The sequence below is a fragment of the Tasmannia lanceolata genome, unplaced genomic scaffold, assembly GCF_043159265.1.
Source record: "Tasmannia lanceolata isolate RefF3 unplaced genomic scaffold, GAP_Taslan_0.1 ptg000013l, whole genome shotgun sequence".
Taxonomy (NCBI): Eukaryota; Viridiplantae; Streptophyta; class Magnoliopsida; order Canellales; family Winteraceae; genus Tasmannia; species Tasmannia lanceolata.
Genome location: NW_027518690.1, coordinates 33,180,325 through 33,252,413, shown reverse-complemented (window position 1 = coordinate 33,252,413; position 72,089 = coordinate 33,180,325). Strand labels below are relative to the sequence as shown.

General features: G+C 36.1%; 1 protein-coding gene, 1 long non-coding RNA gene and 2 pseudogenes across 4 annotated transcripts; 2 read left to right on the top strand and 2 right to left on the bottom strand.

Annotated features, from left to right (window-relative positions):
* Positions 1–48,617: 48,617 nt before the first annotated feature.
* LOC143891407 (uncharacterized) lies at positions 48,618–51,910 on the top strand. 2 transcript variants are annotated; one of them, XM_077395981.1, is made up of 3 exons: positions 48,618–49,085; positions 50,702–51,526; positions 51,634–51,910. In XM_077395981.1, exons 1-2 carry the CDS (start codon positions 49,076–49,078, stop codon positions 51,475–51,477), a joined length of 786 nt encoding a protein of 261 aa, XP_077252096.1. In that variant the 5' UTR covers positions 48,618–49,075; the 3' UTR covers positions 51,478–51,526; positions 51,634–51,910. The 2 variants fall into 2 exon arrangements, with proteins under 2 accessions (XP_077252096.1, XP_077252095.1); XM_077395980.1 differs by lacking the exon at positions 48,618–49,085 and having other exon boundaries at positions 49,786–51,526.
* A 172-nt stretch (positions 51,911–52,082) lies between these two features.
* Positions 52,083–53,512, bottom strand: LOC143891423 (uncharacterized). Its single transcript, XR_013255327.1, has 3 exons — positions 53,236–53,512; positions 52,613–53,026; positions 52,083–52,511 (listed from the first exon to the last, which is right to left on the bottom strand). It is a non-coding gene; the product is annotated as an uncharacterized LOC143891423 (long non-coding RNA).
* A 714-nt stretch (positions 53,513–54,226) lies between these two features.
* On the bottom strand, positions 54,227–56,224 carry LOC143891181 (ABC transporter G family member 1 pseudogene; annotated as a pseudogene). Its single transcript, XR_013255283.1, has 2 exons — positions 55,736–56,224; positions 54,227–54,706 (listed from the first exon to the last, which is right to left on the bottom strand). The product of XR_013255283.1 is annotated as an ABC transporter G family member 1 pseudogene (transcript).
* A 2,700-nt stretch (positions 56,225–58,924) lies between these two features.
* LOC143891179 (secreted RxLR effector protein 161 pseudogene) lies at positions 58,925–59,716 on the top strand (annotated as a pseudogene).
* Positions 59,717–72,089: the final 12,373 nt, after the last annotated feature.

Here is a 72,089-nt window from a genome sequence, read left to right as displayed (position 1 = left end):
ACATAGGAGACCCTAGAGACGGTGTCAATGAGCTTTTAGCCATGTTTTGGGATGAGGATGAGATGATATTGAATCTTAGATTTAGTTGATGAAGGATGGAGTTTGAAAAAATAGAAAGTTTCTTATTTTAAAAACTTTATTAAACATCCACCTTTTAGACTTAGTAAACCTTAGAGATGGTGTCAAGGTGCTTTTAGCCATGTTTTGGGATGAGGATGAGATGATATTGAATTTTAGATTTAGTTGAGGAAGGATGGAGATTGAAAAACAGAAAGTTTCTGATATAAAGAAACTTTATAAAACATCCATCTTTTAAACATAGGAAACCTTCTATATGGTGTGAAGGAGCTTTTAGTCAAGTTTTGAGATGAGGTTTAGATGGTATTGAATCTTAGATTTAGTTGATGAAGGATGGAGATTGGAAAAAAAGAAAGTTTCTTATTTTATAAACTTTATAAAAAAAATCATCTTTTAGACATTGGAAACCCTAGAAATGGTGTTAAGGAGCTTTTAACCAAGTTTTGGGATGAGGATGAGATGGTGTCAACGAGCTTTTAGCCAAGTTTTGGGATGAGAATGAGAGGGTATTGAATCATAGATTTAGTTGATAAAGGATGGAGATTGAGAAAATAGAAAGTTTCATATTTCAGAAACTTTATAATACATAAATCTATTACACTGCGTAAACCTAGAGATGGTGTCATTGTGCTTTGAGCCAAGTTTTGGGATGAGTTAGAGATGATATTGAATCTTAGATTTAGTTGATGAAGGATGGAGAAAAAATAAAAAGTTTCTTATTTTAGAAACTTTATAAAACATCTATGTTTAAGACATATGAAACCATAGAGATGGTGTCAAGAAACTTTTAGTCACACTTTGAGATGACGATGCGGTGGTATTGAGTCTTTGATTTAGTTGAAGAATGATGGAGATTGAAAAAATAGAAAGCTTCTTATTTAAGAAGCGTTAAAATATCCATCTTTTAGACTTACTAAACCTTAGAGATGGTGTCAATGAGCTTCTAGCAATGTTTTGAGATGAGGATGAGATGATATTGAATCTTAGATTTAGTTGGTGAATGATGGAGATTGAGAAAATAGAAAGTTTCTTATTTTAGAAACTTTATAAAACATCAATCTTTTAAAATTAGTAAACCCTAGAGATGATGTTAACGAGCATTTTGCCAAGTTTTGGGATGAGAATGAGAGGGTATTGAATCTTAGAATTAGTTGATGAAGGATGGAGATTGAAAAAACAGAAAGTTTCTGATTTTAGAAACTTTGTAAAACATAAATCTTTTAAACATAGGAAACCCTAGAGATGGTGTTAAGGAGCATTTAGCCAAGTTTTGTGATTAGGATGAGATGGTGTCAACGAGCTTTTGGCCAAGTTTTAGGATAAGAATGAGACGGTATTAATCTTAAATTTACTTATGAAGGATGGAGATTGAAGAAATATAAAAAATTTTATTTTTGAAACTTTAGAAAACAACAATCTTTTACACTTAGTAAACCTTAGAGATGGTGTAAAGGAGCTTTGAGCCAAATTTTGGGATGAGTTAGCGATGGTATTGAATCATAGATTTAGTTCATGAAAGATGAGGAAGAAATTAAAGAAAAATTATTTTAGAAACTTTATAAAACATCTATCTTATAGACATATGAAACCCTGGAGATGGTGTAAAGGATCGTTTAGCCAAGTTTTGAGATGAGGATGCGATGGTAATGAATCTTAGATTTAGTTGATGAAGTACGGAGACTGAAAAAATAGAAAGTTTGTGATTTTAGAAAATTTCTAAAACATCAATCTTTTCGACATAGGAAATCCTAGAAATGGTGTAAAGGAGCTTTTAGCTAATTTTTACGATGAGGATGAGAATTGAAAAAACTGAAAGTTTTTATTGGGATAATTACATTTACACCCCCTCTAGTTTCTGACACATCCACTTCAGCCCTTATAGTTTAAAAAGTGACAAAGACATCCCCTCCAGTTTCGTTTGGTTTAAGGTTTGCCCCCTCAGCTGAAGGTTCGTCCATAGATTGAAGGGTTAGGATGATCTGATGGAGCTGATTTTTTGGGCACACCCTATCTATGTCAGGACCCATCAAATGAACGCTTTGGATCATCCAAATAATGTGGGCCCATACCCGAATCCAAACACTACCAAACGCTTTGGATTTGGGTATGGGCCCACATTATTTGGATGATCCAAAGCATTCATTTGATGGGTCCTGACATAGATAGGGTGTGCCCAAAAAATCAGCTCCATCGGATCATCCTAACCCTTCAATCTATGGACGAACCTTCAGCTGAGGGGGCAAACCTTAAACAAAACGAAACTAGAGGGGATGTCTTTGTCACTTTTTAAACTATAGGGGTTGAAGTGGATGTGTCAGAAACTAGAGGGGGTGTAAATGTACTTATCCCTTTTTTATTTTAGAAACTTTATAAAACAAACATCTTTTAGACATAGAAAACCCTACAGATAATGTCATGGAGCTTTTAGCCAAGTTTTGAGATAATGATGAAATGATATTGAATCTTAGATTTAGTTGATTAAGGATGGAGATTGAAAAAATAAAAAGTTTCTTATTTTAGAAACTTTACATAACATTCATCTTTTAGACATAAGAAACCCTAAAGATGATGTCAAGGAGCTTTTAGCCAAGTTTCGAGATGAGAATGTGAGGGTATTGAATCTTAGATCTAGTTGATGAAGAATGGAGATTGAAAAAATAGAAAGTTACTTATTTTAGAAACTTTATAAAACATCAATATTTTAGACTTAGTAAACCATAGAGATGGTGTCAAGGAGCTTCTAGATTCATCTTTTAGGGTATCTAAATCCTAAATATCATGTCAACGAGTATTAAGCCAAGTTTTGAGATGAGAAGGAGAGGGTATTGAATCTTAGATTGAGTTGATAAAGGATGAAGATTGAAAAAATAGAAAATTTCTTATTTTAGAAACTTTATGAAGCATCCATCTTTTAGACATATGAGACCCTACATCCATCCTTTAGCCATGTTTTTAGATGAGTTAGCAATGGTATTGATTCTTAAATTTAGTTGATGAAGGATGGAGAAAAAATAAAAAGTTTCTTATTTTAAAAACTTTATAAAATATCTATCTTTTAGACATAAAAAATCCTACGGATGGTGTCAAGGAGCTTTTAGCCAAGTTTTGATACGAGGATGAGATAGTATTGAATTTTAGATTTAATTGAGGAAGGATGGAGATTGAAAAACATGAAGTTTCTGATCTAAAGAAACTTTATAAAACATCCATATTTTAGACATAGGGAACTATCTATATGGTGTCAAGGAGCTTTTAGTTATGTTTTGAGATGAGGTTTAGATGGTATTGAATCTTAGATTTAGTTGATCAAGGATGGAGATTGAAAAAATAGAAAGTTTCTGATTTTTAAAACTTTATACAACATCCATCTTTTAGACATAGGAAACCTTACGATGGTGTCAATGAGGTTTTAGCCAAATTTTGAGATGAGGATGAGATAGCATTGAATTAGTTGATTCAGTATCATCTTGTCGGGTTTCCTATGTCTAAAGGGTGGATGTTTTATATTGTTTCTAAAATATGAAACTTTCTATTTTTCAATCTTTATCCTTCTCCAACTAAATCTACGATTCAATACCATCTCATCCTCATCCCAAAACTTGTCTAAAAGCACATTGACACTATCTCTAGGGTTTCTTACGTCTAAAAGATGTAAGTTTTGTAAAGTTTCTAAAATAAGAAACTTTTTATTTTTTTCCATCTCTATCCTTCATCAACTAAATCTAAGATTCAATACCATCTCATTCTCATCTCAAAACTTAACTAAAAGCTCATTGACACCATCTTTACGGTTTACTAAGTCTAAAAGATTGATACTTTATAAAGTTTCTAAAATAAGAAACTTTCTATTTTTTCAATCTTCATCCTTTATCAACCGAATCTAAGATTCAATACCCTCTCATTCTCATCCCAAAACTTGGCTAAATGCTCGATGATATCATCTCGAGGGCTTCCTAAGTCTAAAAGACGGATGTTTGATAAAGTTTCTAAAATAAGAAACTTTCTATTTTTTTAATCTCCATCTTTCATCAACTAAATCTAAGATTTTATACCCTCTCATTCCCATCCCAAAACTTAGCTAAAAGCTCATTCACAACCACTCTAGGGCTTCCAATGTCTTAAAGATGGATATTTTATAAAGTTTCTAAAAGAAGAAACTTTCTCTTTTTTCAATCTCAATCCTTCATCAACTAAATTTAAGATCCAGTATCATCTCGTCGTAATCCCTAAACATGGTTAAAAGCGCTTTGACACCATGTCTAGGGTCCCCTATATCTAAAGATGGATGTTTTATAAAGTTTCTAAAATAAGAAACTATCTATGTTTTCAATCTTCATCATTTATCAACTAAATATAAGATTTAATATCATCTCATCCTCATCCCAAAACTTGGCTAAAAGCTCATTCGCACCATCTGTAAGGTTTCCTATGTCTACAAGATTGATGTCTTATACAGTTTCTAAAATAAGAAACTTTCATTTTTTCAATTTTCAACCTTCATCAACTAAATGTAAGATTCAATATCATCTCATCCTCATCTCAAAACTTAGCTAAAAGCTCCTTGATACCATCTCTAGGGTTACCTATGTCTAAAAGATGGATGTTTTTCAAAGTTTTTAAAATATGAAACTTTCTATTTTTTCAATCTTCATTCTTTATCAACTAAATTTCAGATTCAATACCATCTCATACTCACATCAAAACTTGCTTAAAAACTCGTTGACCCCATCTGTTGGGTTTCCTATGTCTCAAAACTTGGCTAAAACCTTCTTTAAACAATCTATGTGATTTACTAAGTCTAAAAGATTGATGTTTTACAAATTTTCTAAAATAAGAAACTTTCTATTTTTCAACCTCCATCCATCATCAACGAAATCTTAGATTCAATATCCTCTCATTCTGATCCCAAAGCTTGGCTAAAAGCTCGTTGACATCATTTCTAGGGTTTCATATGGCTAAAAGATGTTTGTTTTAAAAAGTTACTAAAATAAGAAACTTTATATTTTTCAATCTCCATCCGTCGTAAACTAAATCTAAAATTCAATACCATATCATCCTCATCTCAAAACTTAGCTAAAAGCTCCTTGACACCACCTCTAGGGTTTATTAAGTCTAAATGATTGATATTTTGTAATTTTCTAAAATAGGAAACCTTCTATTTTTTCAATCTCTATCCTTAATCAACTAAATCTAAGATTCAGTACCCTCTCATTCTCATCCTAAGACTTGGCTAAATGCTCTTTGATATCATCTATAGGGCTTCATATGTTTAAAAGATAGATGTTTTATAAAGTTTCTAAAATAAGAAACTTTCCATTTTTTCAATCTCCATCCTTAATCAACTAAATCTAAGATTCAATATCAGCTCATCCTCATCCCAAAATATGGCAAAAAGCTCCTTGACACCGTGTCTAGGGTCTCCTACATCTAAAATATTGATGTTTTGTAAAGTTTCTAAAATGAGAAACTTTAGAAACTAATTCTAAGATTCAATACTATCTAATCCTAATCTCAAAACTTGGCTAAAAGCTCCTCGCCACCATCTTTTGAGTTTCCTATGTCTAAAAGATTGATGTCTTATAAAGTTTCAAAAATAAGAAACTTTCTATTTTTTCAATCTCCATCATTCATCAACTAAATAAAAGATTCAATATCATCTCATCCCCATCTCAAAACTTTGTAAAAAGCTCCTTGACACCATCTATGGGGTTTCCTATGTCTAAAGATTGATGTTTAATAAAGCTTCTAAAATAAGAAACTTTCTATTTTACAATCGCCATCCTTGATGAAGTAAATCTAATATTCAATACCATCAAATCATAATCTCAAAACTTATCTACAAGCTCATGGATAGCATCTGTAGGGTTTCCGATGTCTAAAAGGTGGATATTTTATAAAGTTTCTAAAATAATAAACTTTCTGTTTTTCAATCTCTATTCTTCTCCAACTAAATCTAAGATTCAATACCATCTCAACTTCATCCCAAAACTTAGCTAAAAGCACCCTTGACAGCATATCTTGGGTTTCTTATGTCAAAAAGATGTTTGTTTTATAAAGTTTCTAAAATAAGAAACTCTCTCTTTTTCAATCTCTATCCATCATCAACTAAATCTAAGATTCAATACCATCTCATCCTCATCACAAAACTTGGATAAACGCTCCTTGACACCATCTTTACGGTTTACTAAGTTTAAAAGATTGATATTTTATAAAGTTTATAAAATAAGAAACTTTCTATTTTTTCAATCTCCATCCTTCATCAACTAAATCTAAAATTCAATACCATCTCATTCTCATCCCAAAACATGGCTAAATGCTTGTTGATATCATCTCCAGGGCTTCTTATGCCTAAAAGATGGATGTTTGATAAAGTTTCTAAAATAAGAAACTTTATATTTTTACAATCTCCACATTAATCAACTAAATCTAAGATTCAATACCCTCTCATCCTCATCCCAAAACATGGCTATAAGCTCAATGACACCGTCTCTAGGGTCTCATATGTCTAAAAGATGAATGTTTTTTAAACTTTCTACAGTAACTAACTTTCTATTTTTTTCAATCTCTATCCTTTATCAACTAAATCTAAGATTCAATACCATGTCATCCTCATCTCAAAACTTGGCTAAAAGCTCCTTGACACCATCCCTAAGGTTTCCTTTGCTAAAAGATAGATGTCTTACAAAGTTTCTAAAATAAGTAACCATCTATTTTTTAAATCTCTATTCTTCATCAACTAAATCTAAGATTCAATATCATCTCATCATCATCTCAAAACTCGGCTAAAAGTTCCTTGATACCATATATAGTTTCCTATGTCTAAAAGATGGATGTTTTATAAAGTTTCTAAAATAAGAAACTTTCTATTTTTCCAATCTCCATCCTTTATCAACTAAATCTAAGATTCAATCCCATCTCATCCTCATCTCAAAACTTAGCTAAAAGCCCCATGACACCATCTCTGGGATTTCTTATGTCTAAAAGCCGGATGTCTTACAAAGTTTCTAAAATAAAAAACTTTCTATTTTTTCATTCTCCATCCTTAATCAACTAAATATAAGATTCAATACCCTCTCATTCTCATCTCAAAAGTTGGCTAATAGCACATTGACATCATCTCTTGGGTGTCTAAAAGATGGATGTTTTATAAAGTTTCTAAAATAAAAAACTTTCTATTTTTTAAATATCCATCCTTCATCAACTAAATATAAGATTCAATACCATCTCATTCTCATCCCAAAACTTGGCTAAAAGATTGATATTTTATATAGTTTCAAAAACAAGAAACTCTCTATAGGGTTTCATATGTCTAAAAGATTGATGTTTTATGTAGTTTCTAAACTATGAAACTTTCAATTTTTCAATCTCCATCCGTCGGAAACTAAATCTAAGATTCAAAACCATATCATCCCGATCCCAAAACTTGGCTAAAAGCTCATTGACACAATCTCTAAGGTTTATTAAGTCTAAAAGGTTGATATTTTGTAAAGTTTCTAAAATAAGAAACCTTCTACTTTTTCAATCTCCATCCTTCATCAACTAAATCTAAGATTCAATACCCTCTCATTCTCATCCCAAAACTTCGCTAAAAGCTCGTTGGTATTACCTCTAGAGCTTCCTATGTCTAAAAGACAGATGTTTTTTAAAGTCTCTAAAATAAGAAACTTTCTATTTTTTCAATCTTCATCCTTCATCAACTAAATCTAAGATTCAATACCATCTCATCCTGATCCCAAAACATGGCTAAAATCTACTTGACAACATCTCTAGGATTTCGTATGTCTAAAAGATGGATGTCATACAAACTTTCTAACATAAGAAACTTTCTATTTTTTTAATCTCCATCCTTAATCATCGAAATGTAAGATTCAATCCCCTCTCATTCTCATCTCAAAAGTTGGCTAAAAGCTCGTTAACATCATCTCTAGGGTTTCCTATGTCTAAAAGATAGATGTTTTATAAAGTTTCTAAAATAAATAACTTTCTACTTTTTCAATCTCCATCCCTCATCAACTAAATCTAAGATTCAATACCATCTTATCCTCATCTCCAAACTTCGCTAAAATCTCATTTACACATCTCTAGGGTTTACTAAGTCTAAAAGATTAATAGTTTATAAAGTTTCTAAAATAAGAAACTTTCTATTTTTTCATTCTCCATCCTTCATCAACTAAATCTAAGATTCAATACCATCTCATTCTCATCTCAAAACTTGGCTAAAAGCTCGTTGGTATTATCTCTAGGGCTTCCTATGTCTAAAAGACAGATGTTTTATAAAGTTTCTAAAATAAGAAACTTTCTATTTTTTCAATCTCGATCCTTCATCAACTAAATCTAAGATTCAATACCATCTCATCCTCAGATCAAAACTTGGCTAAAATCTACGCTACAACATCTCTAGGGTTTCGTATATCTAAAAGATGGATGTCTTACAAAGTTTTCTAAAATAAGAAACTTTCTATTTTTCAATCTCCATCCTTAATAAACTTAATCTAAGATTCAATCCCCTCTCATTCTCATCTCAAAAGTTGGATAAAAGCTCGTTAACATCATCTCTAGGGTTTCCTATGCCTAAAAGATAGATGTTTTATAAAGTTTCTAAAATAAAAAACTTTCTCTTTTTTCATTCTCTATCCCTTATCAACTAAATTTAAGATTCAATACCATCTCATCCTTGTCTCCAAACTTGGCTAAAAGCTCATTTACACCATCTCTAGGGTTTACTAAGTCTGAAAGATTAATAGTTTATAAAGTTTCTAAAATAAGAAATTTTCTATTTTGTCAATCTCCATCTTTCATCAACTAAATCTAAGATTTTATACCCTATCATTCCCATCCCAAAACTTAGCTAAAAGCTCGTTCACATCCACTCTAGGGCTTCCAATGTCTTAAAGATGGATATTTTATAAAGTTTCTAAAAGAAGAAACTTTCTCTTTTTTCAATCTCAATCCTTCATCGACTAAATCTAAGATTCAACATCATCTCATCGTAATCCCTAAACATGGTTAAAAGCACTTTGACACCGTGTCTAGGGTCCCCTATATCTAAAGATGGATGTTTTATAAAGTTTCTAAAATAAGAAACTATCTATTTTTTCAATCTTCATCCTTTTATCAACTAAATATAAGATTTAATACCATCTCAACCTCATCCCAAAACTTGGCTAAAAGCTCCTTCGCACCATCTGTAAGGTTTCTTATGTCTAGAAGATTGATGTCTTATACAGTTTCTAAAATAAGAAACTTTCATTTTTTCACTTTTCAACCTTCATCAACTAAATGTAAGATTCAATATCATCTCATCCTTATCTCAAAACTTAGCTAAAAGCTCCTTGATACCATCTCTAGGGTTATCTATGTCTAAAAGATTTATGTTTTCCAAAGTTTTTAAAATATGAAACTTTCTATTTTTTCAATCTTAATTCTTTATCAACTAAATTTCAAATTCAATACCATCTCATACTCACCTCAAAACTTGCATAAAAGCTCCATGGCCCCATCTGTTGGGTTTCCTATGTCTCAAAACTTGGCTAAAACATTCTTTAAACCATTTATATGATTTACTAAGTCTAAAAGATTGATGTTTTACAAATTTTCTAAAATAAGAAACATTCTTATTTTTCAACCTCCATCCATCATCAACGAAATCTTAGATTCAATACCCTCTCATTCTGATCCCAAAACTTGGCTAAAAGCTCGTTGACATCATTTCTAGGGTTTCATATGGCTAAAATATGTTTGTTTTAAAAAGTTACTAAAATAAGAAAATTTATATTTTTCAATCTCCATCCGTCGTAAACTAAATCTAAAATTCAATACCATATCATCCTCATCTCAAAAATTAGCTAAAAGCTCCTTCACACCATCTTTAGGGTTTCGTATGTCTAAAAGATGGATGTCATACAAAGTTTCTAAAATAAGAAACTTTCTATTTTTTCAATCTCATCCTTAATCATCTAAATCTAAGATTCAATCCCCTCTCATTCTCATCTCAAAAGTTGGCTAAAAGCTCGTTAACATCGTCTCTAGGGTTTCCTATGTCTAAAAGATAGATGTTTTATAAAGTTTCTAAAATAAATAACTTTCAACTTTTTAAATCTCCATCCCTCATCAACTAAATCTAAGATTCAATACCATCTTATCCTCGTCTCCAAACTTGGCTAAAAGCTCATTTACACCATCTCTAGGGTTTACAAATTCTACAAGATTAATAGTTTATAAAGTTTCTAAAATAGGAAACTTTCTATTTTTTCGTTCTCCATCCTTCATCAACTTAATCTAAGATTCAATACCCTCTCATTCTCATCTCAAAACTTGGCTAAAAGCTCGTTGGTATTATCTATAGGGCTTTCTATCTCTAAAAGATAGATGTTGTATAAAGTTTCTAAAATAAGAAACTTTCTATTTTTTCAATCTCCATCCTTCATCAACTAAATCTAAGATTCAATACCATCTTATCCTCATCTCAAAACTTGGCTAAAATCTACACTACAACATCTCTAGGGTTTCGTATGTTTAAAAGATGGATGTCTTACAAAGTTTTCTAAAATAAGAAACTTTCTATTTTTTCAATCTCCATCCTTAATAAACTAAATCTAAGATTCAATCCCCTCTCATTCTCATCTCAAAAGTTGGCTAAAAGCTCGTTAACATCATCTCTAGGGTTTCCTATGCCTAAAGATAGATGTTTTATAAAGTTTCTAAAATAAAAAACTTTCTATTTTTTCAATCTCTATCCCTTATCAACTAAATCTAAGATTCAATACCTTCTCATCCTTATCTCCAAACTTGGCTAAAAGCTCATTTACACCATCTCTAGGGTTTACTAAGTCTAAAAGATTAATAGTTTATAAAGTTTCTAAAATAAGAAATTTTCCATTTTTTTAATCGCCATCCTTCATCAATTATCTGTAGGGTTTTTTATGTCTAAAAGATACATGCTTTATAACGATTCTAAAATAAGAAACATTCTATTTTTTCAATCTCCATCAATGATCAACTAAATCTAAGATACAAAACAATTTTATCATCATCCCAAAACTAGGCTAAAAGGTCCTTCACACCATCTTTAAGATCTCTTATGTCTAAACGATTATTATTTTATAAAGTTTATAAAATAAGAAACTTTCTAGTTTTCCAATCTCCATCATTTATCAACTAAATCTAAGAGTTTTATAAAGTTTCTAAAATAAGAAACTTTCTATTTTTTCAACCTCCATCCTTTATAAACTAAATCTAAGATTTAATACCATCTCACCATAATCTCGAAACTTTGCTAAATCTTAGATCTAATACCTTCTTACCCTAATCTCAAAACTTGGCTAAAAGCTCATTGACACCTTCTCTAGGGTTTACTAAATCTTAAACATAGATGTTTTATAAAGTTTCTAAAATTGAAGACTTTCTATTTGTTAAATATCCATCCTTCATCAATTAAATATAAGATTCAATACCATCTCATTCTCATCCCAAAACTTCGCTAAAAGATTGATATTTTATATAGTTTCTAAAATAAGAAACCCTCTATAGGGTTTCATATGTCTAAAAGATGAATGTTTTTTAAACTTTCTAAAATAACTAACTTTCTATTTTTTCAATCTCTATCCTTTATCAACTAAATCTAAGATTCAATACCAACTCATCTTCATCTCAAGACATGGATAAATGCTTGTTGATATCATCTCTAGGGCTTCTTATGTCTAAAAGATGGATGTTTGATAAAGTTTCTAAAATAAGAAACTTTCTATTTTTACAATATCCACATTAATCAACTAAATCTAAGATTCAATACCCTCTCATCCTCATCCCAAAACATGGCTAAAAGCTCATTGACACCGTCTTTATGGTCTCATATATCCATTGAAGACATAATTCTTTCTAAAGACCAGTTGATTAGGGTTGGTTTTAGTGTAGGGTTCTTAGTTCACAGTTTAGCAAACTACAAGGTTAACCATATGTTTAGAGTGGTTACTTTAACGGCATGTAGTGGTGGCAACTTCAAAAAAATTCACAGTTAAGCAAAATACAAGGTTAACCATATGGTTAAAGTGGTTACTTTAATGGCATGTACTGATGGGAACTTCTCATATCGAGCTAACTTCAGAGTCTTCCTTTTTATTAGTTTCTCAAATGTTGCCACTAATTAGTTTGTTTTAACATAATACAGTTACCTTACAAAATCTTCTTTTCATTTGCAACTAGCTTTGGCCACTATTAGTTTGATATAGTTTGTGTTGCATATTTTCTGTATTAACATAATAGAAATCTTATTTTATGCAGGAACTTCTAAATGGTTTCTTTTGTGATCAATATGGAATGTCTTTCCTAAGCTATCCAAGGTAAAAGACTGACATTTTCCCTTAAGGCTCCGTTTCTTTCGACAAAAAATGGATGTAATATTTGTTTTATGTTGTAAAAATGAACATGATTCCATACTCAACTATGTTGGCATTTTCTTTATGTCTTTTTTCTTTGGACATAAAGAAAATACTTACAACTAAACCAGATTTAATGCTTTCTATTCTAGGACATGGCAGATGACTAAATAGAGAGGTGACTGAGAAATCCATAAGGAGAGTTGTCAATCCTCACCATCTAATTTGTTCCAATTTTTATGGTTTGAATAATATGAAAAGTGTTTTTCACCTATACGCCTACCTTTCTTTTTTATCAGACGTTTGATTGTTGCTATGCTGATGTGTTGTTTCCTTTTTCTTGGAATGTCAAATTCTTATATTTAGGCCATGTTTGACAAATAGTCTTCTTGTGTTAAGATGAGTATGTAATTTATAACCATCAGTGTTCTAGCAAATATAAGTAGTATATACATGTAAAATATCCTTGCTTTTCATTTTTTTTTTAACACGATTCACTTTCTTGTAAAAAGGTCTTCATAGTTATACAAAAAGTCTAGTTCTTTTCTTGATATTGCTCAACACAAACATGCATTTATAATTCTAATTGCTAGTTTCCAGCTGGAGTGTTCCTTCCCAATAAGCAAAGTTGCTAAGACAGAATGGAAAATCTCAAGTCATCACGTATGCCATAGGACATTGCTTGTCCTCTTGCATTTGTATTGATACTCTAGTTTTTCGAATTTGAATTGGCGAAGGAATGATTGAAGGGGATGGTATTCCTTGTAATAGGGGACAAGTTTGCGAATATATTTTCTCTTGAAACTTGTTTACATATGTATGTAATTATAGTCATCGACATAGAGTAGTCCATCAAACATGCTAAAACAGAATTAGGCAGTGATGTCACATTTAAATAGCAATGCCACAACTTAGGGTGCAGAAATTGGGTGCCTCTAATGTACTAGCTTTTGATATAAATAAAGTCGTTATCTTTTAGAAATTGTGTGTGTGTGTGTTGAAGGATCGAGGCTTTACTCAGAGAGTCAGAGAGTTGAAGGAGAAGGAGGAAGGGGTCGAGGCACTAGGGTTTTTATTTAAAGAGGGCAGGTTGTGCTTTAATAAAAAAAATGTCAAGAAGAAGACATCATTAAAGGGAAAATATACAAGATTCACATTTTTAAAAGAAAATCCAATGAGTCTGATTCGTCCTAAAAAATCGGATTCGTGCGGGACACGGCTATGACAAGAATCCGAGTGTCCTAGCGAATCCATGTTCAATTCGCGTGTGGAGGTATGCCGACACTGATTCGGCATAGAGGGGCAAATAATCCATGCAACTCAGGGATGACCGAACACCACTTCTCCAAACCAATATTAAATTAAATGAAAATTGAATCCTAGTTAACATCCAATCTCCAAAACCTCGTCTGCTTAAATGTGTGCCCCCTGCATAATATTTCTTCCTTGCACAAGCACTGAAATTATTTTGTTTGCGACTAAATAACCTTTATCACCATATCCCTGACAATACTTAGGTTCGAACCCTGATCTGATGGACCTCACTACCCACTCTCATTTTATGAAGAGAAACGTGTAGCAAATGCTGCAATGGTAGAGGCATCTTGATGTAAAATACTTCGAGCAGCGTGGATTCCAAGCAAAGAGGCCGAATCCCAACTAGTGAAAGCTGAGAAAGGTGTAGTAGAAGCTTTAAATAGTTGTTTTCGTGGTCTTTTTTATCTAGACTCGAAAATACACCATGATTTCTTCTTATTATGCCCTTGCTATTTTCTTTGCAACCTTAGCTTCTTTCTAAGTGTTATTAATGATTATCTCTTGTGAGTCGTGACTGTATTTGTGGCATTACTTTGGTGTAATCTCGTTGTATTTTCTGTTGGGTCCTAGCATAGGCATGCTTCTTTTGGCATTTTCATCCCCGCCCCTGCTAATTTTGGGTGTGATAGTTCTATGTTTAGGCACATCCTTCTATTACAGCTTCAGCAGCACCTCAAGCTCCTGCACCAGCATCTACGAATGTTACTGAACTGTAAGCAGTTTTCTGCACTCAGATTTTAACTATTATCTTCATGTTACTAACTGCCGATAGAGAGAGTGTGTTTGTTCTTGTGCTATCTTATGTGGGTATTGTAGTATAGCCCATCGATCTATGTATAGCCTGCTTTGGGTTCTTGAGCTTTTCTTGTTCCATCATCCAAAATGATACTTGATCCATCCAAAATAAAACCTGATCCTAATTATTTTTTGACAATCTTGAGTACTCCTTTTTTAGAAATTTGTCTATTTTTTTTAGGAACAGATTTCAAACCTTTCAAAATCCATTTGATTTATAAGCTCCATCTTAAATATTGCAACATGAAAGCAGAGAAAGTTGATGAGACTGTATTTGAGAACTCCCAAAATTTAAGGGAGCAATTCCATGTTTTAGAACTTTTTAATGATGTATTTGATCAAAACTAAAAGCCATTTCCCAAATAGAGCATTACGGAGATGTAACCATCTTCCATGACCTCATAATAACCTACTCCCAGTGATGGACTCTCTCTCTCTCTCTCTCTCTCTCTCTCTCTCTCTCTCTCTCTCTCTCTCTCTCGTGGGCTGGGGTGATTTTTACATGTTCATGACATTATATTGATTTGTGGTATATTATTTTTTGTGTTGACCACTTCCTCCGCTCCTCTTGTTTTCTGCATACAGCGCTGCATTTGGAGGTATGGGTCTGCCTTTTCCTCTTTATTTATCCAAGTTTCCGTTACAACCGTGAAGGTTTAAACGATGAAGCAGAATCAATTAAATTACAGTTACAGATGAGCTTAAATGAACTTGGTGTTGGCTATCAACCTCTTAGCGTATCAAACCAGCATACTGTTTGATAGGTATCATTACATCAACCCCACACCATTTGACTCTCCCATCTCGTGAAAAATTAGAGATGCAGAGATGATGATGATATACAAGAAAAATTAGACATTGAAACATAACATGAGTCAATGATAATGAAAAAGGATTTACAAAGACAGTTCACTTTGAAACATAACATGAATCAATGATAATGAAAAAGGATTTTACAAAGACAGTTTGAGCAGTCTTTGTGAAAATCAATCTTGCAATGGCAGACAATGGCAACAAGCACAGGAATAGACGAGAGTTTTAGATTTCTTGGTACTGGGTGGAACTAATCAATGCAGTCTCTCTTGATTCCAAAATTTTGAATTCCTTTTGCCTCAAATCTATTTCCTCTAAATAGAAATTATGGATGTTTGTAAGGTTGCTTGTGACACTTGAATTTATTTTGTAGGAAATGACATTTCTAGATATGTAAATGCTTTTTTATATTTAAAAAAATTATATGTAACTCGTTACTATTCATGTGGGCCCCATTGGTTATTGTTAGCCACTTTAGTGATGTGCTCATAATTCCCTGGAAAGGAAAGGAAAAGCTTTCTCTGGAAAGCCTTTCCTCGGTGCAAAGACCTTTCCTACAAACCAAAGTCGTGTAGTTAATTCTTCCTCCAATTCCTTTTTGTTCTCCTAGTTCGTCTACTTGACATGTATTTGATATCATATCTGTTTGTTATTACATCTTCTAAGACTACCATAAGATAGCCTTAATCTTAAAGTAATTTTACTTCATATGCACGTGTTGATTTAACATTAATTTATACATGTTTTGTGTTTGTAGGTTAAAATGTTAAATCACAAATGATGATGAGGATCGAGGAAATGATCAAGATGATGTTATGTAAAATCATTGAATGATGAATGTAGAACAATATAGTTTTCTGTTGAGGAAACAATTTTAAAACTTTTGTTATTTATTAATTATGATTTTAAATATATTCAATTAAAATAGTTAACTTTATTTATATTTGTACATGTTGGGGAAAAATAGATGTTATAACTGTAAAAATTTTGATGTTTTACATAGTTTCTTTTTGGAATGTACAATGCGTCACAAAAAATATTATTTAATAAATTAAAAAGTTGTAAGGGCTTTCCCTACTGATTTTATTTTGTAATTTTGTAGGGAAAAACACCTTTTCCCTTCAGTTTTTTTTTTAATTGTAGGGAAAAGCACCTTCTCCCTACGAATTTTTGAAAATTCCGTAGTGAACAAAACCCTTTACCTACTATTTTTTGAAATCCGTAGGAAAAAGAACCATTTGTCTACAGACTTTTTTAAAATTTTGTAGGGAAATCCTACTGATTTTCTTTAAATTCGGTTGGGAAAGAACCTTTTCCTATGGTTTTTTGGAAATTCCGTAGGGAAAAAGTACATTTTCCCTACGGATTATTGTGAAATTCGGTAGGCAAAAGGCGTTTTTACCTACTGATATTTTGAAATTCTGTAGGGAAAAACACCTTTTACCTACTCATTTTTGGAAATTTCGTAGGGAAAAGTACCTACTCCCTACGGATTTTTTGGTAATGCCACAGGGACAGGAGCGCTTTCCCTACGGTATTTATTAACTTCCGTAGGGAAAGTCCAGTCTTGTCCTTATGGATTATTCTGTAGGGAAATGTGGCCCTATCCCTATGGAACTTGATATCTCTAGGGAAAGGGCTTTCCCTACCCTCACCTAGCCTACGGAAGCCGGGCACATCGGAATCCGTAGGGAAAGACCTTTACCTACTGATTTTGGTACTTTTCCTTACGGATTTTTCCGTAGGGAAAACCCAGTTTTGTTGTAGTGGATAACTAACTTTCTATTTTTTCAATCTCTATCCTTTATCAACTAAATCTAAGATTCAATACCATCTCATCCTCATCTCAAAACTTGGCTAAAAGCTCCTTGACACCATCCCTAAGGTTTTCTATGCTAAAAGATAGATGTATTACAAAGTTTCTAAAATAAGAATACATCTATTTTTTAAATCTCTATTCTTCATCAACTAAATCTAAGATTCAATATCATCTCATCATCATCTCAAAACTCGGCTAAAAGTTCCTTGACACCATATATAGGGTTTCCTATGTCTAAAAGATGGATGTTTTACAAAGTTTCTAAAATAAGAAACTTTCTATTTTTCAATCTCCATCCTTTATCAACTAAATCTAAGATTCAATACCATCTCATCCTCATCTCAAAACTTAGCTAAAAGCCCCATCACACCATCTCTAGGGTTTCTTATGTCTAAAAGTTGGATGTCTTACAAAGTTTCTAAAATAAACGACTTTCTATTTTTTCAATCTCCATCCTTAATCAACTAAATATAAGATTCAATACCCTCTCATTCTCATCTCAAAAGTTTGCTAATAGCACGTTGACATCATCTCTTGGGTTTCATATGTCTTAAAGATTGATGTTTTATAAAGTTTCTAAAATAAAAAACTTTCTATTTTTTAAATATCCATCCTTCATCAACTAAATATAAGATTCAATACCATCTCATTCTTATCCAAAAACTTGGCTAAAAGATTGATATTTTATATAGTTTCTAAAACAAGAAACTCTCTATAGGGTTTCATATGCCTAAAAGATTGATGTTTTATGTAGTTTCTAAACTATGAAACTTTCAATTTTTCAATCTCCATCTGTCGTAAACTAAATCTAAGATTCAAAACCATATCATCCTCATCTCAAAACTTGGCTAAAAGATCTTTGACACCATCTCTAAGGTTTATTAAGTCTAAAATATTGATATTTTGTAAAGTTTCTAAAATAAGAAACCTTCTACTTTTTCAATCTCCATCCTTCATCAACTAAATCTAAGATTCAATACCCTCTCATTCTCATCCGACAACTTAGCTAAAAGCTCGTTGGTATTATCTCTAAGGCTTCCTATGTCTAAAAGACAGATATTTTATAAAGTTTCTAAAATAAGAAACTTTCTATTTTTTCAATCTTCATCATTCATCAACTAAATCTAAGATTCAATACCATCTCATCCTGATCCCAAAACTTGGCTAAAATCTACTTGACAACATCTCTAGGGTTTCGTATGTCTAAAAGATTGATGTCTTACAAAGTTTCTAAAGTAAGAAACTTTCTATTTTTTCAAACGCCATCCTTAATCAACTAAATCTAAAATTCAATCCCCTCTCTTTCTCATCTCAAAAGTTGGCTAAAAGCTCTTTAACATCATCTCTAGGGTTTCCTATGTCTAAAAGATAGATGTTTTAAAAAGTTTCTAAAATAAAAAACTTTCTACTTTTTCAATCTCCATCCCTCTTCAACTAAATCTAAGATTTAATACCATCTTATCCTCATCTCCAAACTTGCCTAAAATCTCATTTACACCATCTCTAGGGTTTACTAAATCTAAAAGATTAATAGTTTATAAAGTTTCTAAAGTAAGAAACTTTCTCTTTTTTCAATCTCTATCCTTCATCAACTAAATCTAATATTCAAGACCCTCTCATTCTCTTCCCAAAACTTGGCTAAAAGCTCGTTGGTATTATCTCTAAGGCTTCCTATGTCTAAAAGACATATGTTTTATAAAGTTTCTAACATAAGAAAGTTTCTATTTTTTCAATCTCCATCCTTCATCAACTAAATCTAAGATTCAATACCATCTCATCCTCATTTCAAAACTTGGTTAAAATCTACTTGACAACATCTCTAGTGTTTCGTATGCCTAAAAGATGGATGTCTTACAAAGCTTTCTAAAAAAAGAAACTTTCTATTTTTTCAATCTTCATCCTTAATCAACTAAATCTAAGATTCAATCCCCTCTCATTCTCACCTCAAAAGTTGGTTAAAAGCTCGTTAACATCATCTCTAGGTTTCCTATGCCTAAAAGATATTTTTTTATAAAGTTTCTAAAATAAAAAACTTTCTATTTTTTCAATCTCCATCCCTTATCAACTAAATCTAAGATTCAATGCCATCTCATCCTCATCTCCAAACTTGGCTAAAAGCCCATTTACACCATCTCTAGGGTCTACTAAGTCTAAAAGATTAATAGTTTATAAAGTTTCTAGAATAAGAAACTTTCTATTTTTTCAATCTTCATCCTTCATCAATTAAATCTAAGATTCAATACCCTCACATTCTCATCCCAAAACTTGGTTAAAACCTCGTTGACATTATCTCTAGGGTTTCTTACGTCTAAAAGACAGATGCTTTGTAACGTTTCTAAAATAAGAAACATTCAATTTTTACAATCTCCATCTATGATCAACTAAATCTAAGATACAAAACCATCTTATCATCATCCCAAAACTAGGCTAAAAGCTCTTTCACACCATCTCTAAGATCTCTTATGTCTAAAAGATGATTATTTTATAAAGTTTAGAAAATAAAAAAAATTCTATTTTTTCAATCTCCATCCTTTATCAACTAAATCTAAGAGTTTTATAAAGTTTCTAAAATAGGAAACTTTCTATTTTTTCAACCTCCATCCTTTATAAACTAAATCTAAAATTTAATACCATCTCACTATAATCTCAAAACTTTGCTAAAAGCTCCTTGACACCATCTCTACGGGTTCTTATGTGTAAAAGATGGATGTCTTATAATGTTTATAAAATAAGAAACTTTTTATTTTTTTAGTCCACATCTTTCATAAACTAACTCTAAGATTCAATATCATCTAATCCTCATCTCAAAACTCAGCTAAAAGCTCCTTGACACCATCTCTAGGGTTTCCTATGTCTAAAAGATGGATGTTTTATAAAGTTTCTAAAGTAAGAAACTTTTCTATTTTTTCGATCTCCATCATTCGTCAACTAAATCTAAGATTTAATACCAACTCATCCTCATCTCGAAACTTGGCTAAAAGCCCCTTGACACAATCTCTAGGGTTTCCTATGTCTAAAAGATAGATGCTTTATAAAGTTTCTAAAATAAGAAACTTTCTATTTTTTCAATCTCCATCTATGATCAACTAAATCTAAGATTCAAAACCATCTTATCATAATCCCAAAACTAAGCTAGAAGCTCCTTCACACCATCTCTATGGTCTCTTATGTCTAAAAGATTGTTGTTTTATAAAGTTTTTAAAATAAGAAACTTTCTATATTTTTAATCTCCATCCTTTATCAACTAAATCTAAGATTCAATACTATCTCATCCTAATATCAAAACTTGGCTAAAAGCTCATTGACACAATTTCTAGGATTTCTTATGTTTAAAAGATTGATGTTTTATAAAGTTTCTAAAATAAGAAACTTCTTATTTTTTCAATCTCCATCCTTTACAACTTAAATCGTAGATTTAATACCTTCTCACCCTAATCTCAAAACTTAGCTATAACGTTTCTAAAATAAGAAACATTTCTAAAATAAGAAACCTAAAAGATAGATGCTTTAGTGTGAAGAACCCTAAAAGATAGATGCTTTATAACGTTTCTAAAATAAGAAACTTTCTATTTTTTCAATCTCCATCCATGATCAACTAAATCAAAGATTCAAAACCATCTTATCATAATCCCAAAACTAAGCTAGAAGCACCTTCACACCATCTCTAAGGTCTTCTATGTCTAAAAGATTGTTGTTTTATAAAGTTTTTAAAATAAGAAACTTTCTATATTTTTAATCTCCATCATTTATCAACTAAATCTAAGATTCAATACTATCTAATCCTAATCTCAAAACTTGGCTAAAAGCTCATTGACACCTTCTCTAGGATTTACTAAGTCAAAAAAAAATAATGTATTATAAAGTTTCTAAAATAAGAAACTTTCTATTTTTTTAATCTCTATTCATCATCATCTAAATCAAAGATTCAATACAATCTCATATACATCTAAAAACATGGCTAGAAGCTCCTTCACACCGTCTCTAGGGTCTCCTACGTCTAAACGATGGATGTTTTATAAAGTTTCTAAAATAAGAAACTTTCTATTTTTTCAATTTTCAACCTTCATAAAGTAGATCTAAGATTCAATACCATCTCATCCTTATCTCAAAACGTATACTAACTCCTTCACCCCATCTCTATGGTTTCCGATGTCTAAAAGATTGATCTCTTTTAAAGTTTCTAAAATAAGAAACTTTTGATTTTTTCAATCTCCATCCTTCATCAACTAAATCAAAGATTCAATATCATCTTATCATCATCTCAAAACTTAGCTAAAAGCTCTTTGACACAATCTCTAGAGTTTCGTATGTCTAAAAGATGGATGTTCTACAAAGTTCCTAAAGTAAGAAACTTTCTATTTTTCAATCTCCATCCTTCACTAACTAAATCTACGATTCAATACCAACTCATCCTTATCCCAAAACTTGGCTAAAAGCACCTTCACACTATTTCTAGGATTTTCTATGTCTAAAAATGGATGTTTTATAAAGTTTCTAAAATATAAAACTTTCTAATTTTTCAATCTCCATCATTCATCAACTAAATCTAAGATTCAATACCCTCTTATTCTCATCCTAAAACTTAGCTTAAAACTCGTTGACATCATCACTAGTTCTTATGTCTAAAAGATGGATGTTTTACAAAGTTTCTAAAATAATAAACTTTCCATATTTTCAATCTCCATCCTTAATCAAATAAATATTAAATTCAATATTATCACATCCTCATCCCGAAACACGGCTAAAAGCTCCTTGACACCGTCTCTAGGTTCTCTTATGTCTAAAAGAATGATGTTTTATAAAGTTTCTAAAATAAGAAACTTTCTGTTTCAATCACCATCCTTTATCAACTAAAAATAAGATTTAATACCCTCTCATTCTCATCCCAAAATTGGCTAAAAGCTCGTTGATATCATCTCTAGGATTTCTTATGTCTAAAAGATTGATATTTTATAAAGTTTATATAATATGAAACTTTTTAGTTTTTTAATCTCCATCCTTGTTCAAATAAATCAATGATTGAATACCATCTAATCCTCATCTCAAAACTTAGCTAAAAGTTCTTTCACACCATTTATGAGGTTTTCCATGTCTAAAAGATTGATGTTTTATAAAGTTTTTATAATAAGAAACATTCCATTTTACAATCTCCATCCTTGATCAACTAAAACTAAAATTCAAAACCATCAAATCCTCATCTCAAAACATAGCTAAAAGCTCGTTGACACTATATATTGGGTTTCCTATGTCTAAAAGCTGGATGTTTTATAAAGTTTATAAAGTAAGAAACTTTCTATTTTTTAATCTCAATCCTTCACCAACAAAATCTACGATTCAATACCATCTCATCCCTATCCCAAAACATGGCTAAAAGCACCTTCACATCATCTTTAGGGTCTCTTATGTGTAAAAGATGGATGTTTTATAAAGTATCTAAAATAAGAAACTTTCTATTTTTTCAATCTCCATCCTTTATCAACTAAATCTAAGATCCAATACCCTCTCATCCTAATCTCAATACTTGGCTAAAAGCTCCTCGACACCATCATGAAAGGGTTCCTATGTCTAAAAGAGGGATGTCTTACAGAATTTCTAAAATAAGAAACTTTCTATTTTTTAGTCTATATCCTTCATCAACTAAATCAAAGATTCAGTATCATCTCATCCTCATATCAAAAATTAGTTAAAAGCTCCTTGACACCTTCTCTAGGGTTTCTTATGTCTAAAAGATGGATGTTTTATAAAGTTTCTAAAATAAGAAACTTTCTATTTTTTCAATCTTCATCACTTATCAATTAAATCTAAGATTCAATACAATCTCATCCTCATTTCAAAATTGAGCAAAAAGCTCCTTCACCCCATCTCTAGAGTTTCCTATGTCTAAAAGATGGATGTCTTATGAAGTTTCGAAAAAAGAAACTTTCGATTTTTTCAATCTCCATCCTTTCTCAGCTAAATCAAAGATTCAATATCATCTCATCATCATTCAAAACTTAGTTAAAACCTCCTTAACACCATCTCTAGGATTTCCTATGTCTAAAAGATAGATGTTTTATAAAGTTTCTAAAATAAGAAACTTTCTATTTTTCAATCTCTAGCATTCACCAGCTAAATCTACGATTCAATATCATCTCATCCTCATCCTAAAACTTGGCTAAAAGCACATTGACACCATCTCTAGAGTTTCTTATGTCAAAAAGATTGATGTTTTAGAAAGTTTCTAAATAAGAAAATTTCTAATTTTTCAATCTCCATCCTTTATCAACTAAATCTATGATTCAGTGCCCTCTATTTCTCATCCAAAAACTTGGCTTAAAGCTCGTTAACATCATCTCTAGGGTTTCCTATGCCTAAAAGATGTATGTTTTACAAAGTTTCTAAAATAAGAAACTTTCTATTCTTTCAATATCCATCCTAAATCAACTAAATCTAAGATTCAATATCTTCTCATCCTATCCCAAAACACGGCTAAAAGCTCCTTGGCACCGTCTCTTGGTTCACCTATGTCTAAAAGATTGATGCTTTATAATGTCTGTAAAGTAAGAAACTTTCTATTTTTTCAATCTCCATCCTTTTTCAACTAAATCTAAGATTTAATACCCTCTCATTCTCATCCCAAAACTTGGCTAAAAGCTCGTTGACAACATCTCTTGGGTTTCTTATGTCTAAAAGATGGATGTTTTATAAAGTTTTCATAATAAGAAACTTTCTATTTTTTCCATGTCCATCCTTTATCAACTAAATCTAAGATCCAATACGATCTCATCATCATCTCAAAACTTGGCTAAAAGCTCATTGACACCATCTCTAGGGATTTCTATGTCTAAAAGATGGATTTTTATAAATTTTCAATCTCCTTACTTAATAAACTAAATCTATGATTCAATACCCTCTCATTCTTATCCCATAACTTGGCTAAAAGCTCATTGACATATTATCTAGGGTTTCCTTTGTCTAAAAGATAGATGTTTTATAAAGTTTCTAAAATAGGAAACTTTCTATTTTTTGAATTCCCATCCTTCATCAACTAAATCTAAGATTCTGTATCATCTCATCGTTATCCCAAAACATGGTTAAAAGCTCCTTGACACCGTATCTACGGTCACTTATCTCTAAACGTTTGATGTTTTATAAAGTTTCTAAAATAAGAAACTTTCTATTTTTTCAATCTTCATCATTTATCAACTAAGTATAAGATTCAATACCATCTCATCCTCATCTTTAAACTTGGCTAAAAGCTCATTCACACCAGCTGTAGGATTTCTTATGTCTAAAAGATTGATGTCTTATGTAGTTTCTAAAATACGAAACTATTTTTTTTCAATCTCCATCCTTCATCAACTAAATCTAAGATTCAATATCATCTCATCAGCATCTCAAAACTTAGCTAAAAGCTCCTTGACACCATCTCCAGGGTTTCCTATGTATAAAAGATTGATGTTTTCTAAAGTTTCTAAATTTAGAAACTTTCTATTTTTTCAATCTCCATTATTCTTCATATAAATCAAAAATTAAATACCATCTACTCCTCATCTCAAAACTTAGCTAAAAGCTCATTTACACAATTTATAGGGTTTCCTAAGTCTTAAAGATTGATGTTTTATAAAGTTTCTAAGAGAAGAAACTTTCAATTTTACCATCTCCATCCTTGATCAACTAAATCTAAGATTCAATAACATTTAATCTTCATCTAAAAAACAGGGCTAAAAGCTCGTTAACCCCATCTATAAAGTTTCCTATGTCTAAAAGATGGGTGGTTTATAAAGTTTCTAAAATAAGAAACTTTTTATTTTTTAATCTCTATCCTTCACCATCTAAATCTACGATTCAATACCATCTCATCCTCATCCCAAAACTTGGCTCAAAGCACGTTGACACCATCTTTAGGGTTTCCTATGTCTAAATGACGTATGTTTTTGAAAGTTTCAAAAATAAGAAACTTTCTATTTTTTTAATCTCCATCATTCATCAACTAAATCTATGATTCAGTAACCTCTCATTCTCATCCCAAAACTTGGCTAAAAGCTCGTTGACATCTTCTCTAGGGTTCCTATAACTAAAAGACAGATGTTTTATAAAATCTCAAAAATAATAAACTTTCTATTTTTTCAATCTCCATCCTTCATCAACTAAATCTAAGATTCAAGATCATTTCATCATCACCCCAAAACATAGTTAAAAGCACTTTGACACCGTCTCTATGATCTCTTATGGGTAAAAGATGGATGTTTTATAAAGTATCTAAAATAACAAACTTTTTATTTTTTCAATCGTCATCATTTATCAACTAAATCTAAGATTCAATACCTCTCATCCTAATCAAAAACTTAGCTAAAAGCTCCTTGACACCATCTCTAGGGGTTCTTATGTCCAAAAGATTGATGTCTTATAAAGTTTCTAAAATAATAAACTTTTTATTTTAGTCTCTATCCTTCATCAACTAATTTTAAGATTTAATATCATCTCATACTCATCTCAAAACTTAGCTAAAAGCTCTTTGACACCATCTCTAGGGTTTCGCTATGTCTAAAAGATTGATGTTTTATAAAGTTTCTAAAATAAGAAACTTTCTATTTTTCAATATCTACCTTTCATCAACCAAATCTAAGATTGAATACCATCTCATCCTCATCTCAAAACTAGGCTAAAAGTTCCTTGACACCATCTTTAGGGTTTACTAAGTCTAAACGAATGATATCTTCTAAAGTTTCTAGAATAAGAAGTTTTCTATTTTTTCAATCTCCATCCCTCATCAACTAAATCTAAGATTCAACACCCTCTCATTCTCATCTCAAATTTTGGTTAAAACCTCGTTGACATCATCTTTAGGGTTTCCTATGTCTAAAAGATAGATGTTTTATAAAGTTTCTAAAATAAGAGACTTTCTATTTTTTCAATCTCCATCCATGATAACCTAAACCTAAGATTCAAAACCATTTTGTCAACATCCCAAAACTAGGCTAAAAGCTCCTTCACACCATCTCTAGGGTCACCTTTTTCTAAAAGATGGTTGTTTTATAAAGTTTATAAAATAAGAAACTTTCTATTTTTTCAATCTCCATCCTTCATCTATATCTAAGATTTAATACCATCTCATCCTCATCTCAAAAGTTGGCTAAAAATCCCATTGACATCATTTCTATGATTTCGATAGTTTAAAAGATGGATATTTAATAAAGTTTCTAAAATAAGAAACTTTCTAGTTTTTCAATCTCCATCCTTTATAACCTAAATCTAAGATTTAATACCATCTCACCCTAATCTCAAAACTTGGCTAAAAGCTCCTTCACACCATCTATCAGGTTTACTAAGTCTAAAAAATTAATGTTTTATAAAATTTCTAAAAAAAAAAACTTTCTAGTTTTTCAATCTCCATCCTTTATAACCTAAATCTAAGATTTAATACCATCTCACCATAATCTCAAAACTTGCTTAAAAGCTCCTTGACACCATCTCTAGGGTTTACTAACTCTAAAAAATTAAGGGATAATTACATTTACACCCCCTCTAGTTTCTGACACATCCACTTCCACCCCTATAGTTTAAAATGTGACAAATACACCCCTGTAGTTTCAATTTGTTAAAGGTAGGCCCCCTCAGCTGAAGGTTCGTCCATAGATTGAAGGGTTAGGATGATCCAATGGAGATGATTTTTTGGGCACACCCTATCTATGTCAGGGCCTATCAAATGAACGCTTTGGATCATCCAAACAATGTGGGCCCACATTATTTGGATGATTTTTTGGTAGTGTTTGGATTCGGGTATGGGCCCACATTATTCGGATGATCCAAAGCGTTCATACAAGATCAAGTGGTCAAGATTAAATTTCCAACAGGACGAACTCATCTTGTCATTTATAATCTAACCAATTATTTTCCAGCTAATTTAAGATGAAAATCAAGGTGAGTTCGTCCCATTATCAAAAGTTGATGTTATACAAAATCAATGGTTTTGGGTTTTGGAGAGAGAGAGAGAGGGAGGTAACACCATTCAATTTAGCCAGAGAGAAAGAGGTAACACCATTCAGTTTAGCCAGAGACAGAGAGAGAGAGAGAGAGAGAGAGAGAGAGATAACACCATTCAGTTTAGCCTATTATCATTTCATATACAACAAATAATCACCCAACTATTAAAAAAAATCCAGATAATTACCTAAATTCGTCTTGAGAAAGGAGAAGCCCACTGGTATCAACACACTATTTTGCAGCTGTAGAAAAAATATGAAGGTCAATTATGTCACTCATATATATGGGTTTTTGCAAAAGGAAAGACAAAGGGGAAGTAAAGAGAATAATAGAGAGGAGAGAGAGAGAGAAAGATAGTAAAAGGAGAGGAAAACTTGCACTTAATTAAGTGTTAAAAACTAATCGTTTAGTAAATTAGTCCCCCATATATATGGGCCATTGAAAAACAATTTGTGAAATAAACTAAAATACAAATAAAACTTTTAAAGGTCAATTATGTCACTCATAGAGAGTTCCACTTATGAGGCCTGGGTTTACAACCGTGCCTAGAATAATTAAGTCTGAAATGGGCGCCTATGATCCCCATCATAAATCCTACCAAGGAAATTATCTCAACATCTTCAGAAACTCCGAATCCGTGATAATCATAACTTTCTCCGGCCCAGTGGATACCTGTGATACAAATGAGGCAGCAGTCCGAGCGCTTCTATTTGGTTAGCAATGAGCATTTGTGAATAATCAAAGTCCATTGATTAATGAAGGGGATTTGGTTAATGCAGTGGGTTGGGCACTAGCTCGTCGAAGGGACCCTGGAAGTTAGCAGACCAAGTGGCCGAAATACTGGACCTAATGCAAGTCTTATCCCCCAGAATTGAACATCGGATACGCTCGGCGAATCAAGTGACAGACATGTTGGCGAAGGCCGGAGCTCAACGTGATGAAATGGAAGTAATACTCTTTTGTAGTATGTAATCGATGAACTCAAGCTTTGTGTTTGTAACTCTTTCTCAATGTATTTACCCTGTACCGCCCTAGAAATGCCTACGGTCTTATGATTAATTGTAAATTTGTAATAGCATATTAGGACTACTAATTCAACTTTTTCAACTTAATGCAATTCCTTAATTTTAAAATGTAAAGTGCATATCACCATACAATAAATAATTTGAGAGATGAATTTCTGTCTATTTTCAGCATGAACATGTAGAAGCTATACAATGCAACTACTCATAAAGGAAAGATTAAAGTGGACAAATCTATGAGTTTTAGGAGATTGGCAGGATGCAACCATTTAGAACACAAATCAGCTTACCTAATTCTGCACCATCTCAAAATTAATGAACAATCTTGAGGGTAATTTATCACTTAGAAAGCCGCCTACAAAAACCAGTTGAATAAAGAGTTGGAATTGCCTTGGTATCACACCAATGAAAACCACCAACAAAAACCAGTTACTTCAGTTTGATTCAAGAATGAAAATGAGTATCCTTGTTACATTCCCATGAATGAGCAAAACACCCATTCGGCTAAAAAATCTACCACTTATTCTTCATCTTACAAATCTCTATTCAACTAGTGTTTGGTGAGGGGAAGCTAATTTCCTTCACCATAGAGCCAAAGACCTTTTCAATGAAGCTGAGAATGTCAGGTTTTGAAGGATTAGAACCTTTTTCCACTTTCAGTTTGAATAATGCCTGCACCTTCCTTTTACAGTAGTTTAGCTAGAATTGTGATCCAAAGAATCCATGACGACACACTCAGATCGATCTATACTTATTTGGCAGCCATAGTCTCAAAGTGGGATGCAATAACAAAGTAACGAATGGAAGGATCCTCTTTGCCTCCTTTATTAGCCTTAGTATCTGCAGAGTTCATTTATATGTAATGAGAGGAGAAAATCAAAACAGATGAACAAAATTTTTATTGAATTCATATTCTCAATCTATGATCATTTAATAGAACTATAAACAAGAGATGAATGAAGATGTACGAATTTTCATTTTTCATTTCCACTTGGACAGAAACATATAAACAAGAAAATCCCAATGGTGTAAAAATAAAATAAAGAAAACTAAAATTGCATACCATATCACTGATATTAATTTCATAACTGAACCGAAATTATATACAAAAAAATAAAATAAAGAATGCGAGGACAGAAAGAAAAACCGAAAGGGAGATGGTATGGATTTTCGAACCGAACGGACGCTACATTACTTCAAGGTTTTTAAACTACAGAAAGGGAGATGGTATGCATACCAAAATAAACTAAAGAACGTCAAGAATGCAAGAAAATCAGTAAAATCTCAGTGTTATGGAACAAAAACGGTCAAATGAAAAGCTGATTTTAGTGAGGATGTCTTACTGTTTGGCTTCCCATCCCGATGGATGTAGAACATCACAATATACGGCTCCGGCAATACGGGCACGTCGCACGACGGGCAAGCCAACCATCAATACAATGGACGTGGAAGAAATGCCCGCACAGAAGCTCTCGGACTTCTGTTCCCTCGACCTTGTAATCAAACAAACATATGGAGCACGTGCCAGTTGAACGAACTCCGATGGGTAGCAAAGAAATAGTGTCTACGGTGAGCCCATGGGCAGGTGGTTGTGGACCACCGCCCAATGCTGCCAACTGTATAAGATACTGCTGCTGCTGCTACTGCCGACGCCGACGCTGACATAAAATTGTGGCAATAATGATCGCCACGAACACTACTACAGGGGAGAACCTAAGAATCCAAATCTAAACTGAGGTTGACTCTTCTCTGGGCGATGGAGCTGCAGCATCAAGAACATAAGTTCGGTTTGAGTCAGGATGTGAATCCATCACTATCCTGCCCAAAGAGAGAAACCTTACAATCAGGGGCGAAGCCAGGAATTTGCCCCCAAGGGGGGCAAACAACTCATCAAATTTGTGGAGCTGAATTACAATTTACATGTAGAAGATTTCAAATATCTTAATTTTTCAAGCTCTTTTTTTACTTTTGCTCCATTTCTTTCGACGTAAACTTAGTGCAAAAACAAAATTTACGCCCAATGTTACACTAAAAATGACCATAATTTTTTTATGCCTGTTTTTACACTAAAAATGAGCATAAAATTTGTTTTACATCAATTTTACGTTTAAAGAAACTGAGCCTTTTCGGATGGAAGTGTAAAGTACCTTCTGAAGCAAAACTACAACATAAATTATGGGTAAGTTGAAGTTTGTTAAAAAAAAGCTGTAAAAGAGAGTGAAAGAGTAATTATGTTGGGGTTGTTAATAAAGACAACATGAAGTATTAATATAATTTTTCAAAGAATAATAACAAAAATTTCCTGGCTGAAATGGTATTGTATGACCCACTACAATCACAAAGATCTGCATTTAGAATTTCAGGAAAAAAACAGATCCCAGATCAGTCGTGCAAACCAATTTTAACTGAAGTTCTCATATAAGACAAACACGGAGTGTTGTTATCAAAATCAACACACCAATTAGAAACCTTTTATTTACATGGGTGTTGTTATGAAAACAACTTAAGTGTTTTTATAGATATTACAGTACTCTTTTACACTAGAGGGAGCTGTCCCAAGTAAAGAAAAGGGGTGAACATGTCATTTCCCAAGAGAGAGTCATCCAAATGGAAGTAAAAAAATGAAGGGGGTTTTGCAAAAGAAGTCTTGCACTTTGCTTTATTTGCATAAAGAGTCTTCTTCTTTGAGAATTTGCAAATAGAATCATCATTGAGCAAATTTTGCAAATAAGGGCATGCCATCAATTTTTTACCAAAATACCCATGTTAGATTTTAGTTTACTCGTTGAAAGAACAAAATCACTTTACACGTTAAAAGACTATGATTAAAAAGACCAAAATATATGTGACAGTCAAAGATCAATTTTGAATCAAGGGTGCGGGAATATCATTTTTACATTTACTGGCAGTATTATGCGTGGGTGTCAAAAAATAGGCCCACCTTATCAAAACAAAACATGACGTGTAAAGTTGTGGGGTCCACAATATAAATGGCTCTACCGTGGAACCTACCACATCAAAGCATAAGGCAGAATGGTGGGCCTCACTTTGATGCATGGATTTGAATTGGGTTAGTGGGACCCACCTATGAAATCATATCACTGACTGGCATGGGTATTTTGGTCCTTTTGCTAGGTAATTATCATCTTTTTATATAAAAGGAAATTTTGGTCTTTTACAATTAAAAAAGGGGAAATGTTATTAGCACCATTGTATTTTGATGAGGGCGAGGACATTATTAAAAGCACGGTATGGCCCGCACTATAGGATGATCCAAACCGTCCATTAGATGGGCCACAGCCTAAATAGGTGCCCCAAAAAATCATTTCCATATGATTATCCTAACCCTCCGATCTGAATGTTTGATGGTTGATCCTTAACCCCTCTAGATCGGAGTGTTAGGATCAACCTATGGAAATGATTTTTGGGGCACAACCTACTTAGGATGTGGCTCATCTAATGGACGGTTTGGATCATCCTATGGTGCTAGCCATACCGTAGTTTTAATAAAGTGAGGAGTGCCCTCATCAAAATACAGTGGTGCTGATAACATTTCCCTAAAAAAATCATGGGCATGTTGGTCACAAATTGATGGAATGACCTGATTTGCAAAATTCACTCAAAGGTGGTGATTCTATTTGCAAATTGTGAAACTAGAAAACCGTTTTTCCAAATAAAGCAAAGTTGATCGAGGACTTCTTTTGCAAAAACCCCAAAAATGAAATGCAGTTTCTTTTTAGTAGTGTTTTAAAAGTTGGCCCTTGTGGTGCTCACTCCCGGGTGTTGATAATGGGACGAAATCACCTTGTCATTTATAATCTAACCAGTTGTTTTCCAGCTAATTTAAGATGAAAATCAAGGTGAGTTTGTCCCATTATCAAAAGTTGATGTTATACAAAATCAATGGTTTTGGGTTTTGGAGAGAGAGAGAGAGAGAGAGGGGGGGGGAACACCATTCAGTTTAGCCAGAGAGAGAGGTAACACCATTTAGTTTAGCCTATTATTGTTTCATATACAATAAATACTCACCCAACCATTAAAAAAATCCTAATAATTACCTAAATTCGTCTTGAGAAAGGAGAAGCCCACCAATATCAACACACTATTTCACAGCTGAAGCAAAAATATGAAGGTGATTAGGTTTAAGAAGAAAATAAAATAAATAAAAGTGTTCAAAATGGCAGGTAAGTGAATAAAAAAAACATAATTTTACTTTGCTCCATTGCAGACCTTCTTAGAGCTTCAGACCGTCAGGAGAAATTTTCATCCAAATCCATTGCTTATGGCAAAGAGAAAAAATACGAGGTCAAAATGCGTACCTACTAAACTAATTATTTGGTGGGGCCATGTTCATTAATAACCTTTTATTCTTATCCATTTTTAGATTGATTCTCGAGGTTTCTTAACTTTCCTCGTACCTTTATTATTTTCGTACTAAACTTTCCTCGTACATTTATTATTTATTTGTGCATGTTCCCATCAAGAAAAAGTGCAATATCGCCTGCAGATGAGTGCGTCCTCACTTTGTTATAGGTACTCTATGGCCCTCACGATCCAAACCGTCCATTAGATGGGCCACACCCTAAATAGGTTGTGCCCCAAAAATCATTTCCATAATTTGATCGTAACCCTCCGATCGTAAAGGGACTGAATGACCCTAACCCTGTATAGATTGGAGGGTCAAGATCAACCTATGGAAATAATTTTTGGGGTACAACCTATCTAGGGTGTGGCCCATTTAATGGATGGTTTGAATCATCCTATGGTGAGGGCCAATACCGTACTTTTAATAAAGTGAGGAGTGCGGTCACCAAAATAGGGTAGTGCTGATAATAGGGGTGTAAACGAGCCGAGCCGAGCCGAGCTTGGCCAGGCTCGGCTCGGCTCGGCTCGTTAAGGTCAAAGGTTAGGCTCGGGCTCGGCTCGGGCTCGAACTAGGCTCGGCTCGGCTCGTTAAGGTCAAAGGTTAGGCTCGGGCTCGGCTCGGGCTCGAACTAGGCTCGGCTCGGCTCGGCTCGGTCAGGCTCGGCTTGGCTCGCGAGCCTTATCGAGCTTGGCTGGTTGTGTTATATTAAAAAGAAATTTGCTAGCAAACTTCTACTATTGCACTTCTCGGGCATGTGAACATCACATGCAAATGCCGCTAGCAAAGCAAAAAAAAAGAAAAAAAGTAATCATTACGAAAAAAAAAGTGAATAGCTGAATGTGTAGAGTTTTAAATGAAAAATTACCGATTGAAGTTAAAAAGTTATTACAATTACTAAAAATTTACCAACAGAAGTTACGACGTTATGACAATTACGGAAATTACGGAAAAAAGTTATGACTTATGATAATTACTGCTCCAGCTGTTTCTACTTTATTATATTTATTACTATTATTTTATACGGTTTTTATTAACGAGCTTTAACGAGCCGAGCCTGGCCTAAATCGGGCTCGGCTCGTTGAGGATTCGAGCCGAGCTCGAGCCGAGCTTTTTTCGAGCCGAGCTCGAGCGAGCTTCCGAGCCCGAGCCAAAATTGACACCCTTAGCTGATAACGTTTCCCTTGTTATATATTGTCTATTTAAATTGTCTTTAACCATTGATCCTAAAAGTGAATTTATGCTTACCCGTTCGCTGGATGAAATACCATTGTTTAAAAGCTTGATTTAAAACTCGTCCAAAGTAAATATATAAATCAATAATTATATATCATGGTGTCTTTTTTGTTAACTCGAGCAACAAAATTAGAAATTCAAGTGGAAAGGAGAGAAATCAGAAGTCAAGATCGAGACCACTCTCAGTATATCCTTTATCAAAGTATGGGACAAGGAGCTCAAGTTAGTCAAAGATGAAAGAACTATGGTAATCACATGTAAAATCTCAGAGCGGGACAGGGAAGAGGAATTGTTGTTGCTGATAGAAGTTGAGTTGTCGACAAGGCAAGATCAGTTGGAAGAGGCAAAAGCTTAGCCATACAAGAAAAACCCAATTGCTGACAAATAGCAAAAATCAAGTTGCTTAAAGACAGATAAAAACAAGGCCCACTTTATTGCTAATGCCAAGAGGAGATTCATCGTGTTCCCTCAAGCCATCTCCTTTTCGAGGCCTTGAAGCAAAATAGCAGAATTTGAAGGTTATCATGAGATGCTACAATATAGTTTCTGGGCAGCGGATGAATTTCACCACGTTAGTGGTCATGGGTGTTAGCTTTGAGAAGGCCTTGATGGCTAGACATACATTGCTGGTTTGGTACTCTATAGGAAGTTATCTACCTTAAAGAATGGCCTTTCATACTTGGCGATAGAGTTACCTTGTTTAAGTCAGTTTTGTCCAATATGTTGTTGGGTCAATTGGGAATTGTCATTTGGTTGCTTGGGATGTGGTCTTCAAATCCAAAAGAGAAGAGGGTCTCTGAGGTGCATGAGCGGAATCTAAATGCTATCTTGAGATGCTACAAATAGTTTCTGGTCAGCGGATTAATTTCACCAAGTTTGTGGTTATGAGTGATGGCATTGAGGAGGACTTGATTACTAGAGATGGATTGGTGGTTGGGCACTCCATAAGTTGAAAGGAAGTAATGCACCCGAGAGAACACATCCCATCACTTGACAATGGAATTTCCCTGATTAAGTCAGTTTTGGCCAATGTGCTAATTTACTTCATGTCTGTTCTTAATGTTGGGAAGTTTTCTCAACACTTCATTGCTTAGCTTGCCTCATCAATATGATAGAATGACTCCAAAATAAAGTTTTATGAAATAATAAGGAAGAAAGTAGAAGTACTATTTGATCACTTGGGGTGTGGTATGCAAATCTTAAAAAGAAAGGGTCTCGACGAATCATCAATCCTTCTCCGTCAGCTGTGATTTCCTCTTACTCTTCTTGACTTTCTTGAAGAGATTCACATTAGAAGTCTTAAGAGAGATGAGCAAGGCTCTTCTACGAATGTGGCTCACTTCAGCACCGGACCTTTAATAGTCTAAATATAATCTTTGAATAAAGAGATGATCATCTACAAACTATTTTTTTTTTAAAGGTTTATATCAAAGGAATGGTTTACAATAGACTTTTTATTCTTCAAAAGGGAGTGCCAAACTTCAGGTTGATGTCTATTCTGATCCGGATGGGTCAGGTGATTGGGCACCAGGTCTATTTTGGTCTAGTGTGATTCTTAATAATTACCACATCTTATGGAGGAGTAAAAGGCAAATAACGGTTGAATAGCAGAGGAAGATTATAGATGTATGACTGCTATTACTGCTGAATTAACTTGGTTCGTTGGTTGTGAATGTTTTAAAACTCGCTCACTCATATCATGGTGTGTTAAGAAATAATCAAAGGTGGCATTTTCAAGCACAAAATCCAAGTATAAAACAGTCAAAGACTCTCTAATAAACACAGGGGAGATGAACAAGGGTGCTAGTGAGACTATGCAAATCTCCTAAACACATAAGTGGGCTCCAAGTATCCCTATCATTGCCCTTACAATGATAAATAGGGATAAAACAAATAACACTAATTTAATCTTCTACTAAATGGGCGTATACCTTGGAGGGGGTTCTATAAATGAGGTAAGGCAAACTCCCTAAGGGTAGGCACTAGACAACAAGGCTTGTCTCTGAAGGAGAACCGCCTTAATGAGACAGAGTATGTCTCCTAGTGGAGACTCTAGATGACTCTTTTGGACAAGGGAACCTATGTCTAAGGGTATCTAAAAGACTGTGCTAGTCTACTAAATAAAGAGGGGTTACTACAAGAATTGAGCAAATCCTCTTAAGGATGGGCTTGGGTTAGCGCCTTCATCGCCCTTGACATGATCGGTTCCCTCACGGAGGGGAGGGGACTCAGGAGGACATGATCAAAATGAAGGATAACTATACCCCCTAAGGGCGGAATCAAAGCAAACATGTGAGTACATGTCATATCCCATGAAATGGGAAGAATCACCAAACATGTGAAGCACATGTAGGCTCCCTCAGAGAGGACACACTAAGCTAGAAAAGAATTCTAGGAATTGATGAGATAGGATGAGCCTAAGGCAGAGGGTGTCCCATTAGATGTAATCAAGAAGTGAGTGAAGGATCTAAGGCAATCAATGGATGATGTGTGCAAAAGATGTAATCAATGGGCAATAATGCAACCGAGATGCAAGAGATGCAAGCAATGGATCTCAAAGATAGAATGAGACATGGCATGTTTTCAAGAATGAAACTTGCAAGATTTGAAAGGTTTAAACATCTTTTAGAAGTGATCCTATGAGTTTTAGATGCTAAGTTGTCATTTAGTCTTGCGCTTTGGTAGCGTTAATAGCAAGTCTTTGACTTATTTCCCCTAGCTTTGGTAGCATTATTAGAAAGTCTTTGACTTATTTGCATCCCCTCCTTAGTGGTTGTTAGTTAGGATTTTGTCTTTTAGAGTTGTTGCTACTCCCTTTCGTTAGAGATTACCATAGCCTTGTCAGAACTTACCTACTTGGGACTTAGATCATTTTCACTTTTCTTGGGACACTAGTTTGCTTTCTTTGAGACCATATCACTTCATTCTCATTGAGACACTAGCTTACTTGTTTAAGGGTTTCCTCTTCTAGCTCTAGGGTTTTGCTCTAGGATGTTGCTTTGTGTGTTCCCTTTGGCATTTTACTAAAAGAGTGAAATCATTTGAAAAATTCAATAAAATATTAGAAATTTAAAATCCAAAAAACATCTAAATTGAAAAATTCAAAGACCATTTGAAAAGTTAAAGTTTTACGAGCGTATTAGGAAATTTTGTTTCTGAACTACGTTGGTTTGATCCTATTACGAGGTACGTAGGCACCTTGGGATCTTTATCCCAAGTTCAGTCAAATTTTGTAAATAAATCATTTACCCCTTTTAAAAATATAAAAATCTTTCATAAAACATGTTTTTGAAAAGATCTTCCTCTAAGAGTTAGGAGTTTGTCCTAGATAGAGGGTTTTAGAGTTAGGAGTTTGTCCTTAGTATGCTGTATGTTTTGTATGTGTTTATTTTTGTGATTTTGTGTTTGTGTTAGAGTTAGGAGTTTGTCCTAGCTAGGAGTTTGTCCACGCCTCTGTCCGGTCAGTTGGCCATCCACATCGCCAATTGATGACTAGAATAGGGTACGTTAGATAGCCCATTATTTTTCTTAGGACATACAACCTAGTTACACATAGGATGTAGGATTCACCTGCTTTAGCTTAGGGCTAATTTGTATTTAGTTAGGACATATAGGGTGTTCTAAAATACACAATTCACTTTAACTTAAACAACGTTCAAGAAGCTTTAAAAATCAGTCCGGTCTTTTAGGCTGAGCCTAGTTTAGTGGTCTAGATGTCTTAGGCATCATAGTTTAGAATATGCGCATAGGAACTACGTGGCCTTGATTCCTGTAAGAGGTGGGGATACGTGGGCGGCTTGGATGAATATCAGACCATCCAAGATTCAGGCGACAACGTTTAGGGTTTTAGGGTTTGTTGTTAGCATTTTGGGATGTGAGTTTGTTATTCAGCATTGTTTCTTGTAGAAGATCTTGATAGTGTGTTTAATCCTCTCTTATGTCTGATATTTATCTTTTTCTTTTACACAGCCTTACATGTTTACACATACTTAGTTGTAGTATTAGATTGTTTATTTTATTGTTTATTCACATGTTTAGCTATAGTTCTTTACTCCTTTCTTTATTGTAGCTTCACATGTTTAGATATAGCTCTTTACTGTTTTCTTTATTGCCATATCACATGCTTAACTATAGTCTTTATTGCTTTTTCAGCTTATTATATCCCATCATATCTGCTATCACATGTTTAGCTGTAGTTATGCATGTGTATGTTTACTGCTTTCCTAGATGTGTTGAGTTAGGATTAGATGTGATGAGTTAGGACTTGGATGTTTATTTTTCTTTACCCATCCCCATGTCATGCATGTTTAGGTAGACATTTTCTTGGGGATATTTGTTTCCATCTCACATGATTTTCGCCCAAAACTCTTCAAAGTTAATACAAATGGCATAAGAGACCGAGTGCGCTTGGGCGAGTTGGATGCTAAAACTTTCCCAACTCGTAATCAGGCACGAGCCCATATATATCAGGTTTTTCATTGCAAACAGAGTATTTATTTTTGGTTCCATAGCCAATCCATGGATGGCGACTCTGAGCTGTTTTAGGTACGTCTTGGTTTCGAGCCCTAGATCCGGATCAAGAGGTATCTCATTTATATCACCATAGGCTATTTTATTTTGAGAGTTCCTTGGCAGAGCTCTCCTTCTCATGTGGAGATCTAGAGACTGTTGGGGGTCGTCCCTCAGCTCCCTCGGTCGGGGTTCACACCTGGTTTCGAGGACTTTCCAACGAACCTAACATCGCTTGCCTTCGGAGGGAGAGCTATTTTTGTTAGCCCAAGGGTTCCCATGGGTTCAACCAAACACCATGTTTTGATGATTAACAAACACAAATTGATTAGTCTTTTATGGACTAATGAGTTTCCTTGAGTGTTGCGCTATAGACAGGTAATTCAAAGGTCAATCCATGCTAGCACACACCATATATGGCCTATGCTTGAAAATGAACCAAATACAAGTCAAATGAGCTAGAACAAACTTGAACCATCATGCTTTGGAAGTACAACTAAGGAGAAGCTCTATCTCAAGCACCTCAAGTATTGAACAAGCAAAGGAAGATTATTGAAGGCCAAAGCTTAAGGATCAACATGCAAAGGATCTTGATCCTTGGAAGATGTCAAAGCAAGGAGCTCAAGTGAAGATACCACAAGCAAGCCAAGAACCATATTTAAGATCAAATGAAGATTGGCTCAAGAGTTCATTCAAGAGAGTGTTAAAAATGGTAGAATGTTTTCCTCCCCCTCTTGGACTTTCTCTTGATCAAGGCACATCTTAAAACCCCACAAAAATATTTTTCAAAGAGACTCACAACCTTAAAAATGACTTAAATGGATAAGTGAATGACCATGGTGGTATACCAACATGTTGGGACCCATATGGAAGTCCATTACATGGTATAAAAACGAGTTCTGAAGGCCAAACTGAGATCAACACCTAAAATCCATCATAACTTGTACAAAACATTTTTAAATATTTTTGAAACTATTTTTAACAGAAATATTTCATCATTTCCGTTCAAATCGAGTATAAGAATATCGAGATCCGATGAGAAACGAAGGAGATATGAATTTTACAAGATTGGTGCTAAAATCTAGAATCCAGGTACGAAACTCCGTGGGTTCCCACGGAGCTCCATGCACTGAACTCCGTGGAACCTCACGGAGCTTTGTGCACAAAACTCCGTGGAACCTCACGGAGCTCCATGGAGCGGTCACTACGGAGCTCCGTGGCATGCCTCCGTACTAGCCGTTAGAGACTCTCAAACGGTCATATTTGAGTCTCTTTTATATAAATGATGGTCTAGAGCTCATTTAAGCTCTCTAACATATTGCCCAACCTAGTTGGATCATAAGACACACCTTAGCATCATTAAAGATCCATAATCACTCTCTCCACCTCATTTGTGCTTTGATCTTGATTAAACCATTTTGAGAGTGGATTAAGCTTTACTTGTAATTTTCTTTGAGAGTCTTGTAGTGAGCTTTATTTGTGTAAATCAAGCCTACAAAGACGCTAAAGAAGTGTGTTCATTCTTCCTTCCTTCAACCATTGTAAGGAGAGGGTCTACGATTCGGCCCGATAAGAAAGGAGAATCAAGCTTGTAGAGAGAGGGTCTTCGATTCGGCCCGTTAAGAGAGGAGAATCAAGTGCTTTATAAAGGGTCTCCGATTCGGCCCACTAAGAGAGGTGAATCTCATTATCAGAGGGTTCATTGATCAGGCCCGCTAAGAAAGGAGGATTGTATAGTGGAAATCCCCCAAGGAGCCAAACTTGGAAGAGTGGACGTAGGGCTTGCCCCGAACCACTTTAAAATTCTTGTGTTCATCTCTTTGACTCTCTACCTCCTTCTCTTGATTGGTGATTGGTACACATCTCTCTTACTCTCTCTTGTAAATGCTTTCATATTCATATCCTTGCTTGAGTTAGTGATTAACACTTAAGTTGAAATTGCATATTCATCTCCTGCTATTTAAGCCTCTCATCATTCTAATCAAGTTATAAAATCAACTAGGGAATAAAGTTCACATCATTTCTATTAAGCTTAATTAATCAAACTAACTTGATGGAGAAAAGTTTAAACTAGGGTGAAACAAAAAATTTTCAAAAAGAGAAAAATCTTTAAAGATAATCAATTCACCCCCCTCTTAGGTTACCTATTGGAATTTCACTTGGTACCAGAGCTAAAGGCTCTTATATAGATTTTTGTACTTTCAAATCTCTTCAAGAGAAAAGATCTATATTGGCAACCTAATGGCTTCTAGACTTCCATGTTTCGATGGAACCGACTATGGATCTTGGTCGATCCATATGAGGTCTTATCTCAAGAGTCTAGATAGTGAATTAAAGTAATTGAAAATAGTTTTGTACTAAACTCTAAATCTTGAAAAATTAGTGATCATGATAAGAAGTTGTTTTCATTGAATTCAAAAGTTATGATTGCACTTTCTTGTTGTTTACCATATGACATATTTGAAAGCATTTCATCTTGCAAAAATGTTAAACTACACTTGAAAAGAACTGTAAAGAAAATATTTGTCTTATGGCATTAGAAAATAATTTTGATGATGATTTACATGAATTCACTATTGATGAATTGTTAACTGCATGTGAAAAACTTCATTAAAACTTGAATTTTCAAATATAAAAAAATAAGACTATCAAAAATTCTTTGCAAAACATAACTAGAGACTTTGACATTTTAAAGAAAGAATATGATTCACTTGCCTCTACTAATGAAAGCTTAATCTTAGAAAATAAATCTCTTAGTGATAAAGTAGAAAAACTTTTGTTGGAACATAAGAAATTTAAACAAGAAAAAGAAGAAGAACTAAAGACAAGTTCATCTCTTGAAGTTAGCACATTAAAAGAACAATTTGAAGAGATGAAACTTGAAAAGTATAAACTTATGTTGAAAAATCATAAGCTACAAGAAGAAAAAGCTAATCATGTTTGTTCTCATAACCATTCTGGTAGTTCATCTCGTTCATCAGCTACTAGCTCATATTCTTGTGATTTTTGTGGTAGATTTGGACATTACAAATCTATATGTAGACTTAGATTTGTAAAAAGTAGCAAGTTTGTATGGATTAGGAAAGATTTAATGTATAGGACAAACTTGGATGGACCCAAGTTGGTTTAGGTTCCAAAATCCCCTACTTGATCTATTTCATCGTTTTAGTAGGTTTAGGGGTTGTGCTTAAATGTCTATATCATTTGAAATTTGTTTGCTAGATATCATGTGCTTCATAATTAAATATCGTATATCTGGATAATGTTTGTTAGATACAACATATTACATGAATTTGGCAACCTAGCTATTTCTCTACTTTCTCTCTTTCTAAAGAAAATAAAAGCAGAAAATAAACTATAAAAAAGAAATCCTATAGCAATTTCAGTAGAGGTTTGAAGAGGAAGTAAAACCTGAATAATCAATGGTTAAAACTTCACTTACACTTACCCCCCTATTTATAAGGGTTTGGACCCAAATTTCTCAGGGTGCGAAATTGGGCCGACCCAATTTCGCACCGTGGGAAATTGGGTGACTCACCCAGGTCATTATTACTCCTGGGTGAGTCAGCAGGGCGAGTCAGCATTCGGTTTTCAAGAAGTTTCGTCTTTTTACTTTTTCAAAAAGCACAATTTTTGTCTTCTTTTTGGAAAAGTTCAAACGTCCGTAACTTTTGCGATTGAACTCCGAATTGGACGCGGTCAGATCTGTTGGACTCCTTGTTCCGAGGAATTTCCAACGAACCTAATATCGCTTGCCTTTGGAAAGGGAGGTGTTTTTGTGTAAAAACAAAGTGTCTTTGACTCAAAGTTAACCCCCCCATAAGAACATCGTGTGGGAACGAAATCTTCGGTTGTGCAGTAAAAGGTGGGTGTTGTGTAAAAATAGGCTTTTTGAGTGTGCCGTAGAGGCAGGGGCTGTGTAAAAATAGGCTTTTTGGTCGTGGTTTCGAAGTACCACGTGTTTTCTTTCGGAAATCCTAAAGAGATAATGAGAGAAACATAACGGGTGCTCAGGGCTACTCATAAGGTTCTTCTTTGCGACACTTATCACTAAACCACCATAACAAAATTAGGTCTCTACACTTGGATGTGCCGAAAGGGCAAGTGCTGTGTATAAACATGCTTTCCGGTTGTATTCTTGAAATAAAAGTGTTTTCTTCTGCGAACCTAAAGAGAGATTGGGAGAAACGCTACCGGTGCTCTGTGACTCGTCATAAGGTTCTTCCTTTACGACACCTATCATTAGTACCACCTTTACAAAATTGGGTGTCTACAATATCGAAACTCGTAGCGATGGATGCTTTGGCAATTCTGGGTACGAATGGTGAGGCGATCTCTCTATCCCACTCGGCTAGGAGATCTGGGTCGCACGGTATCTTCATTTGCTGCTAGAGTTCTCTTATCTGGCGCTGAAGGTTGGCGACTATGGTGGAACCCTCAAGTCAGTGATCAACTCTTGGTGGAGTTCGCTCAGCTGAAGGTTGCCTTTGCTAGGCAAGGTTTTCAAGCACCGGCTCTGCTGGCTCATGGGGTCTCCTTGGATGGTTCGTTCAGCGGGGATTGAGCGGTGGACTGGTGATTGACTCTGAACCTTATTGAACGTGGGGAGATCTTCTGCTTCTCGGATTGCGACGTTCAGAGGATCCGTGTCCTTCTGCCACATTGAGGGGAGGAGCGTCGTTGTTTGGAGGAACAACTACCGGAGGTGGGGTTGCTGGCTGAGGGGTAGTCTTCGCAACACTTGCTGGAGCACGTTAGTAACGTCTTCGTACTGCTGGGCGAGTTGGTTGAACGCGTTCATAGTGACTGGTGTATCACCGAAGATAACCATTACTCCGTGTAGACACCCCATTTTGACCGTACCCTAAACCCTTCATGATTGAGTAAAACCATATCAAACCAATGCTTTAGGACCCCAAATTTTGCCCCAAGGTAGCTTAGAGTCCCAGCTAGGTTCCCATAAAATTTCGTCAAAATTCGAGCGTGTTTGCCTAGCGAACGAGCCGAGAGAGGACCGTAGTGTAAAACAGAAAAAGGGGGTGTTTATCCTGAGATGGGGCGAATTTATTCTTGAATGGTGCTTATTTTTTTATCCGAATGGGACACGATTGTGTCGCGCGCTCATCAAAAAATTGCGCAAAACCGCACGCTTATCAAATTCGGTAGTGCTGATATCAACACCCCAGATTTCTCTATAAATATGAGTTTTTAAGTCTTTTTCAAAAAAAAAAAAGAAAAATCCGAGAGAGAGAGCGAGATCCATCTTCGTCTTCTCCGATCGATCATCGGTCGGACTCCGGCCAAGCTCCAACCGATTAATCCCTTTCTTTTTTTTACTGAGAGCAAGAGAGAGAGAGAGAGAGAGAGAGAGAGAGAGAGAGAGAGAGAGAGAGAGAGTTTCTCTCCAAATTTCCGATCCAAAACCCGTATTCTCCGATCAAATTTTTCCTTCTTCGGCCAAGATCCGATCGGATTCCGGCAATTTTCCAGCCAGGTTCTTCTTTGATCAGACGTTTTGATTTTCTAATTGTTTCTCTTATGTTATTCCATCTCAAACCCTATCATCTCCAAATCCCAAGCCTTAATTCCTCATTCGACACCCTAACCTTGGCTCTTCCATTTATTTTATTTTTTTCCGATCATGCTCCGATTGTCTCCGGCAATCCTCCGGCCAACATTTCTCCTCTGGCCAGCTGCTCTTTTGTTAGATCTATCCTATGTTTGACTTACAAACGTCAGATCCCAAAGCTTTAAACCCTAGATCTATACTCCTAGACCTTAGATCTATGATCTCTAGCCCTAACCTTCATTGATTCCGGCAATTTCTACCGGAATCCGGTTACTCTTTTGCCATTGCCAATTTTTTTTTTCTTTCTTTGAAATCTTTTAAAGTCCATGATTCTTTAGATTCCAGAGATCCAAGGCATTAGAACAATTTTTTTAAAATTTTCATAGGAAAATTGTAGAGAGGGAGAGATCAATAGCGAGAATAGAAATTCGGACAGACAGGGAGAAAATTGGCCGAGCAAAGGAGAGCTTTCATCTTCTCCGGAGAAAATCTTGTTGGAATTCGGCATCAATCTGACCGTGCAACCATTATTTTTTGTTCATCTCCTGAGAAAATCTCAATCAGCAGAAAACAAAGAAATCAACAATTCCCAGTAGGTATGGATTTCTAGTTTGACCTACGGATTCTTTAAATGGTTATTGCTACTGATGGTTTATAATTTTTTTTTTTTTTTTTTTTTAGAGATCCATTAAAGTTCTATGTTTATGATGTTTTGATCCATGTGTTGCTATGTTTACAATTGAATTGAGATTTTCTTTCATTAACTTTAGGGATTCAATTAGCAGGTGGCTATATATACAAAACTTTTATTACAATTTGCTACTACAGATTTCTGGTACAATCAGTTTTTTTTTTTTTATATAACAATAAGATTCTCAAAATTTCTATGCATGAAGGTTGTTATTATGTTTTGGACAAGAGAAATGATACTAATGCATCCATTCTCTGTCATTCGTATTAGCTCTAAATTGATCCTGTTGTTTGTTGCGGCTATAGCTGAAATGACCCTGCTGTTCAATATATGGCTATCAATGTTCCAATTCCCATTCAGTCATGCATTATTAACTCCATACATATTGAACTGTGCTTCACCCTTGCATGTTAAGCAATCCCCAATTATTTTCAATCAGGTTGTTGAGGTTTCTTTAGAAGTTGTCGTATCTCTTTTAGAGATCCCAGGTATTAAGGGTTAAGATGTCTTGATATTGGATCCTCTGTGTGCTAATGTTGACAACATTTTTTCTCTCTCTTTCTTTTTCTTGATTCGTTAATTTCTTAACGACAGTAATGGCTCAGGACAAGCATAAAATAAGATGAACTCGGGAGTGGTACATACTAGAATGTAGAGTCCTATTATTCCTTTGGTGTTTAAAGACAAATATCCTCCTCTTTGTAGTTTATTCTGTGTTAATTTCAGAGTTTGTAAGGGTTCAATGGGAAACATGGGGTAAATTCTTAAATGCTAGTCTCATCTAGATTTCGTAGTTTTGTACATAAGTTCAAGCTTTATTTTTTATTATAATTCCAATGAGTTGTCTACTCTCATGATCAGTATTGTCAAGATAATTGCTTTACAGGCTATGTAAGATTAACATTATTTCTAGATTGAACCAAGTTGATTTTATTTCTTATTGAATTAACTAATTCGGGCAGTTCATGAGTGGTTATATATTCCACTGAGAAAATAAGACAGCATTTGGGTTTAATTGACTGTGTTCATTGTGGAATAAGTCGATCAGGGCAGCAATTTTCCATCTTACTTGAATTGATTTTGTTTCATATAGAACAGGTACATCAAAGCGGTAACTCCATTTCCTGTCATCTTTTCTTTCCCTTCTCGGGATCTCTATATTGGATTTGAGTGTTTCCTTCGTTTTCATTCTTGCCTTCGGCTTCAGAGTTTATTTCAGCATTGAGATTTAGTGATAACAGAGTGTTTCATGAGCCAACCCTATCTTTTCCTGTCTTAAGATTTTACAGATAAAAGGATCTCTTTCTTAAGGGCATATTCTTCATATCCATAGGATCGTTTCCTAGGGTCTTGTCCTTTAATTTAGGAAGTTATCTTGTCCAGTAGCTTATCATCTTCCCTATCATAAGGGTGATGAAGGCGTTAGCCCAAGCCCATCTTTAGGTGACTTGCTTGGTCCAAGTAGCACTCCCCTCTTATTTTTAAACTTACTCAGTGTTTAGAAACCCTTATAATTTGTCCTCTCATTGTAAGGGCGATGAAAGAGTTATCTAGAGCTCTCTTTTAGGAGACATGCTATGTCTCGGCAGAAAATCAAACCTTTGGGAGATAGGCTTTGTCTCATTGGCCCTACTTATCCTTTTGTTTTAGGAGACATGTCATGTCTCATTAGAGCCCTTCTCAGAGTCATTAGCATAGGAGTCTGTCCTTTTGTGTTAGGAGTCAGTCTTTCAGTTTCAGGAGTCAGTCCTATCATCATAGGGGTTAAGATTCTTTCCAACCTCTCATCAAATCATGTGATTTTACCCGCTCCTGCAAGGAATAGGATGCTGTCCAACCCTTGCAGAGTTGTTATTCTGTTCATTCCCCCCGCAAAGCATAGGATGTTGTCCAACCTTTGCGGGATATCAGGAGTCTGTCCTCCCCTTATGATGATAGGATTCAGTCCTCTCGTGTCAAAAAACATCAAAAACATTCCAAAAACCAAAAACCTTAAAAATCTTGAGTCTTTCAGAGTAGTTAGGAAAATCATTTCCGAACTACGTTGGCTTGATCCCTTTCAACAGGGTACATAGTGCAGCTTGGGATCCACATCCCAGGTCCAGCCAAACTTTTTTAAAAATTAACATTTCAAACATTCCAAAAAATACAAAAAATCTTCAAAACCTTTTCAAAAAAATCTTCCCCTAGAGTTAGGAGTCTGTCCTGATTTGTATTGATATGGTGTGTCCTGTCGTGTGAGTGTCCCTAGAGTTAGGAGGCATCGAGTCGATCGGTTAGACATTCAGTCGAACCGATGGCTAGACTAGGAAGCATATAGTCAGCCCATGGTTTTCCTTAGGTTGCACAGCCTAGTTACACATAAGATGTAAGGCCCACCTGCATTAGCTTAAGACTAATCAACTTGCATTAGTTAGGGCATATAGAGAGTCCTAAAAATTACAATTCACTTGAAATTAAGCAATCGTACGAAAAAGCTTTAAAAATCAGTCGAGTCTAGTGGATCGAGTATAGAATAGCGGTTCTAGATGTTTAGGCATTGTAGTTTAGAATAGGTCATCGAACTACGTTGACTCCGATTCTTCCTGAGGCCGGGATACGTAGAGCAGCTGGGATGGACGGCCATCTTGGTCCGAGTCAAGTCGCATTAGAGTTATGATTTGTCTTGTCCTGTCATATATAGGATTGATTTGTGTTTTATGTTTTGATGTGTTTTCTTACTTTCTTGTACTGATCCTATACCTTTAGCGGTAGCATGCATGTGTTTGCACATCAGAACTCAGACACCAATTAGGTATGACACTCATAATTTAGCTCTTTAGGCTTGTCACTCAGAATCTAGCTATTCCTAGGTGACACTTCTTTCATTTCTTTTATGTGTGCTTCTTATTCATCTCCGAGACATGCATGATTAGATAGACGTCTTCTCGGAAATATTGTTCCCATTTCACATGACTTTCGCCCAAAAACTCTTCAAAATCAATAATAAATGGCATAAGAGACCAGGTGCTTGCACTTGGGCGGACGAGGTGCTCTTCAGACCTTCCAAATTCGTAACCAGGCACGAACCTTCTTTTAATATCTCTGGTTATCCGTTGCAACAGAGCATAGTATGGGATCCTTGGCCCACTTCCTTGGATGACGACTCTTCTTTGTTTAAGGTACGCCTCGAATCTGGGCTAGTCCCTGAATCGAAAGGTATCTCACCTTTGTATCGCCACTCATGCTATGAGGGGCACATTCTTTCGAGAGTTTCTTGGTAGAGCTCTCCATTCAGGTGGATGATCCTGAGACTGTTCGTGTGGGGGCCCGTCCCCCGCCTCTCTCGGATCGGGGTCCACACTCCGGCTATTAATGGTTGATCTTGCTGGTTGGTTTGGCTTCTCGTTACTGCTCTACGTTAGGTTGAGGTTGAGAGGGAGCTTTCGAAGTTTTCGACCTTGGCATCGAGGTCCCACGGATGACGCCAATATGATGGTGCCCAAAATCCAGCTACACGTACTAGCCTGGCGGAGCCTGTGATCTTGCGCTCACAAACAAAGCGTTAGTGGGGGCTTCGACACTCAAGTCAGAGATGGGAAACACAGACAAAAGGACGATGAGAAGGGGTGAGGGCTAGAACAATTTACCAGAAAGATGAGGAGAGGAGATTGAATGTGAATGTGTCTCTTGCTTGAGTGTGTGGACGCCTTTTTAGGGGAGGAGATCCACGAGGTCCACGATGCTAGTTGTGCCCTTAAATCCGCCCATGTGGGGCGGAATGGGCGGTGGTTTGAAAGAAAATCAAACAAAGGACAAAAGCCCTCACTTTTTCACATATTTGTACCCCATGCCCTTCCCAGCTTAAGTATTTAAACACCCCAAAACATTTACAAAATCATGCCATTTGGCCCTAAAACGTGAATCTCCTCTTTCCATTTGCAAAAACCTCCCAAATCTCAATCTTCACTCTAAAATCCTTCCCCAAATGATCGAATCACAAAAATCCCATGTCTATAGTTTGGTTTTCCAAAAAAAAAAAGCACCAAAATCCCTTGATGGATTCTCCTCAAAGTCTCTTTTTCTTGTTGGATGTTTCCTCATATTTGGGTTTCCAAATATAAAGTTTCCATTTAAGATTGGAATTCTAGAATATCATTGAAAGTTCTAGAGTTCCCAAACTAAGGTTGTGTCTTTGCATTCAAGCACCCTTTCATCATGTTTTGGCAACCCTTCATGTTTAGCAATGTTTGGAAAGGAAAGTAACTCAAAATATACTTTCTATATTCATGGGAAAGAGCCAAAACGAATTGGGTAAATTTAGGAAGTTCTATGGGGACTTTTTACCTACATAAGGAGACGTTTGGTCCCTCTTAAAACACACCTTGACCTTGAGATCTCACAGAGAGAGTTCTTCTTTGAGAGGTTTTCGATAGACCATCTGGTGTGGAGGTAAGATAAGAATCAAAGGGCGCTTCTGAGCCTCTCGTCGTGCTCGAAAAAGCTACGAGGATCGTCGGATTACACGCCTTCAAGAACAAGCCATGGCACAAGGTACTACAAACCCATCTCGTTTAATTTCAAGTTTTTCTTTGTTTTCAATGCCAAAGATCCAAAGGGATCACTAAAGTAATTTTATAAAATAACATTTGGTATCAAAGCAGAGGTTATAGGCATTGAAATCAAAGAAAATTCTAAACTTTTGTTTTGTGAAAACAATTTGAGTCGCCGGAAAAGTTAATTGCCGCCAGTTTCCCGCGGATTTTCCGACGATCCATTGATATAGGAGTGTTCCTCTAAACATCATTCCCCTTAAATTTCATCAAAAATCAATGGTCAAATAGAGAGATACACTTCCCCAAAGTCCAATGGCAGTTGTCGTAATTTCTTAAAAAGTTGCAGTCATACTTTTGTTTCGGCAGGGACGATGATTTTGGGGCGTCACGGTGACGCATGCGTCTTGGAAGTTCACTGGTGTTTATAAACGGAACTAAAAAGGAGGACAATTACGCTTTTTCGATCGAACTGTATTTGCTTTTGAAATATAAAAACGATGTTGCGATAGTGCCATGCCATGGTTTGCTTTTGCAAATTAAATAAAAGGACAAGATGAAGCTTGGAATTGCGATTATGCCATCAAGTTTTATTTAGTCTTTTTCTAGAGCAGTGGGGTATGTTAAATGATTTAATTCCACTCCTTAAGTAAATGCTTAATCTTCTTAAAGTTAAGTAGGTATTTATGAGGTTTGGACTGAACCTGGGATATAGTATTTTGATCCGAAACCAACAATTTTTATTTTGTGTGGAACATGTATTAGATTCTTTGTTAAATTGTAAAGGGTATTTGTGCATGCTTTGCAAAGATCTTTGAATTCACACAACAAGGTTTCCAAAAGATCTCTGTTGGTTTTTCTGGGCATAAATATATGCTTGTGCAAGTTGTTGGATGGCCTTTTGATTCATGCAACAAAGGTTCTAAAGGGTCCATATTGGTTTTAAAGGCACAAGTTGAGACATTAATATATGTGAACATACGTTAAGAACTAGCAATCTTCAAATTACATGAAGGTTTTGATCGGCCCAACGGAAGATCCTTAACCTTGTGTAATTGTATGATCTTGATTGCATGTTTTTAGGTTTATGATTTCAAGATAATTGCTGTGGTTTGGATATCTTCTTCTCTTACCTTGAAAATATTTAAGTCTCTTTTATATGGAATGTTCTGTGTGGATTATCAAGCTGTAATCTCTCTTTATAGTATGGAATGCTTAATTATAAGATTCAATTGAATGGCGCCCACTTAAGCATGGGGATGATTGGCCCAACGGAAAGTCATTGTCTAGTTTGATTGGGCGGAATGAGAAGGTTGGAATTGAATAACCGGGCTTGGGATTCTTTTCTGTCCAACGGTGATAGAATCTCTAGTGCTAAGTTGTTCAATTTTGGCCTGTCTCATGTTAAGAGCCCACTGTGTGTCGTGGCTCGACCCAACGGAAGGGCCTTGATGACACAAAGGGTGTCTTGAAGTATCACATTAAGGAATCGCTTGTGATATTGATAAATCTAACAACTAGTGATAGTTAGATTAATTTGATAAATGCTAAATAAACTCGATTATGGATCAAGGTGTTGTATTTCTGAGCAAATTGATAACAATGTTCTAATGACAGCGATTTCACCTGGAGATGTTGCTGGATATTTGTCTTGTATTGAACATTTAACTGGGACAAACTATGGAAAGTGGAAGGAACACTTGTATATTGCCCTCGGTTGCATGGAACTTGATTGTGCGCTTTTGATTGATGAACCACCTAAGGACTCGACTACAAGTACACCTGAGGCTAAGGCACTTCGTGCCAAGTGGGAGCGATCAAATCGCATGAGTCTTATGATAATGAAAAGTACCATAAGTACGTCCATTAGGGGTGCAATTCCTGACACTAAAGACAAAAAGGAATTGACCGCCAAGGAATACTTAGCAGCAATTGAGGAGCAATTCAAGGGGACTTCCAAAGCACTTGCTAGCATCCTTCTGATGCAGATGCTGACTCTCAGGTATGACAAACAGAGTGGTGTGCGTGAATACATAATGAAAATGAGCGACATGGCCTCTCAGCTTAAAAAGATAGAAATTGAAATTTCTAAAGGTTTCCTTGTCCACTTCATAATGACTTCTCTTCCTGTGCAATTTGGACCTTTTGAAATTAACTATAATACGCAAAAAGAGAAGTGGACTATGGGCGAGTCAATTACCATGTGTGTCCAAGAAGAGGAAAGGTTGAAAGCAGAAAGGCAAGATAGTGCTCATTATATCGCATTGGGTCTCACAAAGACCAATTTTAATAAGAAGGGCAAGAATGGTGGAAACAAAGGCAAGAAAGGTAAACCTGCAGATGGCACTACCCCTCAGGGCAAATTGGGATGCCACTTTTGCAGGAAAAGATAACACATAAAGATTGAATGTGGCAAGTACAAGTCATGGCTTGAAAAGAAAGGTAATAATTTAGTTTTTATGTATTTTGAATCCAATTTGATTGACGCACCTAAAGATACTTTGTGAGTTGATACTGGTGCATCTGTTCACATTACAAATTCTATGCAGGGTTACGTGCAAAGTCGGAAACTGAGCAAAGGACAACGGACCATTGAAGTAGGGAACGAAATAGAGATTGATACGGAAACCCGTAGGGACATTTCATCTCATTTTGGGTACGGACTTCTGCTTAGATTTAGTAGATACTCTTTATGTTCCGACACTACAACAAAAAAGGTTTTTAGCAGTGGTCATGACCGCTGCTAAAAGTGGCCAAAACTGCTGCTATTACTTTTAGCAGCAGTTATACAACCGCTACTAATTCTCTCATCGCTGTATTTTTTAGCAGCAGTTATAACCGCTGCTAAAAAGACCGTTGTTGTATGTTACTATATAGCAGCGGTTATGACTACTGCTACATTTGGTTTGTAGACATCGAAGTTCATCAATATAGCAGCAGTACTGTATCTTTTAGCAGCATCTTTTAGCAGCGGTCAGGACCGCTACTAAAAGTGATATTTAAAAAAAAAAAATTATAATTCTAGAAATCCCCAAAATAAGGGTATAATACAGAATCTGGCTTAAGTGTACAATACATAACCTGCTTTAGACTATAGTACCTTTACACACATAAACATTACATTCACAAAATTAAACAAAAACTAAAACATATCCATCCAAAAATGTTACTGATTAGATTGAAAAACCTTGATCTATTAGCTTTTCTGAAACCCCAATGTTAAACTGATTAGATTGAACTCTTTGATTTTCTCTTTGATGTGTGATCAAGCCCATGCCATCAACTTCTAAAAACAGCCCAGCCTTGGAGATCAAAGGTGATCTTAACTTTTCATGAATGGTAGATGGAGATAAAGCTAAAACTTGTTGGTCGAACGCTTTCCGATATTACAGCAACACCCAAAACCTCGAAGGAAATTCCTTTAGCACTGTTGAATACCAAATCCATCAAAATGAATAGACAATAAGAAATAAGCATATAAAAGTACTTCCTAAATTCCCACTTTCTAGAAATGGTCAGGAAACTTACCAAAAAAATGTTGTGGAACTTCTCTAGTAGAGTTATAACAATGGCTTGAGCGTGGTTAGCTACTGCCGCAACTTGCAAAAGTTGAACAGAACCATCCCCTTCTCTGATTTGTGAGGAGCCACAATTTGCATCATCTTAAGAATCCTGAACTCAGAAGAATGGGAAACATAAGTCAAAAGGCAATTAGACGAAATGGAAGGGGAAGAGAGAACATGATCACTAATGAGAGAAGGGGATGGTTCACTAATTAGTGTATATGGTGGCAATGCACAGAGATATTGCGACGTAAATTGCAAGACGTAGCCAATAGTAGCCTAGATCCCTGTACATGTTCACAAAGGATCTTTTGGTGAGGACAACGCATTGAGTAAGGAAACTAGCTTGGATTTCCTTCATCTCCAAAGATCCTCCTTCCTACAAATCAAATGGGCCCTTGTAAGCATGTCATTAGCACAAATATAATTAGACCAAAGTCATAAAAAGTTGTCTAAAATAGCGATGAACTTGTTCGACCAAGCCAAGTCTAGGAAAACCTTAGCCTGGTCGACTTGCTTAGGCATCAACAAGTCATGAATTGACCCATGGGCTTTTAGAATACTAGTAGGTTCAACTACAGGGCTTACCATTTTACATATCTCGTGTCTTGATACTTGTTTTTTTTTTTTTGATGGGTATGTCTTGATACTTGTTGATAAGTGATGGATGACTTGTATGACTTCACAAGAATGTCAATTGCTTCAGTAGCCGTTTTGGTCCCTATCCCTTGCTCAATGTCCTAATAAAAAAACAAGGATTTGAATAGGATTTCTTTAAGAGATGATAATAGCTACTAAAACATGAGTTTTTATATGATGAAGAGCCGTATAAAGCAGTATTGGAGATCCCATCCTTCATATTTGATCCAACAGCAGCTCACTTTTTGCCTCAAAAAGTGAGCTGCTGTTGGATCAAAATATCATGGATGGGATCTCCAACGTACTCCAATACTGCTTTATACGGCTCTTCATCATATAAAAACTCAATCCTAAAACATAAATATGTGAAAGAAAAAAGCCTCCTCACCTGATCGAAGTCTTTATTGATTGTTCCAAGGTAGTGATCACAAGGGCTCCTTAGTAATGGACATGGGAAGCCATTCAATGCAAAAAACTACAGCAAATCAAATCCAAAGCATCCTTAATTAGTTCATTTATGCTCATTTGCTGTCAAAGCAGGGCCAAAATAAATTGCTGCTCATTTAATTATGGACTAAGGCTCCATTTATTTTTGCGTAAAATGGACGTAAAACCAAATTTACACCCATTTTTTGTTGAAGTATAAATGAATAAATAACGCCAACTCTAACAAATTAAGCTTTCTAAGTAATTGGTTGTTTCATGTGGTATCAGAGCTAGGTTCAAAACCCAACAACTCCTTGATATTAAAATCCAACAGCCGAGCCAAAGGAAGAGGGTGTAGAGCTTAAGCTTTTGGAGTATAGGTCACATTTTCTACTTAAAAAATATGTATAAAATTAGTTTACTCCCATTTTACGTCGAAAGAGCATTGATTAACTAATTAGAACAAATATATGGGTATCAATGATATATATATATAACAACTCTAATGATTGATTTATGTATCAATTACCTCATTGGCCGTTGAAGCAGGGCCGAAATAAACTGTTCGACCGGAAGAGAGATGGCAAAGATTATGGAAGAGCTCAAACACATCACTACAAGGCTGATGGATGGATGCAATGACAGTTCTTCTATGGTGCTGTGCGAGGCCCACAATTTTACTCATGACATGGTACGATGCTGAACTATCGAGCCCACTTGTGGGCTCATGTAAGAAAAGAAGCTTTGGGCGTGTTAAGATCTCTATGCAAGTGCTCAGCCTCCTCTTTTGTCCCCCACTAAGTCCTTTTGAGTCCCACCCTCCTATTCTAGTATTCACCCCATCTTGCAACCCCATCTCGTTTATTGTCATCTCTGCTCTCTCCTTCTTCTCAGATTTCGACATTGAATTCGGAAGCTTGAGCTGGGCGGAGTAGTATACAGCTTCTTTAACAGTTAGCGTCGTCATTAGAGCATCATCTTGAGTAACATAGGCCTAAATTAATGACAAAAAACCCCTTGGTTAAAACTTGCAAAAGATAGTCAGTGAAAACATGATATAGAAGGATTAAGGATTATAAGTTGAATCGTTGTGTCAGCCACTCCGACTAAAACTCCACCAACGCATTAAAAAAAAGAGTCAACTCAGATGATTCAATAATTGATGTGGTCAGTTTTCATTAGCTCCGGCGAGCTAATGAACTGACTTGGAAGGGAAAAACTCGAACTCAGACGAGAACTTGGTGAAGTAAAATTCGAGCCAACTTGGGTGGGTCAATAATTAACTATGAGAATTTTTAAATTAGTTGTATCAATCATCCATGCCTACTCGGAAAAAGTCTCATGATGTGTTGAATGATATTACTATACATGTATTTATACGTCTCTGGTAATCTATATCAAACATTGAATGATGTACTAACCGAGGTTCCAAATGCCAATGTTTGCTTTCGAACCGTCACCCATAAGTCCTCCCATGTAAAGAAAACACCACACTCGTCTGAACCAGGCCCACTCGTGCCCCACTTAATGTGCCCCTTCTCTTCATGGCTTGGCATACTCACACTTTATGCCTCTATTGAGCTCCTCATTTCGATATTGCCGTGTGATGGTGCTTATGATGGCGTGTTACAGATGGAGCTAATAGAAGGAGAGACCATGCTAACTTGAGTAAAAACTAGCAAGCAACTTGTGTGTGTGTGTGTGTGTGTGTGTGTGTGAGAGAGAGAGAGAGAGAGAGAGAGAGAGAGAGGATGACTTGAAGGACAAAATATGGTAGAATAAAGACATTGAAATGGCTTTTGCTACCAAAATATCATGAACTGTGTAACACGTTTTCGGTCATAATTAAGCCATAAAGGTGGGAAATACATATATGATGTTGTGTGGCCGCATAGACAACCAGGGAAAAGAAGGGGAAAAAATAGATACTACAAAACAAATATATTTGAGAGAAATTGAAAGGCAATAAAATAAAGGCGCAACCCATTTCCGAGGGAAAAAAGCCATAATCTAATTCATCTACCTTATATCCAAGTTCAGCAGTCATTATGAAGCATAAAGATCAGAGTAGTAGCTTCCTGTTTTTGACGGACCATCGATGATTATTCTCCCTGACAGCTTTGGGGACGTCTCTAATATCGACGATAAGGTTGAACATCGGTAATAACTCATTGATGCATTCCATCAAACACCTGGTGTGCATAAAATAAAATCATATTCATATACATAAAAAATGAGTAGTAGAAAAGGAAATTGACGAAAGAAATGGTTGAAAACCATTAGACGAAAAAAGGTAAACCCCCAAGAAATTCACAGATGCACAGAAATGATACGGGTAAAAAGATCTATGACAAAGATGCCCAGACACATGCACATCTATAAATAAACATAGAAGGAAGCATTGTTTTTTTTCTCTATACAAATAGCACAGTTAAGTTTAAAGACGATTTTCTTTAAGGGATTTCATCGAGCAAATTGTGTGCACATGAACCATGTATATGAAGTAGGAGAAAGCCTCCACAAAACAAAGAACCCAAACCCTAGAAAAAAAACCCTAGAAAATAATGAAAATCTTACCCAATTTCATCATTGCCATAACAGAGCATGGAATACAAAGGAATCTCTGTGAGAAAGAAAGAAAGTAAGAGAAAATAATAAGAAAAAAGAAGAAGAATGGTTTTACCCTATTTTTTGGACGATTGAAACACGGAGAAATCGATTGAGAGATGGAGAAATGGCTCTAGAGATGGAGATATCACTGGAGAGATGGAGAAATCGTCGAAGGATGGTGGAGAAATCAAAGGAGTAGAGGGGAAAGAGGGTTTCGCACGGCGGGAGGTTAGGGCACGATTTTTTTCTTTCGTGGAACAAAACATTTGTTTTGCGTAGTCTATGGGATATCAACGATATACAGCAGCGGTTTATTGAAGACCGCATGCAAATGCTGACTTATAGGAACGATTTTGAAGACCGCTGGTAAGGGACCGCTGCTATAAAACGTATTTGTTGTAGTGCGAGTATTACTAGGAATTTAATTTCTATTGCAAGACTTGATTCCTATGGTTTTGAATTTAAGTTTAGTAATGGGCAATTTACTCTATTCTGTGAATCCCATATGATTGGATCTGGTGTTTTGATGAAGAATCTATATAAGATTAAATTAGATTCCTCTCATGATCAAAATTTATTTTCTCTGCATATGAATGATAAAATTGGAAATGTTGGTAATAAACGAAGTCGAATGGACAACAACTCCTCACTTCTATGGCATAAACGGTTGGGTCATATATCGAAAGATAGAATGAAACGACTTATGAAGGAAGGAGTTCTTGAACCACTTGACTTTTTCAATTTTGGTGTATGTATGGATTGCATAAAAGGAAAATACACTAAAACTAGTAAGAAAGGGGCCACCAGGAGTACGAGTCTACTAGAGATCATTCACACTGATATCTGTAGACCTTTTCCAACACCGACAGTTTGTGGACAAAGATACTTTATTACCTTTATTAATGATTTTTCTCGCTATGGCGATATATATCTTATCAATGAAAAATCAGAAGCCCTGGATATGTTTAAGATTTATAAAACCGAAGTTGAAAATTAACTTGATTTAAAAATAAAAGTTGTGAGGTCCGATAGAGGCGGAGAATACTATGGTAAATACTCTGAAACGGGCCGCAATCCAGGGGCTTTTGCTGTGTATCTACAAGAGAACGGTATCGTTGCTCAATACACAATGCCAGGAACACCTGAGCAGAATGGCGTGGCTGAGAGGTGAAACCGTACTCTTATGGATATGGTAAGAAGCATGTTGTGTAATTCTTCCTTGCCTGAGTTTCTTTGGGGAGAAGCTTTAAAGACGGCGGTGCACATACAAAATCGGGTTCCTACAAAAGCAGTTTCAAAAAGTCCTTATGAACTATGGGTTGGTAGGAAACCGAGTTTAGGATACTTGCACATATGGGGATGCTTGGCCGAGGCTAAAATTTACAATCCTCAAATAAGGAAATTGGACCCTAAAACTGTTACTTGTCATTCATTGGTTATCCTAATAGGTCTAAGGGTTTTAGATGTTATTGTCCTAGTCATAATACCAGTATCATAGAAACTAGATACGCCGAGTTTTTGGAAGACGGTGACTCCTGTGGGAGTGTTGTGCCTAGGAAGATCACTTTTGAGAAAAACCGTGTTACAATTCCATTGCCAGTTTTTCAAGAAAAATTGGTGCCTGTCCCCATTCATGAGGACATAGTCGAACCTGAAGGCATTCCAGACATAACACCCCCTACGGATGAGGGCACAGTAGAAGTTCCTACTGATCAGCCTTTGCGTAGGTCGCAGAGAGAAAAGAGATCGGCCATTCCAAATGACTATGAAGTCTATCTTAATGAGTGTGAATATGAAGGAGAGATGGATGATGATCCCGTCTCTTCCATCTAGCTATGGAAAGTGATCAGTCGGCTAAATGGCTTCATGCCATGAAGGAAGAGCTACTCTCAATGGAGAAGAACCAAGTTTGGAAACTCACAGAGTTACCAAATAGAGTCAAGCCAGTTGGCTGCAAATGGGTCTTTAAGACCAAACGTGACTCTAAGGGTGGCATTGAGAGACATAAAGCAAGACTAGTTGCAAAAGGTTACACTCAAAAGGAAGGAATAGACTACAAAAAGACTTTCTCTCCTGTTTCCAAGAAGATTCTTTGAGGATAGTCATGGCTTTAGTAGCTCATTATGATTTAGAGCTACATCAGATGGATGTCAAGACTGTTTTTCTAAATGGAGATTTGCATGAGATTGTCTATATGACACAACCTGAAGGTTTTCAGGTTGAAGGCAAGGAACATTTAGTGTGCAAGCTTGACTGATCCATCTATGGTTTGAAACAAGTCTCTCGGCAGTGGTACTTAAAGTTTCACACAATCATCACAGAATTCGGATTCAAGGAAGATGTTGTGGACCAATGTATATATCTCAAGGTCAGTGGGAGGAAGTTCAACATTCTAGTTTTGTATGTTGATGACATCTTACTTACCAGTAGCAATTTGGGCATGTTGATGGAAACCAAGAAATTCCTTTCTAGGAATTTTGACAAGAAGGATCTCGGTGAAGCTTCCTATGTTGTAGGAATAGAGATTTACCGAGATAGGACTCAAGGATTGTTGTGATTATCTTAGAAGGCCTATGTTGAGAAAGTCCTGAAAAGGTTCAACATGGATAAGTGCGCAGTTGGCATTGCTCCTGTGATTAAGGGAGATATGTTTAGTGGTTCACAGAGTCCCAAGAACGATTTGGAACGGAAAGAAATGAAGAGAATTCCTTATGCATCGGCAGTAGGAAGTCTCATGTATGCTCAAGTTTGTACCCGTCCAGATTTAGCCTACGTGGTGGGCATGCTTGGAAGATATCAAAGTGATCCTGGAATGGATCATTGGAAAGCTGTTAAAAAAGTTATGCGTTATCTGCAAAGAACAAAGGACTATATGCTCACATTTAGAAAGACAAATAGCCTTGAGGTGATTGGCTATTCTGACTCCGACTTTGCTGGTTGTCGGGACATCATGATATCCACATCAGGTTATATCTTTATGCTTTCAGCAGGACCAATATCCTGGAGAAGCGTAAAGCAAGGAATGAGAGCTTCATCTACGATGGAAACAGAGTTTATAGCATGCTGGGAGGCTTCGGCACATGCCTTATGGCTGCGGAACTTTATCTCCGGGCTTCAGGTTGTTGATACCATTAGGAAGCCATTGAAGATGTACTCTGACAGTTCCGCTGCAGTTTTCTTTTCCAAAAACAACAAGTTATCAAATGGTTCGAAGCATATTAGATTGAAGTATCATGTTGTTAGAGAAAGGATTCAGGATCAATTAGTGTTTATTGAGTGCATATGTACCGCACTTATGTTGGCAGATCGGATGACAAAAGGCTTACCACCTAAGGTCTTTAATGACCATGTAGCGCGCATGGGGTTGGTGAGTAAGTCCGGTTGTGTTGATTAGTGGGAGTCTGCATAAAGTTTATAAACATAGTATTGTGATCACTTTTGAGATTTTGATCCTGATAAAATAAAGTTATTTGTTTTTCCATTATTTGTATTGTGCACATTGAATGGATATTTTGAAAGCAGAATGTCGGTAATGACATAAAGTGGACCTTATTCATGTTGATAAGTTTGCTAACTTTGTGACCATGGGGAGGTTATTGGATAATGAATCCAATGATTACATGATCCGTTGTTAGTGTAACTAATTGAACAAAATGTAAAGTTAGTTAATGAGAAAGGTGTAAAGCCCATGCAAGCCAAGTGGGAGACTGTTGGACGTTTCCTCATATTTGGGTTTCCAAATATAAAGTTTCCATTTAAGATTGGAATTCTAGAATATCATTGAAAGTTCTAGAGTTGCCAAACTAAAGTTGTGGCTTTGCATTGAAGCAACCTTTCATCATGTTTTGGCAACCCTTCTTATTTAGCAATGTTTGGAAAGGAAAGTAACTCAAAATATACTTTCTATATTAATGGGAAAGAGCCAAAACGAATTGGGTAAATTTAGGAAGTTCTATGGGGACTTTTTACCTATATAAGGAGACCTTTGGTCCCTCTTACAACACACCTTGACCTTGAGATCTCATAGAGAGAGTTCTTCTTTGAGAGGTTTCCCGTAGACCATTTGGTGTGGAGGTAAGAAAAGAATCAAAGGGCGTTTCTGAGCCTCTCGCCGTGCTCGAAAAAGCTACGAGGATCATCGGATTACACGCCTTCAAGAACAAGCCATGGCACAAGGTACTACAAACCCATCTCGTTTAATTTCAAGTTATTCATTGTTTTTAATGCCAAAGATCCAAAGGGATCACTAAAGTAATGTTATAAAATAACATTTGTCCCTTTCTCCTCTATAAAAACCCATATAAGCATCTCCATAGCAACAACTCTCGCACGAGAAATCACAGCAACAAGCAAGCTTTTCTCAACATTTTCTTCTATTTTTCTCTACATTTTCCATTATTGCAACACCAGGGCAGCTGCTTTAACGCCATCTCACAGCCTTCAAACAGGGTCTCCGAGACCCACCTTCATCTTCCGCTTCCGTCGGCTTCACCGGTTCATGTTCAACTCGGAAGGCTACAAAGGGAAAGGCCTAAACTCATCTGCCTTATTAAATTCTACTATTTCTAATATTTGTTTTGTGTTATTTCTGTCCCTCATTCTAGTAATATATCTTTGGATCTCTATTTGAATATCACTCTCATATAAAGTACTCCATGCTAAGCTGAATTTCCCACATCTGGTTCATCTGATTTTGTTGTTACGAATTTGGAATTTTGTTTCTCCTGCATTGCCTTACAAGCCTCAATACAGTAGCCATTCTTTTCTTTTTTTTAAATTAATTTTACTGCAGGCTGTTCACCTTGCTTTGCAAATTTCACCCAAATTAGTACTAAACCCAATCCTTCAGACATTGTATATTTTGCCCAGTTATTTGTTTGAGCGCTTTTATTCCTAGAAGTCTTTACCTAAGCTCTAAACAGAATTTGCATGTTTGGTTTTTCCTCCTCTCCTGGGGTGATATGATCGAGCTTGGTAGAAGCAGGAGGGCTAGGAGAGGCTGGGCTAGGAGAGGCTGGGATGTTAGGTTTATCATTGAAGAGGTTTTTCCATGGCAGAGCTTGGATAATTTCTGTAACAGAAGCACTCTTCCTGATAGGAGCATCCTCATCCTTTTGCCGGATTCAGAGAAGATGGATTGCAAGGCAGGAGTTTTCTATCTTTCAGAAGTGAGATGGGTAGGATTTGGGTGGTTTTTGGTTCAAAATTAGATCATATCTCTGGATAATTCTTTCCTGGGGGGGGGGGGAGCAAAATCAGAAGCCATGGGAATAAAGCTGGGAAGAGTACAAAACCGAGCTATTTCAAAATTTGAAGAGTCTTTTTGGTCCATCTCCAATCTTTTACCTTATTTTTAAGATCTTGATCTATCGGGCGGGAAGATGAAACCAAAGGCTTGGAGGCATTGTTGACCGAACCAACCAACTCTTGGTCTTTAACCAAAATCGGCTTGTCCTTTTGACAGGGAATGGAAGCTGAATTTATTGATATCTCCTCGAGACCAGATACAGCAGAACAGAGGCCTACCTACATTGAGCTTATCAACAGGCACATAAGCATTAAATGCATCTGCTTTTTCAGCTGTTTAAGAGGTCTGAGGTGGCTAAAGCAGTCTGGCTCCAAGTCCTCCAACCAGATAAAGACTGGGGCGGTTTTGTCTATACCAGCAGCTGGACAAATGGTTTGGGCAAGGATTGGTTGAGGGGTAGTAATGGAGGAACTCAGATCAGTTGAAGGCTCCATTAATACGGGCTTTCCAGCTAGAGATACATTCATGAGACTCAGAACTCTGGATTCATATGATATAAACTCCTCATCAATGTGATGCTTGAATCCTGCTATTGCCTTCTTCCTGGATTTCTTCTTCTTCTTCTTCTTCTTCTTGGCTGAAGAGGTAGAATCAGATGGGCTGATAGAAGAAGACTTTTGCTCAACTTCAATGAGCTTCAAAATGTCCATTTTTTCATTCAACGACAGTGACTCATCAAAGTTGTCCTTATCAACAAGGCTTTTTATCTTGAGAAGTCTCTCACTCCAGTCTTCAACTTTGCTCAATTTGAATCTAACGAACTAGGAAAACGGCATTTCAAGGGTCTGGTTTTCAGCTGAATCATGCTCGGTGAAGATGGATTCGAAATTTTTAATTCTTGGGGACCAGTTCTTTAGGTTGCCGAAAAGATTTGGAGCCGAGTCCTCTTCGGAATCTGCCATTGAAAGAACTCTGAACTGGGCTTTGTGCTGCTGAACTAACCTGAACAGAATTTGCTGAACAGAAAACACACTCTCAGACTGCTGAACTATTCTGAACTTAGCTAAATAGAACTGAACTGAACTACAACCGGTGAAGTACTGAAGGAAGGGAAGCTAAAACCAGTGAAAATCACCATTAAAACCAGGGTTTAGAGAGAAAAATCACTACTGACCTATCTACATTCTCTCAGCGTCAATCCAACCTCACCATTTGCGTCTTGAGAAACGTGTTCGCTGTCAGTGATAGGTAAGAAATTTAAGACGTTTAATAACTTCACCTAATGTTGACACGGTTACCAAGGACTATTTTCAATGCTAAACCAAGAATAAGGTATGGTCCCGGAAAGTTTAAAGGCTGGTGGATAAGCCCTTACCAAGGAGTTACTCACAGTCATCTTCTCTCTCTCTCTCTCTCAATGGCAAGCGGCAATCAAGGAAGAGAAACCTCGGTATATCCAAGGTCATTCTTTTTAATTATAGGCTGTTTAATAAAAAAGGATCATTCAATGACAATCTTTTTTCTCTTCTTTCGAAGCAGGCTTACATTAAGGCTAATTTTGAACTCCCTGGATGGATAGCAAGACGAAGAGGGATGATGCCTTGTTAAATTTTTTTTGCAGGTATTGATGACGTCTGAATCCGGGTCTGCGATCGCGCGGTCGGTAGAGGGCCTCCGCGGAGTCTGCAATCACAAACAAAGGGGGTCAGGGGGTCCGGGGTGGGTCCCGGACGACCACTTCGACACCCAAGTCAGATCCTTCGACCAATCAATATAAAGAACAGCGAGAGGGGGAAGGGAGTTTCGATCAGGGTTACCAGGGATAGTACGCGGGCTCTTTTCTGGGTGTGTGAGTGAGTGGGTGGGAGGGGACTAGCAGGGAGAATAGGATCGAGCTCCTAGCCTCCCCTGTTGTTGCCTCGCCTATTTTTTCGGTGTGGCGGAGTGGGGAATCGGCTCCCTCGTGTTGCGGAGTGGGAAGTCGGTTCCCTCCTCCTTTCCCTCTTTTCTTTTTTGTCCCCCTCTGTAGGGCCAACCTCACTCTCCTTTTAAAGGGAGGCGTGCGGCTCTTTTTATCATTATGGAGGGAAAACCTTCCTTTGCAGGATTGGGCCGTCCCTCTGTCTTGCCGGCGCTCGTGGCCATTTCCTTTCATAATTTGTGATGATGAGGTCTGGATGGTGAGAGAGCGACACGTGTCATGAATATGTGGTCTTTGTCGTTTTCCAACGCCATTCTTCATGATGGTTGGGCTCTGCTCGTGCATGGATGACACGTGGCGATACCTGGGAGCGTAGCCGTATTTGTGCCCCATCAGGTAAGGCAGACATCAAGAACTATGAGCTCAAGATTGAAGGAAATATCAACGATAGCACCATTATGGAAGCTCTGGCATCATTTGGAACTGTAAACAGAAAGTACGCCATGGAAACCAGTGATCCGTGGGCTTAGATTCTGATTTCTAGAGGAGTAGGAGATGCCTTAAATAAGTTTGCAAAGAGATGTAGTGAGCAGTGGTAGTCAGAGTGGGGTACGTAGTTGAGTCATGTTAGGCCATCCTTGGTGTGGATGTTTTCTCGCCGAATGTGCTAGGTGTGGGTAAATGATCCGATCCCATAGGGGTATCAAGGGTATTGGAAAGCATTTAGGAATCAATTATTTCATTTAAGGGGGCAATTTTTAATCAAAACTTTGTGATAGTAGTTGTTTTTTAACGGCAGGATGTACAATAAAGATGGAGGAATTCTAGACTGAAGAGCGCCCTTGCAAAAATTTGGTGAAAGGGCCCCATTGGTTGCATGTAACCGAAGTGCATTTACTAGAGCATTGAATGCACTTTGGTTATATTCAACCAATGGGGGCCGCTTTCACCAAATTTTTGCAAGGACACCCTTTAGTCTAGCATTCCTCAAAAAGATGGTGTGTACACCTCACCCTCCGTACCCCACCCCACCACCTGTCCTTGATTTAAATCCTATCCAAAAAAAGATATTTTATGCGCATCCTGCCCACATGCGCATTCTAGCATCAACCACCCTGACCACCGAGCACCGACACGCTTTACCCTTCGTCCTCCAACTTAAAGAGACAAAAAAATTAAGAGGAATGATAGATACAAGGGCCTTCGTTATACAAGGGCCGGAGAAGGGCTCTTGAATAGATCCACGTCATCAAGTGTAACCAAAATTAATTTCTCAACCGACTTTAAAAATGATGTAGATCTATTTAAGGGCCCTTGTCATGCCCTTCATAAAGAGGGCCCTTGCATAAAAAAAAGGAAAAAGGTAAGAAAGAAAGAAAAAACACCTCAACTCTACACTTGATCCATGTCATTAAGTGTAACCTTCAAATCCATTAGTTTTCTTCAAATGCTTTGAACTTGCATATCCTTTTGAAGAAGATCTCCATAGGGCTTTATCATTGTGATCTTTTGGAGAGTTTGTGAGCTACCATCATTGTTGTAAGCCCAATGGTACATTCCTCTCTTGTTTTGATGATCAACAAACCCAAGTTAATGGTAGTTTGCTAATGGCTTCTCTAGTGTTGTGTTTTAGACTGATTTCATTCAAGTCAATACTTGAAGCTAGAAGAACAAGGACTAGTCTTGGAGAAAGTCAAGTATTAGTGGTTAACCTTCAAGCCATATGGTGTATTGAAGAAACAAGGAAACCACAAGCACAAGAACATGTTCAAAGACTATCTCAAGACAAATGAAGACTCATGCAAGCACCTAAGAAGATTGAAGATCAAGAAGACTCAAGGTTCATATGTTTAGAATGCATATGAGTCCTCTTGGCATTTAATATTTGCATGTTTTGATGTTTTCAAATTATATTTAAAACTATTTTTGTAAGTATATTAATGTATTTGAAAACACATGTTTAAAGCCCAAAGACCAAGGCCCTAAGTCCCTCTCACAAATATTTGAAAACAAGTTTTTAAAGCAGGGCCGGTCGACCGGGCTAGGCCGGTTGACTGGGGAATGCTACCTGGAATTCCAGAGCATATCGAAATTTATTGGGCCGGTCGACCGCGACGATAAGAGCGGGCGACCGTGGAGGCCTGTTCGACCGCGTCGGTTCGGTGAAAGAGCCGTTTGAACTTGCCAGTGGTAGGTGCAACTACGCCACCTACCTAGTTTTATTACGATTTTGCCATTGAGGTTTTCTAAATCAACTATGGGTATTTAAACATGAAGAAAACCCTCATTTTAACACCTTTTGAGTATTTTATCAAACCCTAGAGCTTTTCTCTTTGAAATCAAAATGATTCTTCTTCAAATCTCTTGAGCATTCAAGCTTGCATTCATTTCTTGCCAAGAGGTTCTCCCTAAGCTTTTAGTTTCAATCATTGGGAGTTTTGTGAGCTTTGAGAATTGTATACGCCTACAAGAGGCTTGATTGTTTTTTATTTTCCTTCATGCTTCTTTCATTTGTTGTTGAGATTGTAAAGAGGAGTTTCTTGCTTCAAGGCCGGAGTGCAACAAAGAAGAACGTCCATGGAGGTGGATTTGTAATACAAGGGTGTGTCCCCTTGTTGAAGTGGTGAATGTTGTATACGCTTTGTGAGGCCGCGTCAAAGAGTCTCATCATAGTGGAGAAAATTCCAAGGAAAGGCAAAGTACTTGGGTAGTGGAGTAGGTCAAGTTGTAACCGAACCACTATAAATCATTGTGTGGTCTCCTTACTCTTTCTCCTCTTTCTTGTGGTGTTGGTAATCTCTTTTCCTTCTTTTTTTAATATAACTTGAACAAGGGTTAGAACTAATTAGGCTAATCTCACTTGCCCTAGCTTTTCAAATAGAAAAATTTGAAAACACCAATTCACCCCCCTCTTGGTTGTTGCCCTTTGGGATTTCAATTGTATCAAGCCTAATCAAGAGGTTAAGAGAGTTTTTCATTCTTTGTTCTTTATTGTACTTGGGGTCTACGATTCGGTCCAACAACAAAGGTGAATCCGGTGCAAAGAGGTTCACTCCCTTGGAGGCGGTTTGCAAAGAAGGATTGTTCCTTGGAGGTGGTTTGTGAAAGAGGGTTTGTTCCCTTGAAGGAGTGAAGGTATTGTTCCCAAGGAAAGACAGAGTACTTGGGTAGTGGAGTAGGTTCTTGAGTTTAAGGGACCGAACCACTCTAAACGATTGTGTCGTCTCCTATCTCTTCTCTCTCCTTCATGCTTGGGTGATTGGTAAAATCTAACCTTTCTTTATAGTTATGATTATTTGAACAATGGTTAGATTTAAACTTGTATTAATTTCAAAATACCATTTAATTAGGTAAAAAATTTTAATTACCTAATTCACCCCCCCTCTTGGGTTGCCTATTGGGATTTCAAGTAGTGTTGGGAGAAAAGGTGAACAAAAAGCCCATTGTAATTTATTATGCTAGCAAAACATTCACAGAAGCTCAACTTAATTACACTACCACTGAAAAAGAATTGCTAGCTGTGGTGTTCGCTTTTGATAAATTCCGGTCATATCTTTTAGGATCCAAGGTTGTGGTATATTATGATCATGCCACTCTTAGGCATTTGCTTGCCAAGAAAGATACCAAACCTTGATTGATTAGATGGATTCTCTTGCTACAGGAATTTGATCTTGAAATTCAAGACAAGAAAGGTTCCTAAAATGTGGTAGCAGATCATCTATCTAGGATCTTAATTGAGCCCCTCGCCGTCACCAAGTTGGTTAGAGAGTCTTTCCCCGAGGAACAATTATTAGTTGTTTCTCATAACCATACTCCTTGATTTGTGCATATTGTGAACTATTTGGCCATTGGAAAGATTCCTGCTAGTTGGTCTAAGCAAGAAAAAGACCGTTTCTTTTCACAGCTTAAGTTCTATTTTTGGGAGGACCCAAAATTATTCAAATATTGTCTCAACCAAGTCATACGTCGTTGTGTCCCAGAGAGTGGATTTGGTAGTATCCTTACTTTTTGTCACAATCTTGCTTGTGGGCGACATTTCAGTGGCAAGAAAACCGCAGCTAAAGTGTTGCAAAGCGGTTTCTATTGGCCAACTATTTTTAAGGATGCATATGAGTTTTGCCGCAACTGTGTCCAATGTCAAAAAGTAAGAAACATGTCTCGAAGGGATATGATGCCTCTAAATCCTATTATGGTGGTTGAAATTTTTGATGTTTGGGGTATAGACTTTATGGGCCCTTTTCCTTCATCTTTTGGCTTTGAGTATATTCTTGTGGCAATAAACTATGTGTCTAAATGGGTTGAGGCAGTGGCCACTAGAACCAATGATCACAAGGTGGTGATTAAATTTATGCAGAGCAATATTTTCAGTTGATTTGGAATTCCACGGGCCATCATTAGTGATTGTGGTTCTTATTTTAAGAACTGGAAATTTGAGATGTTACTGCGGAAATATTCATTTACTCATAAGGTGGCAACACCTTATCATCCACAAACTAGCGGTCAAGTTGAGGTGTCCAATAGGGAAATAAAGCGTATTGTGGAGAAAACAGTTAGGCCTGACAGGAAAGATTGGTCTTCGAGACTTGATGATGCATTGTGGTCCTATCGTACCGCTTATAAAACTCCTATTGGCATGTCTCCTTACCTATTGGTTTTTAGGAAAGCTTGTCATTTACCGGTCAAGTTAGAGCATCGTGCTTATTGGGCATAAATTTTTTTTACTTTGAAATGGCATAAGCGGGTTCCAATCGCCATCTCCAAATCACAGAGTTGGAAGAGATGCGCAATGAAGTGTATGAAAGCGCACGAATCTATAAGGCTAGGACCAAAGCTTTTCATGATAAACACATTGTCCGCAAGTCTTTTGAGCAAAATCATAAAGTGTGGCTTTTCAATTCTAAATTGCGTCTTTTTCCTGGTAAACTACGTTCTAGATGGGATGGACCGTTTGTGGTCACTCAGGTGTCTCCTCATGGTGCTATTGAGATTCAAGATCCTAAAGCGGGGCACACTTTAAAGATGAAAGGGCAACGCTTGGAACCTTATGTGGATGGTCTTACGGATGGGTAAATAATTGAGTCGATTGATTTGATAGATCCAGTGTCTTGAGTGCTTTGAGTTTTACTTTGTCTAGCTGAAGACAGTAAACTTAGCGTTAGTGGGAGGCAACCCACCATCTTACAATGTTCTTTTTCTTCGTAGTCTCTTTGTAGTTTTATTTCCAGGTAGGCGGTGCATGTGGTGGTGGATTGCACATGAGGATAGCGCTCTGACTCACAAGGTTGTATTGTTCTTTCATATGGCTTTTATTTGTTCATTCCGTTCATATTGTCATATTCTTTTGCATGCCATTGGGGACAATGCCATTTACGTTGGAGAGGGAGAACAGTAAGAATGGCTCTGAATTTTTGGCTGATCATGCTTACTTTTGCACTTTTTAAGTTTATAAGTTTTCAATAGTCGTAGCATGAGATTTAGAAGTCTGTTGGTTATGCTAATGATTAGTTAAGCCTAGAACACTTTTATTCTTCTATTGTTTGTTAAGCGGTCTGTTTATGTTTAAAATCCCCAGCTCTTGTGTATGTTAATGATAATTCAAGTCTAGCTATGCAAGCCTTGTGTAAAAAAAAAATGAAGCATGCAAAGCACACAAGTTGTTATTTCCTTCTTAGTAACCAGGGCTCTTTGTCACTAACATTGAGTTTGCGTAAAACGGATGGTTTTAGTTAGTAAAAATAAAAGAGAAAAAAATAACCAGTCTTGGCTTGTAGTATTTTTGGCTTGAGTAAGTAAGCCCGAGGGGTGTTTTACATTTAATTCTTTAAAACCGTCTGGTTTTAGAGTAATTGGCCTAAAGTTCGTTACAAGGACCACTTAGAAAGCTTAAGAGGTTAAGGCATTGCACGGATTAAAGTAAAAAAATGAGAGAGAAAAAAGGTGTGTCTTAGCTGCATGAGTTAAAATGCATGGGCGGTATAGTACTTGGGTATTACGGCATGCGCTTGAGATAAGTTGGATTGAAACCATAGGTGGAGGTTGGCAGGCTGTTGGAGAAGTTATTGTTCTTTGTTTAGCTTTGTGTTAATTTAGATCAACATTCTAAATAATCTATGCTATCGAACTATTGATGGAATTTTATATACTTTTAAGTGTTCGAGTTGGGCTGATTGTTTAAGAGGAAGAATAGTTCTTTTTGTGTTCTCTTTCACTTGAGGACGAGCAAAAGTGCAATTTGGGGAGTGTGATTGGGCCACAATTATTCATGAAAAGTGTTATTTAATTTACGATTTTAATTTAATATTTATGATTAAACTAATATCACTTTGTGAATTTTTATGATTGTAGTTGATCTTCAAAAAAGGGACAACTATCGTCCAAATCAAAAGCTTGCCGATTTTAGTTGAATATCTTGGAAGCTGGGCAATGTAAATAAAAAAAAGATTACTATTCCACATGTGAGAGGGGTGAAGGCAATGATGCCATTTGTTGCCATTTGTTGCCATTTGGAGAACATGACTGCTTGTGGGGAGATCTTTTTCTAATTCTAGCTTGCTAATTCAAGGATGTTTTCCTTTTGTATTTGGTCTCTACATATAGAATAAGAATTCTCTCTCTACCAGGATATGAAAGAATGAAAAAACCTTATGGGGCTCTCTCATTCAACTTTGGATTGCTTCGCAAGGTACAGCCATTCCATCATTGCTCGCCCATTGCTCACTGATTGCCGTTGCTATTTGTTTCCATCCACCATTCGCCGACGCACAACAATTCATGGTAGATCGTCGTCTCTGCTGTGTCGCGTTGAGTGACTAAGTTCTTACTGCCTTTAGGTGTAGATGAAACATTGATCCTTTAATTAAATTTCTGATTTGTTACACTTGATTGCTTGATGTTTAGAGACTTCATTTTGTTGAATGAATTTTTTTTGTTAAATTTAGTTTAGACAATTTGTTTCTGTGATTTAGATCCTCTATTCAAGCAATGGTTTATATGGTGATTGTGATTGAACCGGTAATAATCTATAACTGACCAAATTAAGCGTGCTAAGTGTAGCGAAAGACGATAGTGATCGGCAAGATAGATTATACTTAGGTTAAATTATGATTATGTTTCTGTGGTGTCATTAGGCTTGTAGCTGTAATGAACCAAAGTGTGCGCGCTAGAAATTAATTACTGGATTAATGTGGATTCGAAACTTGAAGAAAATTCTTTCCTGCAAATTTTATTCCTTTAAAAGTCCCCAGTTGGCCCCAATTTGACCTTTCTACCGACTGTGAGGCCCACAACCGGTTTACTCTCTCACAACCTTCTCTCTCTATCTCTTAACATAATCCTTTGTGGGCCAACAGCTTAGGTGTCTAGATCTTTGAATAAGGTGGCCCACCATATTTAAAAAAGGACATGTACGAACATTATATGATGCACGTTTTTTTTTTTTATAAATCAATTAGGCCCACTTTGTTCAAAGATCCAAAACCGGTCATTTGTTGAGGTCGTCATAAATAGGCCTTGCCTCAAAAGCCATCTCCTTATGATGATCTTAACTCTTCAATGATAGGGATTTCCTAGGGACTATCTCAGATTTTGAGACACAGAGCAACTACATAGGCTCACGTAGTCACGTTCCAATAGAATTTGTCTTATTCATTTAATTCATCTGAGGTAAATAGGCTCACTTTCCAACATAATTTGTCATATTCATTTAATTCATCTGAGGTGGCTGCTCTCACATGCAACAGCCAGCTGCAAATGCCTTTATGTGATGGTCCCTACCAAATCTTTATCGGAGAATTAGGATCTTCCAAAGATGATTTTTTAGAGCACATTTTACTTCATGGTTATAAATTTCGTTGAAATCCGAAATTTCGGCCTAAATATTTCGGTTTCGGATAAGACCGAAAAGAAATTTACAATAATCATTTTTTTTATAGGATTTAGCCGAATTTTGGTGAAATTTTGTTTTTAGACTTATTTATAAGTTTTCCACTGAACTTTTAAAGATGACCACCAAAATTTAAAGATTTTCATCAAAATTTCCACCAAAATTGTCAAAATTATTTCATTTTACTTTCCTTTCCACAGAAATTTAGAACCATATTGGAAAAAAGTATTGGGGAGGCTTAGAAAGGAAGATGAATTAAACTTGAACGAATAAAATCTCATTTGTAAAGCATTAGGTACCTAATCAATATGCTAAAAGCTATAGAACCGATGGAAAGCGTTGACCTTGACCCTTTAAAATTGTCCCATACCATATTGGGTCCCACCGAGTCTAATACCTAAGGCAAGCCTTTTACTTAGAATCATTATGTTTTACCTCGCTACCACATCCATCATCTGTGGCAACTCACTCTGCGATGGCTTTTACAATGGCCTTTTCTAAGTAGCATTTTCCACATATCACCCCTCCGGACGGCCCCACTTTGTGACAACTTTACTATCACTTATTTTGTCAAATAGCCCTTTTTAGGTAGTCGTCTCCGTAGGTCACATTTTTGTGACTCAAAGTCTCAAACACATGACGTGGTGGTTGCTCTGATACTGAATATTAGGTACCTCATCAATACGCCAAAAACCCCAGAATTGATGGAAGGCATT

What these genes read in the sequence shown, in the direction of transcription:
- LOC143891407 (XM_077395980.1), top strand. Translation starts at nt 50,629, where the DNA reads ATGCTAAATAAACTCGATTATGGATCAAGGTGTTGTATTTCTGAGCAA.